The sequence below is a fragment of the Rhipicephalus sanguineus genome, chromosome 4 (assembly GCF_013339695.2).
Source record: "Rhipicephalus sanguineus isolate Rsan-2018 chromosome 4, BIME_Rsan_1.4, whole genome shotgun sequence".
Taxonomy (NCBI): Eukaryota; Metazoa; Arthropoda; class Arachnida; order Ixodida; family Ixodidae; genus Rhipicephalus; species Rhipicephalus sanguineus.
In genome coordinates, this window is record NC_051179.1 from 206258544 (window position 1) to 206330632 (window position 72089).

At 45.2% G+C, this 72089-nt stretch overlaps 1 protein-coding gene across 1 annotated transcript; it reads right to left on the minus strand.

Moving 5' to 3' along the window:
• Positions 1 to 34491: 34491 nt before the first annotated feature.
• LOC119391052 (piggyBac transposable element-derived protein 3-like) lies at positions 34492 to 36232 on the minus strand. The gene is made up of 2 exons (XM_049415033.1): positions 36158 to 36232; positions 34492 to 36067 (listed from the first exon to the last, which is right to left on the minus strand). Exon 2 carries the CDS (start codon positions 36064 to 36066, stop codon positions 34597 to 34599), a length of 1470 nt encoding a protein of 489 aa, XP_049270990.1. The 5' UTR covers position 36067; positions 36158 to 36232; the 3' UTR covers positions 34492 to 34596.
• Between the last annotated feature and the right edge of the window lie 35857 nt (positions 36233 to 72089).

Below are 72089 nucleotides of genomic sequence, written 5' to 3' on the forward strand. Positions count from 1 at the left end.
CACACATGCTCTGCCTTACGTGTATCATTTTCGCATAAACGTCGTGAGGCTGTAGCGGAAATATTCGGCAAAGCAGGAAGAAAGATATGAAGTGTGAATTGTAAAAATTCATTTCAATTTAAGTGCGAATCATTACACTACAGTTAAGAAGCCACAAATAATCACCCATGTGCTTTTCTTGGCTGAACTGTCTGTCGGTTTCATTGGTTGTGCATAATACAAAAAAGAGCCCCTCGGATGACCATGCTTGCGTACTTTCATAGCGAGGTCTTTGTCCCGGCAGACTTCATGCCTTAGGTGGCATGCGTAGGTTTATGGTCAGCTGCCAACTTGTGCGATGATTACGTGCCCCAGTGAGTGAGTGAGAACTTTATTGTGGTCCAAAAGTGGCAGAAGCTGAACGCGATTAGAGATCCCGCTAGCTCAGCCAGGTGGCTCCACCCAGGACGGTGCCGGAAGCTGGAGCCTCTCGGCGACATCCCGGACCCTCTGGATTGCCAGGAGTTGGTCGTTGAGTTCCATGCTGCGCATGGTAGCCTCCCAGGCGGGTTTGTCTGATAATCCTGACCCCGAATTAAAGGGGCACAGCCAGAGCAGGTGTTCGAAATTGCAGTGCTCGTGATTACAGTGCTGATAGTGAGGTGAAAAGTCTGGATCGATTCTGTATAGCATGGCTGGAGTGATGTACGTGTTTTTCTGTAGTTGTCGTAGTGTGACCACTTGCGCTTTATTCAATTTAGGGTGTGCAGGGGGGAAGAGCATGCGCCCTATTTTGTGAGCTGAGGTGATCTCGTGGAATGATATTAATGGATCCTTGAAGTCCGTGCATCCCCGTTCCCGTCCCGTCTGAGATGGCCGGTCACCGCCGCGGGTAGCTAGTTCACGCGATAGCTGGTGAGCCCTCTCGTTAGGGTTCCCGTTTGGGGAGGATGAGATGTTACCCACGTGGGCAGGGAACCATATGATGTGCGTTAGAGGATCTTCCCCTTCGTTAGCCTCAGCAGTCGTCTTATTAACAATGCTTGCGGCTGCAGCGGAGACGAAGCCGGATGAAAATGACCTGATGGCCGTGAGTCTGAAAAGATGGTGACGTCCCTTCTTCGTTCTTGCAGAGCTACCGCGATATCCAGTTCCTCGGCTTCGTGAGTGAAGCCGGTGACCACAGTGGCCGCGCTAACTAGTGATCCCTTGGCACTGACGACTGTGACGACATACGCGTCCTTCTTCCAGTATTTGGCTGCATCAACAAAGAGGCCGGTTGAGCTGGAATCGATCTTCCGCAGGATGGCCTTGGCTCTTGCTTTTCTTCGCCCTTCATTGTGTACGAGAAGGATGTTGCTGGGGACCGGGTCGACGCATATGGCCCCTCTTATCGCCGTTTAAGCTACGAGTGGCGCCAGCTAACACTCAGAGATATTAAGTACACAGTATTTCCCTTGAAAAAGTGCACGAGGGAACGCTCTCCATCGTAGCTCAAATGGTAGAGCATGATAGGTGGTGGGTACGGATCCCGCTGGTGAAAAGGGTTTCGTCTCGTCAACTTTAAATCCATTTAATTGAAGTGATAATCATTACACTACAACTAGGAAACCACAAATAATGGGCCCTACGCCTTCAATTGCTTAATTGCCTGTCGGTTTCATTTGGTACGTTGCTATGGAGAGGGAAAGATAGGGAAAGATAACTTTTATTTTTAGTTGCGAGCCATGAGATTGTCTTCAGTGGCTATGCTGAGTAGCAAGGTGTTCGACTGCCTCCTATTCTAGATTCTTCGGCCCTCTGTGGCGCTTGTGGCTTCGCCCAAATATTATGATCAAGGTCGGCCCTTTCTTAACAAAAATTACATTTTCGGTATTTTAGCGAGTATACTTCACCGGGGTTGCGTATATATTGGTTTGGAGGACGCGTCGTGCCACCGCCTGCTGCTTATTAAGTGAGCGATGCAGGGGGTGAAACCTGGCCCTCTCCAGTCTTAGTGCTTCATAATCTCCCTGTAGCTAACCATCAGGTCTTCCAGCATCAGCCGGGACACCCTGGTGGCTTCGCTTGTGAGCCCTCGAGGCACGGTGCCCGCTGCCTCGTAACCAGGGCGGGAGCAGAGCGCAGGCGCCGAAATGATATGGAGAACCCGCTGACAGGGAAAGTTATACCGGATAAGCAGTGCTTTCGGTGAGATGCGTCCCTTTGCGTAAATTAAAATTGTGGTTTTCTAATCGATTACTACCATACTGGCCAGTGGGGAAGGCACTGCGAGATCAATGACGAATTCCTCATCCACCTCGCCTATGTTAGCCTTAATAGATCCACTGACCATCTGATCATCCCCGGAGTTGACTGCAACTGTGGACATATTCTGATTAGCTTTTTACTATGCCGCATTATCGTAGACGGGTCCAGAGTTAAAGGGAACACTACCGTTTCGAGTATGTCCGGATTTCGCTCTCCTGCAAAAGCATAGTGGCTTAGATTTGCACAACACTACTGGTAGTTCACAGTTCCGAACCCGTTTGTTGGACTAGTAACGTGCACGAAGAATCTTTACACATCCACTAGCCGTTAGGGGGCCAACAAAATGAAAGTTGCTCATCCGAGTGTTCCCTTTAACAGTGGACCGTACTGTACGCCACGTCTTTAGAACATTGAAATCCCCTCCATTCCCTGGATTTGGGGACATCGGTACGTGGCGCCAACTCTCGGCAGCAGCAATGGCATCCTGCGTATTAAATACGCAAACCAAATAGGCGTCACGAAACAAGCTAGCTACCAAAAGAGACTGCTGGTTATCTGCAGCAGAGAACAACTGGAACATTTTGGCAAAATTGCATTGCACTAAAAAGCTCGTGGCTTCCCAGGAAAATAGAACACCGTCCAATAGAAACAAATGGGCCGCATTGTAATATATTAGACTGTGGGAAGCCATGTGATTTCCAGTGCGGCACTAATTTGATCAAAATGTAAAATAACGTCTGCTGTATGGAGCCGGGAGTCCTTTTTGGCAACTAGGTTGTTTCGTAAGGTATGGTTTTCTTTGCCAATTTTTGTTCAGTAACGGCAGTTCATCGCTGTCACGGACGAGATATGGCGCAATGTACACATGTCCCGAAATCCTGGACATATGTATAGACCTTGTACTTTTCTTTCCTCTTTCCTTGTGGTGTTCGGCATTAATATTTCTTGGTAGCGGTGTGCTTTGCGTGATTTTTCCGTATTGCGCTGTTTTATTGGTTTCTGCAAGTTCTTGGAGCGTGTGGGATGCGGGTCGGTGAAGGACGGATCCCAACATAAAACGGAACGATGTTTATTAACGTAGTAGGGCAAGCATGCCCTACTACGTTAATAAACATCGTTCCGTTTTATGTTGGGATCCGTCCTTCACCGACCCGCATCCCACATGCTGCGCTTTGGAAGGTTACAGAAACAAACATGAAACCAAGCTTGGTAGCTTCGGTTATATAGCCAGCAGTCGTGACGTAAGCCTCCGGTGAAACTGGTACTTTATTCATGACATATGTGTATTGCTGTCTTTAGAGATTCATCTAGGTGCACATCACTTCCACCGTTTACTCATAGGGCGACATTATCGGCGCAAAGGCTGTTTTGTAACCCTTCTATCATTTTATAATTCTGCTGGCAGGTCAGTCATACCTACATTGACTAGAAAGGGAGATAAAACCGATCTTTGCGGTATGCCCGTACTTGTCAAGTCTGTTGGCTTCTAGTCCACTTCACCAATTGTGACTTGTGCTGCCCTACTCCTTGGCCTTGTAAGTTTTCTTGTATAGCTCCTTGGGTTTTTATGTTATCAAAGGCCTTCGTAATACCAAGGCCAAGGATGGCTTTGGTATCCAATGTTTGAAGTCCCGGATCTATTACCTGGTGTTATCTGTAACACAATACCTTGGGGAGATAATTTTTTCTAAGTCCTATGATCATGTTCGAGAAAAGCCCAGTAGCGTCCATATATTTTGTTGCACTTGTCAAGATGGCATGCTCCATGAGCTTCCGAGAACGCGACGTTAATGAGATGAGCCAGAGATTCTCCAGTTGATGTTTCTTTCCCGACTTCGGTATTATTGCAACGTGGGTGGTTTTCCATTGGCGTGGAATATACACCGCTACAAGCAGGGGGTAATATAGTGTATGAAGGACTAGATGGATTCATTATGGAGATTTTTCTGGGCCTTGTTGGTGGTGCCATCTGGACCTGGTAATGATTTAGTGCGGATACTGATTAGCTCCGCTAGAGCTTACGCCTCGGTTAGGAGGCGGTGAAGATTCGAGTTTTCCTTCCCAATAAACGGACGTTGCTGTTCTTTTGTATTATTTCCGACATAATCTATTTCTAGTTATAGGAAAATTTATTTGTGTACTTGTGAATTGTTTTGGTCAGACAGTGTCGCCAGTTTAGCTGTTTTGGGTCTAAAGTGAAACGCATAAGATTCCAGATTTTAGGTAGCCCTACCTCCTTCTCCATTGCGTAGCATGTGTCCTACAATTGTGACGGCTTAATCTATTCGCATATACCTCTACTTCCTTAATCAGCATGGCGATATTCTTTGTTAGGTAGAAATGTTCGACTTTTCCACGGGGTCCCTAAACGAGGGACGTCATGCTAATGTTTTTAGAAGAAGGGTGCGACATTGCGAAGTCGAACGCTCTCAAATAAGAGGCCAAACGAAGCCACGAAGCCAAACATGTTTTTAGCGAGGCCACGGCTGTGAAAGTGAAGCGCTATCTTGCAAATATTACCTGTCTATTGCTACTTTAATTGAACTTGCTAAATTTCAAGAAAAAAATATTATTAATACATAGAATGATCAAAACACTCACTGTTTTCGGAGAGCACGCCTATAATTAGGCATCGGAGACTTGCATGAACCACATGAAATGATGCCTCCGCTTTGACTGTGAATGGATCTTCTGTAATTAAAGAAGCTGCCTTCTAGTAGGTGATTAAAACGCATGTCCAGCCATGCAGGTAAAGTGAAAACTTGGGCAACAATTAATGAGTAAGAACTGCAGTCGGTTGAATTTAGCACGTACTTACGCGGTTTAACCATGTAGCCTACCACTGTCACTACAAGGCCAGGTAATACACATGGCATATGTAAAAAGCCCTAATTCGCACATATTTCACAGAGATTTGTGATTCCACAGGAACAGGTAAAACATGTGAGCGGTTTTTCTTACCTTTAAGAGCCCAGTGTACTATAAGCGAGACTGGGAAGAACGCATCAGCTTGCTTTTGATAATAAGATCGAGCCTGGTCAAACAATTTTTACAGCGTCCTCCTGGCACCCAAAAATTGGGGGACCCTTAAGCTTCGCCTTTAAGAGTTCCACGCGATTGCTAAATCCGGCCCTTAGTGCAAACTTCAACCACTAAGTGCGTACCTATTATTGCGTGTTCTTACACATACACGCACGCTCACATACACGCGCGCGCTCGCGACGTTGTCAGCCCAGGCAACCGGAGGTCAAACGCCAACAACGCCATGAAGATGCCTTGCTGAGAGCCAGAGAAGCTGAAATGAAGCGTCGTCGCCGTGATATGGATCCCCAACTACGAGCGCGGGAAGCCGATCACCGGCGGGAACGACGCCAAAATGACGCAGAACTTCGAGCTCGAGAACCGGAGGCCAAGCGTCAGCGTCGCCAAGACAACTCTCACATGAGAGCGACTACTTGACATGAATGTCCCGCCGGCAATCATCGAAGAGCAAGGGCACTGCTGTAGTCGCATGTCCTCCGAGATGGCGGTAGAGAAACACGCCGCGCGCCCGCCATCTCGGAGGCCATGGTAGTCGTGCCATGTTTTTACAATGTCTCACAGATAGCAGCACATTATCTGCTCTTTGATACGTAGGTTTTCCGCTAGATGGACATAGCTGTCCATTTTGGAGCTGGTTGTAATTTCGTGTGCGTATGTGTGCGTGCGCGTGTGTGTGTGTGTGTGTGTGTGTGTGTGTGTGTGTGTGTGTGTGTGTGTGTGTGTGTGTGTGTGTGTGTGTGTGTGTGTGTGTGTGTTTGGCATGGTTTTAGCGGCGATGGGTGCACTACGCGCCGGTTTTTTCAAGCATGGCGTCGCGCAAAAAACGTAGTTTGATGGCCTCACCAATGCGCCTAAAATCGCCGAATGGGCTCATTTTCGTCGTGACACCTGGCGAACAAAATAAAGAAGAATCCCTCAATGCTGTTCTTCGTTTGCAAGGTACACGGCAAGAAGTCGAAGAGCCGATGGGAGTGTGAAAGATGTGAAGTTGGTCTTCGCATGCCTGTGTACTTCAATGTTTTTCACATGAAAATCGCACTGAAACAGTTGATGCAGTTGAGCGTCGCTTTGCGCGATTGTGCGCTTCTGCCATGCAACATTAAATGTAGTGTATTTTTTCCGAAGTAGCTGCAAATAACATCGTCGCTTTGTGGTAGGACACCTGCTTGCCGGCAAACGGCCCGGGTTGGTTCCTCAATGGGACCGACGATTATCATTATTTATTTTATTTGCGTCTTTGTGGATTTTTCGGTCACAGACGATTTTTCGTTCACAACCGACGACGCCGTCACCGACACCGACATCGGAATGTCTGCGGCACGAGCTCTCTAACACTACTGCGTTAAAACACAAACGGAATTGTGGCCCAGATTTTTATAGCCCGATATCGTCGGTACTCAGGTGTAAAATTTCGCCGTGCATTCTATCGATTAGCACATTGCATGTGGGCTGGAATTATTTACGCAAAAACATGCAATTGGCAGTGAGTGAATGATATAGCAATATGATGCGAAAGAATCAACAGTACCATTGTGCTTTCATCGATGTCGTCCTTTGTTGTTAATGTTAACAGTGATGACTGGACATTAAAGAGCGAGTGCATTTTTTCTGGCAACAGGTGCACCTTTCTTGAATTGCATTCACCTCATAAAAAGTTCACCTGTTCGCCTTCTTCTTCGTAGCTCGCTTTATGGACCACCGTCTAGAAGCATTCATTCTATGCACTAACACATGAGAATTTTTTTTACAATCTCGATTCCTGAAGCCGAGACCGGGCAAAATTTTAAGACAACATAAAACACGCCGAGCTATCTTTCACTTTTAAAATAATCGTAATCAAAATAATGCGATTTTTGATTATCACGTGGATTCAAGAAACAGCTATGAATAAAAACATTACAGAAATCATGCACCTGTTTTAATAAAACTGAGCCGGAGCCAATAAAGGAGTGCTGCGCCAACAATCATGACTAAAACAATCAACATGGTCCTATCAAATTTGCGTCATTTGTGATGTAGTTTGTTTCGTGTTCTGCCTTCGTTCCTCAACAATTTTTTGTTGCTCAGTAATTACTTATTGGTAGACATGACGTTGTAGGGCTTAAGTCCAATAGAAAAAGGCTGTGTTACTTCTGTATGCCTCTTAAAGTTTCTTTTCGATTTTGGCGCTGCAGAATCATGTCCTTCTTTCGTTCCATGAAGGTATGTTGAAAATATAAGGCAATGAAATGAGAATGTTGGGCGGTGATCTATCCCATGAAGAACGAGTGATACCAAACGGCGGAGAATAGAACTAGCTAAGAAAAAGAATGAACAGAGTAGATTAATCATGTTTGGAAATCTATATGTGCCTTCAATAAATGCCTAGAAAAGAAAAACGCTGCCGGCATTCGTCAAGGGTGCGCCGGCTGCCAGGAAGGACGATTAGTTGTAAAGTCTAGTTATCTCCATAAAATAAATCATGAAACGGTATTGACAATTTCATATAAACCTTAGTAGACACTGGTGAGAAACATTTGCAGACTAAATTAACCTCCGTGTGTCCACTGTGTAATTTAATACAATACCATAAAAATGGTAATAGCTTCAGATCGCAGCGGCTCACGCAACCGAGTATTTAACTTCCCGCCTTCATTCTACATGTCATTGTTCGATGTTACGTAGCACTGGTTACCGTTCCGATTGCATATGACCAAAATACGTCGCAACCCGCGGTGAACAGGAAGGGTCGTATAGCTTTTTTTTTTAATCGGACATTTGTACTAGTATGGGGGACGACAACAAAAAAAAATTACAACAGACTTATAATGCTACAAAAGAAAATACTTCGTATTTTTGAAAATTACAATGGTAGAATAGACTGTTTTCGCACTTCAGTGCTCTTTTATAAGCACGAAATGTTAAGGGCAAACCAGATATACTATTTCAAGCTACTACAAGAGGTACACAAAAATAAGTGGTATAAACCAAAAGAAAATCAACAACGTTATCCTGCTAGAAGAAATTTACAGCGTTTACCCAGAACTAGGACAAATTATGGAAGCAAACTATAGAATACCAATCAATGAAAATAGTTAATGAATGAATAATAGCATACAGTTTCATGTTCTCTAGAGGCATTTAAAAAACAAGTTAAAGAAATTATATTGAAAAATGAAATAATTTATCACCACTAGACAATATTGCTCACAACTTGTAGTGTCATCGTGGTATGAATTTTTTTTTGCTTGTGTACGGAAAGTGAGTCACGGTTCCTTTTCTAACAGATAATGTCTTTTTCTATTATTATTATTGTTCATGTGGTTACACGATGCATCGAATTTTCTGTTCTTGTTTTATTTATTTATTTATTTATTTATTTATCTGTGTAAGACTTGCGTATCTGCAGTGTCTTAAGCGTGTCATGTGTTGGTTGTGTTGATTTCAGTACTTTGTTAGCGCTCATGTGGTTTTTTATGATGTGTCAAAACTTCTTTTTTGTTCTATTGTGCATGTGTTACGAACTTCGGGTACAGAGGCCCTTGTCAGGCGTATAAAATGCCTTTTGCCTCTGTTCCTTTTTCTTGTATAACAAGAAATAAAGATACTACTACTACTACTACTACTACTACTACTACTATGAATTGCCCTAGAAATCTAGCAACTGGTGAATTTTAAAGCTGAGACGCCGTGCAAGGCAAGTGGAGAGCGGAGTCGCTTCACACTTGTTGCTGCAGTGAGCGTCGAGCTCTCACTATGCCATGATCAGGACCCACGCCTCTGCGGTTGTAACTTCACCCCTGAAGACAAAACATTTGGCTGAGTCTACGCTTGTTGATAATCGTTCTCTAATAATTTGTTCGTCCGTAAATTTCAGGTTTGTTGCAGATTGTCAATACGCAGGGGACTAAAATGAGAATGGCTGGAAGTGTGGGCGCACCTGGAGCAGCAGATGAAAACCACTCCTCCCGCTTCGTCTCTTTTGACAGAAGGCGGGCGCCATACGTGCTGATGGTATTGATTGGGGAGGCTCCCCTTCTAATGGTGCACATTCGGGAGGCCAGCCTGCGGAGTTCAACCACTCGCGTTCACCGCCCTCGCCAACGACCGCAGCCCACCCAGCTGTAGCTTTCTCCTGAACTCTTTATGTTAAGGAAGAAAGGTAGTGGATACAAGGAGTGTAACCATGTATAGCTGCCTTGCTACAAGGCGTGTAGATTAATTTACGGTGCGTATGATTAGTAAATGGTTCAGGGTCCCTTTTATCTCATACTACAAAAGTCACTATCAACGTGAGCACAAGGGTCATTCTAATCTAGTCGCAAAAAATTGTCGTGCACGTTTCTTGCTATATGTTTATGTATTCGAACTTCACCCCTGAAAGCTTTTAGCAACGCTCGGCGCAGATCGCGTCAGAATATTTGGGAAGCTTCACGAGAGCATGTGATCATTCTGTTAGGATTAAGTGCAGGACGCGAATAGTCTTGGACGCGAATAGTCTTGTTTATTCGACAACTCTCGCAAGAGACAAAGGTAACGCTAGAACCGTCGATACCGCATATATAAATGATAGCCGCGCCTTACCGCAGATCCTATTATCGACGATCGAAGCTCCGTTCGCCGCTATTAGTGTATACAGCGTGTATACAGTGATAGCATAAAGAACACCGTCCTCTGTCATGGCGCCCCACATTCCTCATCACCGTCAAATGTACAGCCTTTACTGCTGACGAAACTCAGGTCATCTTGACATAGAACAAACTAAGGCACCGCCGGAGCACAGCCTACCACCTGCAGAGCAATGGCCTCACCGTGCTTCTCACAAGATCATCGCTGATATGCCGATAATGTACGCTGACGTCGGAAACAAAGCGTGGAATGTCATCCTTCCGCACGTGACCTTCGCATGCGACACGGCCGTACAAGAAACGACGCATGTGACGCCGTACAAGTCAGTCTACGGAAGGAGCCTGGCAAAGATGCTCGACGCAATGCTGCCAGCTACCACCGACGAAGACAATCCCGTTGTCGCCGCTTATTTGTAACGTGAAGCTCGACAGATGCCGCCACGTCCGCCTGCGTACCAAGAACCAGCAGAGGATCGACAGCCATCACTATAATCTTCCGCGACGCCACTTGAAATACCATCCCGATGAACGTGTCGTGGCCTCGACACAGATACGCCGACGTGAAAACTTAGGGCCTTGCAAGTTGCTTCGACCTATCAGCGCGCTGGACTATGAGATCATTCCAGGCGGCATCACAAACCCTCAGCGGTGCAGCACACGACCTGAAATCTTTCATGCCGTGTGCCTCAATCCGTCCTTTGAGCGTTAATGAACGTGAAGATTACGTATTTTACTTGCTTTATTGCAGTTTTTCGTGTTCCATGCATTTCTTTATAAAATTCGATGTTTTATTTTACAAATCGAAAGATGCTCTTTCAGATGGGGACATTGCCATGGCTGTTTTCCCTTTATTTTTATGTATTCGAGTTTCGGCCAAAAAAAGCTTTTAGCAACACTTTGCAGAGATCGCTTGGCATTGTTCATAAAGTATCACGTTTGTCTGAGATCATTGTGTTAAGATTATGCGCAGGATGCATATAGTCAAGTTTATTCGAGAGCTCTCACACCCTCCAACGATACGCTAGAACGTTTGATGCCGCATGTGTAAATGCAGACGCGCCGCACCGCGAATTAGATTAGCGACAGTTGACGCTCTGATCGTTCGCCGCTATCAGTGTATACAGCGTATATTGCTTGCAGTTCGACTTTTCGTTTCCTGGGCACAAGTTCGCCCCAGTAAAAAGGTTTGTCTCGAATACGGCGACTGCTGCCTTCGTCAACATCACGACCTCGTGATAATATTGTTATATCACTCATTGGATGGTATTTGCACTTGTTTTGTACAGCCAATTCAAGCTGATGTACAATGTTCCAATCTATAAGAGCCAAAATCCCAGTGTCACTCCTGAATACTGACAATATTAGGCTGTATAAATTTTCGCGGGATATATGTTTGTGCCATTTTGGGGACAGGATCAAACTGGCAACCATTGTTACATCCGGATCGAGCAGTCAGTGGAGAAGTGCGTTTTTGTTATCGTTATTTACGTTGTGATAGTATTGCTCTTTTTAACGTATTCACTGCACGTCTTACATATACCATGTTCGCTTAGCCTCTCTCTAGATTATGTAGCCTGATTGTCATAATTGATATTTTATGCACAATATGTTGTCATGCGATCCCCTCACAACACAAGTGATTAGAAGCTATGCTTAAGGAGCTTGCTCCTTATGCTCGTGGCTTGTCCATCACCGTAGTAGCCGGTATAACCATCTCAGCGCAAGCTCACGCGAACGAAAGTCTTCTTCCTCTTTTTCCATCGAGCGCCTTGATTATGATATTAACGCACAGAAAACCACATATAGCATAGCCAACTGTAGCATGCGGCGCTCGCTACATTCCGGCGCATGCTCTAATTTCATAGGAGACCCCTAGAGGGCCACAACTGCGCGCTTCCCCTCTCTTTCGACAGTCGTCATTCAGTGCGCTTCAATATTGGTAACATGAACGAAGAATACAAGGCGGCGGAGCGGAGGGCTCGCAAGGTAGCAACAGCGGGGGCTCGCCGCCAAGACCCTGCGGTGAGAGCTCGTGAGGCCGAAGAGAGATGTATCTCGTGCGGACCCGAGATACAACCCACTGAAACCGAAGCAGCGCGGAAGCGGCGGCAACGGAACGTCTAAGAGGTACGGGCGCGGAATGTAGCGGCCAAGCGCTGAATGCGGTCGCTACCTAAAGTTGGTGTCACCGATGCGCGCTTCATGCTGCAAGGCCTGCGACCGTTTCTGTTTCAACAACAACCTATCCACAATCGCTACTATAACAACGTGTCACGTCTTCATATGACAATGGAGGAATTGTACGGAGCATTCACGGTTTAGCCAATTATATCAGAGCAAGCTCCTCCAACATCATTCACTTCATGAATATAGTACAAATATTTGTTATGCTCATATTCACGTATCATTTTGGGCGAAAGTAACTATCGCGCAAAGTTGCTACCTATCGCGGAACAAAAAAAAAGTCATACCAGGCAGCACAGCACATTGAGACAATATTGTTTGCACGTTGACAAACGATCGCCGAACGGAGGCCCGTTCAAGCCACCAAAAAAACAATGTTAGCAGAGCAGACCTATAACGATGCCAACAATGGCCCATCGTAGCCAGCCAACATACAATGTTGGCAGCACCATTGTATAAAGACGGCAAGAAAGGCCCATCCTTTCCAGCCAACACACAATATTGGCAGTACCATGGTATAAGGATGGCGAGAAAGGCCCCTCATTCCCTGACAACATAGAATGTTGGCACAACCATCTTGTAAGCACGGCAACATTGAAATACCGTTGCCAGACAACGTACAAATTGGCAGCGTCGTTGTAAAACGATGGCAAAAACAGTTCATCGTTGTAGTCAACAAACAAAACTGGAGCTTCCATTCCACAGAGGGTCTTGATTTTTTTAACTTGACATTTAGTGTGGCACAAAATACACGCTAAATAGTTGGGCAAAATTTCTTTCACAGACGTTCTGCAATGTATTCTAAGTAGCAAGTTTTTAACTGAGTTTCGAGCGCTGCTAGAAATACTTCCATGAGAAAGGAAACACACGCAAAAAATCCTACTTTGCAGTGCTCGTTAAAAGTTAACTTTAATTGTGTGATGCAGCCATCGTATTCACACAACTGTATAAAAACAAAAACAAAAACAACTCCTGCCTTTATAATGATTGAAGCTGTAGATTGCCACGTGGGCCTGGCGGTGGCGAAAACAGCAGCCGGCGTGTCGGAGGTCAAACTCTTAATTTGGATTTCGCAATATAGCGAGGCTGGGTTAATGAAGTAAAATAGAATTCTAGTTTGCTTCGAAATGGGCCTCTGCGCTGGTGCGCCATTTGCGCACGCGCACCGACATTATTCTGACGGCTTTATAAACGGCGAACAATCAAAACTTATCATGTCACTTCAACAACACCACGTATTGCTTGTGTTTGCAACACGATTGGTTGGATCACAGGATTGTAGCTTTTTAACACGAAAGTGTTTTATGCCGGGGTCCACCAAGACTTCAGTGACGTAGTTCCGTCACGGAAATGACATCGAAAAATATACGCAATCAGATGGCAAAGAAAAAAAGGTACCGTCAACGGGCATCGAACCCACGACCGCTCGGTCCGCAAAAACAGATGCCGGGCACGCTATCCACTGCGCCACGGTCACAGGACCCTGAGGCTTTACGAACGCGCCTTTATATCTACCACTCTCCCGGTCGGCTGGGTGGTGTTGACCTCTGGGAGTGGTAATGTAAAGTAATTTGTCATTGCTGTGGCCTCCGCGACTAGCACCTCCAACGCGTTTGCGCGTCTGTCCCATTCGGCGTGTTTTCAATAGAACTGAATTTGTCAATGCCTTAACACACCGCGAGGTGGCGACCTTTGCCCAAGCGTCGTAAAAGCGTCGGCCTCGCTCAGCATCACGATAATACAAACCAAAAATAGCTCTGCGACGCGCGCCTGCCTCACCTGGCTGTAACAACCGCGTTGCATGCTCACGCTCTAAAAATCGCGGCCGGGCTACCGGGGCGGCACGACGCGCTTTGCGTTTGCCTCTTATCCGGCCGTGGTGTTCAATCACATTTTAACATGCCGCGGGATGGCGACCAAGTTCTGCGTCTAATATGCGACGCTCTTCTGGCTATCACACCTCGTTGTCTGATTACGATTTCACCTTTAACTACTACAGCTACCACAAGGGTTTGTTTAATCATTTAACATGGGCGTTAGTCGTCGGGATGGAGATGTACCACCAATCATCAAAGTGGGTGCATACACGTTAAGCGGCGCCATTAGCTGCCAGACATCAATATACATTGTGCAAACTCTCTTATATCAATGTACAGTAAGCATTCAGTTACTTCTGCAAGGGCACGCTTTACTTTCGTGTTATTCCGATTCCTATGACGGAGGGATCAACCGTGTTTTTTTTTTTGTGTGCGCGCCACAGTGATGTGCTGTCCAAAACTGCGGTATCGCCCGCGGAATCTCCAAATGAGCGTCCAGTTATGCTTGCACTCTCAACGCATCATGCAACCAGAAGTGTGCACTTTTAACAAATGTTCTCGGTGTTCGGGAGGCCGGAGAAACAGCGCGACGCCATGTTTTACCCAGGAATTCTACCTCCTCTCCTCCCGGGATTGAAGAAGCGCGGTGGTGGCTGGTCATAAAACATTTCTCACCTGACGGCTGCTCCGCCCACGACGGATCAACGGAGGCTCCGTGCTTTCAATGCCTTCGAAAACGGGGGGAGGGGGCGGGAGACGACAGGACCTCGGAAGATGCGTACGCGTTTCGGCCCCTTCCAACCAGCGGTATGCTTTGTCAGTCATTGGCGGTTACTTCCCCTCGGTCGGGCTCCCGCCATCGGCGGGCGCGCGCCATTCGGGAGCCATCGGGAAAAACGAACTCGGATACCGAGACAGGGTGAGAGTCCATGGCGACGCCACAGTGAGAAAGCAGCTGCCCGGTGCTTCTTCGGACATGATTGTTTTCACTTTGGAGGAGCCATTCGCAGATGAGTGCCGACGTGTTCTGACAAGTCATAAACTCTCCGCTGGATTTTGGATTTGTATGTTCGTAGCGCGTTCACAAAGTCCTTTCTTTCCTTCATCGCATGTTACTTTCAGTGTTTTTCGTATGTGGAATATGTGCTGCGTTTATTAATTTCTAACATATTTAGATTTGGTGGTTCGTGAATACCCATGTTTCGGGCTTTGTTCGCGTCGAATTAGGTTAAGTGCTCCTTTAGCGTTGTTGTCAGCATTTTCATGCGTTATTTTTTCTCTTTTGTCATGTTGTCGTGCGCCAGCTAAACATCTGCTTTTAATTTGCGCTTCGCCGCCCCCCAGGCAGCACGCCGGCATCGGACCGATCTCGGCCCAACGTCGGCAAATGACGGCAGCAATATTGGTCCCACGCCGCGAATCACGCTCGCGCTACTTTCACCTTCATCGGCCCGATGTCGGCTAGCCGGCGTTGGGCCGATGCGGAATTGCCGACTTTGGGCTGATCTGGGCCAACCAGCATCGCTCCGGGACGGGCCTGCCGTTATTCAGCCGATGACGGCAAGCCGTCATTGGACCTGTGTGAGCTAGCCGATGCTGGCATCGTGTCGGCCCCGCCGATGTCGGGTAGCCGCCGGCGTGACCGTTTGCATCCGTTATTATGGTGTTTTAGCAGTGGTGGTTTACCGTGCGTTAAATAAGGTAGTACTGTAACGTCGTGGTCTGCACGTAGCTAGTTTATATGGGGAAACCGGCGGCAGTTGCTCCATTCGTACAGTAACTTGATCAGATAATAATAATAATAATATCTGGGGCTTAACGTCCCAAAACCAAGATATGATTATGAGAGACGCCGTAGTGGAGGGGCTCCGGAAATTTCGACACCTGGGGTTCTTTAACGTGCACCTAAATCTAAGTACACGGGCCTCACACATTTTCGCCTCCATCGAAAATGCAGGCCGCCGGCGGCCGGGATTCGATCCCGCGACCTTCGGGTCAGCAGTCGAGCGCCATAACCACTAGACCACCGTGGCGGGGCTAACTTGATCAGAAAGGATCATACACGTGCTATAATGTAAGACGGCTGCGTGCTGACCACGTTAGTTCAGTATTGCTGTAGTTACTTTACTGTAAGTCAGCAGTGCTAAAATAGTCTATTCGCGGCCGAACGGCATTCATCGACTACCATTGGCTCCGTATTCAAAAAATACTTCTTAATTACAACGACTGCTTCACTGGGGTCCTAGTGCGCCATTGAGACCCAGAATTCTGTGGAACCGTGTAAGAACGAGAAGGAAAGTCAATAATGTATCCAACACAACTAAAAGTGAAAGGCCTGCTGCACCAACTACGCATGCGTCTGGGTATTGAAGGAGCAACACATTCGGAAGGAGATAAAGGCAAATTTATTCACACATATAAACACACTCCAGAGGTTCCGGAATAATTACGCCATTAAGAAATACCTAAAGATCTGTAGATACGATAGCCAACATCTAAAACAACACCACAGCGACCGTATTCCTCAAGAAAAACAGGAAAATCACAAGGCGAAAAGTTACAAATCCATTTAATGTTGTTCACGGCAGATTCACTGTAAAAGAACTAGAACGAGAAAATATAGGAATAAGAATTAACGGAGAATATCCCAGCTACGTGAGTTTTGCGGACGATATCGAGCTTTTCAGCGATGAAGATGAGGAATCGACAAAAAGTTCTGGAGATGTCAAGGAAAGGAACGTTAAAGTAGGATTAAAGACGGACCCGAAGAAAACAACGATAATGTTAGGCGGCCCGTCGAAAAAGCAAGAATAAGAGTGGCAACCAGACTAGAAGAGTATGTGTACGCGTGAGCTAATTACTAGCAGAGAAGCACCGCCTCCCCTTGTGATGTTTATCAAATTCACGAAAGAACAAGGTTGATTTGGTTCGCAAATGTTAGGCATTCGCAACGCATGACTGGCAATTAAATTAAAGCTATCCTTTAGGCGAACATTACAACTTCTTCGGTAATAACTTCTGGACCAAGAACATGAATAAACTGCTACACGCGACGGGAAAAACATTGCGAGCGGTCCCCACAAGATTCCATGAACTCTACATCTAAACAAGGTAGACACGTACGCACGCACTCCTAATCTCAAGGTAAGATTGTAACGGAAAGGAATCGTGCATGAAAACCACTCACTTGTGCTCGTTGCATCGCTAAAAACGCGAGTGAACAAAAAATGCAAGCACACCATAGTAACAGAATACACAAAAGTAATGGTCAATACAAATGCGTGATAAGAAAAGAACGAAAATCTGATTACACAGTCCAATATGGACGCGCGGGGCCACTGGTTGGTCGCTGCGGTCTCCTCTGCTAAAACAGTGCCGCGAACCTGCAGCGTATCCATCTCGCGCACGATTTTGACTTTCGGCCAAACATGTCCACACACCGACACTTCTTGAAGACATCTGCTGGCCAGAGCGAAAAAAAATGCCAGGCCTGAGCGGAAAGCGCAGCACAGTCATAGCGAAAGCTGGAAGAGCGGCATTTTTTGAGCCCGTTGTAAACTCTCTTGGGGCTACTAATACAAGTACACTAGCAAGGTCCCCACTATGCCATAAATCACAATATTTGAGAAAATGGGAAGCACCTACAACGCCATTATTCGTCATTGCGCGCAGAAGCGAGGTTCCAGCTACACATGTGTAAGGCATTATGTGCACTTTGTTTACTGACGACTGATGACGATGAAGAATTGTGGCTCAGCCCTTTGTACTGGGTTGGAAGCTTTAAACGGCTCACCAGTTACGTAATTCGCATTGTGTGACGCCCGGTCACTCTTTAACTCTCCCACCATGCAATATACCATACATTGACGTGAGAAAGAGAGACAGAGAGAAGGGAGAAGAACTTTATTGAGACCCTGAGGAAATGGATGATGGGCTTATGGGCTTCCTTGGCAACCAATGCAAGTGCGCTTGCGAGTAACCCACTAGGCTATAAATCATAATTTCTGTGAAGTAGGGCAGCAGCCTCTATGCCATTTTTCGTCATTCAACGGAGAGCCGTGGTACCCGCTAAAAACATGTAAGGCATCATGTGTACTTTGTTGGTGTTGTGCCTGATGACGATGAAGAATTATTACAGAGACCCTTGTAGTGGGTTGGAAGATTCCAACAGCCCACTCGTTGCGCAATTCGCATTGTGTGACGTCTGGTTACAGAATTCGCGTTGTGTGGTGCATGGTTGTTATTTCACTCGTCTACCACACTAAATGACATATGTTAATGTGGTTCCTTCTGGACATGAGGCCTGTATAGCGTCGTTTTGCAAGGCGGTTCCGAGCACCGGCATGGCTCTGAGGTACAACACTGGGCTCTCACGCAGAGGGCCCAGGTTCGAACCCCGTTCCGTCCTGGAAATTTTTTCTTATTTCGTTTTTTTTCTTATTTCGAGCGATAGTGGTTACGGACACCGGCGGCGGCGGCGGCGGCGGACAACTACGCCACGAAAAACGGCCGTTGAAATGATCTCATAACAGCTTTCGCTGTAAAACCCTGCTCCCGCAGCGATTATCCCTCCGTCGGGACAGCTACCCTACCCAGCTACGATTCTCTCTTGACCCTGCCCTACCCTACCCTACCCACCCTACAGCTACCCTACCCTACGATTCTCTCTTGACCCTGCCGGGTCAAGAGAGTTTCGTGACAATGACGCTGAACGAGGGGAAGCGGGGGGGGAGGAGGTAGATGTTGAAAAAAATAATGCAAATTGTTCCTTCTTGAAAGCGTGGCTCAGCCTACAATAATGGTGTGCGTGCCCCCCCCCCCCCCCCCCCAGCATGTCGTCTCTGGGCATGCCGCTTGAGAAATGCGTTCCTCGAATTTTCAATGCATCGCTTGTTGCAACGTGCCGCTACATGAAATTTTTGCGTGCACCACGTTGGGGCGCATTTTTTATCGTGTTCCACGTGCAATAATAATTTTAATGCGACTGTTTCTGAAACACGTTGGAAGCAATCGCTGAACGAAATTTTAACTTGAGAAAGATAAGTATGGCACAAAAAGGACGGCGACGAAGTGCAAATATGAAATGACACACACATGTTTGTCATTTCGTTAAAGATTGTCTGTGGGCTAGTTGGTTCAGAAGCATTCAAACGAAAAAAAAAAAACTTGTCTTTACTTCGTCCGGTCTTTTTTGTGCCATACCTATTTTTTTTTTCAACTAATGAACCAACTAGCTCAGCAACAAGCCTTGTTGAGCTTTTTGCTACTTTCACAAAGTAAAATTTTGTGCCACCACTGAAGCAAATGCGCTTGCTTGCGCCCACCACTGAAGCAAATGCGCCCGCGTGTGCAAATAAGTGCGCACACACAGATAAGAGACTCTCCGTGTAGTTTATGAGCACTCGCGCCACAGAGTCAGCGGCTAAAAGCATGTAAAAGATAAGGGCGCTATAAATATGATGTCCGGTTCGATTTGTGCACAGAATTAGCATTCACATAAAACTTCTTCCATTTAAAGGGTTCGTGAGGGAATGTTTGGAATTCCGACGCTGGATACATCAGTCGGCCGACCAGTGGCTAAACATTTACAAGAGAGAAGTACTTTGAATTCGGCCAATTAAGTTAATGGTATGTGTTATGAAGCTTCAACATTTTGATAGCGTTGAACAACTCGTCATCGAAGTGGCCATATCTTGTGAGTCAGTCATTCCTCAAAAAGCCACCTTTTTCGGTAGAAAGGTGACTGTGCCAGTGATAACTGTTAGTCATTATGATATCAGAAACTGACAAGAGAATGCCAGCTATTGAGCCGGCGATACTTCGCGCCCCGAATCGTACAGGCGTCATTAGCACGATAAATACATGCACTTTCTTAGTTTTGCTAGTACACCGATCCATGTAGGGGCTTTCTGCAGCTTAGGCGACAAACATTCAAGCGCCTGATGCTCTATTGCATTACAATTGTATCCTGTGTTTAGGGAAAAAAAGCAGATAAACAAAACTACTCAGAAGCGCGAGCGCGGGATGTTCCGGCAATGAAACCTGTACGTAGCACGCCCGACGCTTGATTGATCCATAGAATAAATCAATTTAATTTCGGTAATGCTTTTCTCGAGCGGATCTTAATTATCAGATCGAGCGCAAACGGGCGGCAAAAAAGGGTCAACTATTCCCGACAAAAGATTCCCGACGAAACTATTCCAGCGGCGCAGCGCTGTGCCGGCGATAGGTACGGATCAGTGTGTTTTCAAGCGTTGAGTTGGGCGATTTTAGCAAGTAAAGAGTACTTCACGCGCCTCTGTCGCACTGTTGTTGCAAACTAGAAGCGTGTATACCTCAAACTGAGTGGCCGCTGTAATTCCATAGCATGCTAGTATGTCGGGTCTCTATACCTTTGTTTGCCTCCCCGCGCGGAGGACAGAAAAAAACGTTTCTTTTTATTCTTTTCGTTCCTCGCGGTGACAAACTTAGCTCAGCTCTGCACTGTCTTCAGGACGGACAAATGGGCCCAATATTCGCCGCTGAAAGCGAACGTCGGCTGAATAACGGCAAAGGTGGCCCAGTATTAGCCGGTGAAAGCCAACGGCTCAGCCGACATAGGCTGAAGACCGGCGAAACTGGCCCTATGTTTGCCGATGAAAGCCATTGGCTCAGCCGATCTCAGCAGGATGGCGGCAAACCAGGCCCAATATTCCCGGTGAAAACCCAATATTCGATTAAGGGTGGCAAAACCGGCCCAGCATTGCCGGCCAAGTTCAACGGCTCAGCCAACAATGGCTCAATGCTGGCAACACTGGGCCGAGATTGGGCCTCGCATAGCCGCCGTAAAACCAATATCGGCCCTATGCTGTTTGCTGCCTGGGCCGTTTCGCGCAAGGATGTCATAGATTTGTAACATTCAAAATTTATAAGTTGCGAAGTTGTCGCTTTCTTTCAAGCTCTAGCAGCAGTCGCCATTTAATAAATAAATAAGCCACGAACTTTCTGGTAGTTCAAGGTGGTTATGGATTTCAGCTGTATCGAATGCGTGTTGATGTGTAGATGTTCATTAAATTATTTGTATCAAAATTCGCTTTTCGCTCATTTTCTTTGGAAGCTTCGGTGAAATGACAACTCAAATAAGCGCTAACAGATATAAATATTGGCTCTGTGTGTTTGTGAGTGGTACCTTTTCCGCGATTCGTAATATAAGCGCGCCATTCAAAATTAGTGTCGGTACTATGAAGTTGTTATCTCCAAGCAAGCGGTCAGCAGAAGAAACCGCAAAAAGCGAAAACTTGCAGTATCTTTGCCAGATGTATACATGCAAAATAAACATAGGGAAAGGGAAATAAATTTATTCTGATTTGTACATTAAATTTGTGTTTACTCTCAACCTCACACGCACGACATCGCACCAGACAAGATGCCTTCATGCTGCTTGATGTTTCAGGCCGCTATCACCTGGACTATCTGGTCATGGCTCATTGATCCAGATCACCTTCCAAGGTCGATTCAAATAGGTCGCGAAGCACGGGCGAAAAACGGCTCAGAACCTATTGCCAACGACACCAGCAAGGGGAATTATGGGTGCTGCGATTGAAGCGCGACTATGTTTCGAGGGAAGGAACACTAATAGCGAAAAACTAAGTTTTATTCAAACGTAAAGCAATGTTTATGTTTTAGAAATTATATTTATTTCCCGAACAATATTATGTAAGTGCAATGTGCCAAGAATGTACGACAGTGTTTAATTCTTACGAAAAACCTTTTTCTTAGCGCCCCCCTGATGAGAGGCGCACGTCATTTGCATTCAGGGCAGCTCTTGCAGTGCATGGAAAGGCGCGCTCGTAAATTCGTCTGCGACGACATGCCCCCTCAGGTGTTCTGGTGTTTCGCACTTGCATGCGTTCTGTGAATTAATATGATGAGAATTTGATTTTGGTGTGCGCGAAGTTGCGAGGTGCGTTTCATTGTTGGTGAACATGTTGACTACGGTGTTTAACGGGACAACGGCACGACGCGACTAACATTTCACGCCCGCGGAAACAATGTGGATGTTCCAAGGATGCAATAGCAACACGCGTATGCCTGGCGAGCCGTCTCTTCTAGATAAGACACCGGGGCAACGATTCGGAGCATTGTGCTTGCTGGATTTTCATGGATCAGTATTCCTTGCCCGGTTTCCTTCCTGAACACGCGGCGCCTACTATATTTCCTGTTATTGGTGAACAGATCGCTAAGTTATCTGTCGCGCTACAATCACTATAATCCGCATGTTTTGATATGTTACACGTTAGGGTAATTTATCGCATCAAAAGGCAAAACATAGTGCACGTAGTCTACGCACTTTTTGTACATATTGTCACGCGCTTTAGGCGCTGTAGGGGCAAGAACAGCGGAACGACAAGACGCGAATGACAGACAAGATCCAAGCGCTCCTTGAGTTCGTCTTCTTCGCCTCTTTCGGCTGGCCACGGCATGCTGGCTCAAAACACCAGGTGGCATTATTCCACCTCCCAACGGAGCATCGACTCGATGCTGACACACAAGAGATGCACTGAACGGGGCCGATAAGGAAAAAAAAAAACTAAACAAGAGAAAAAATAAAAGCAATGCGTTATAACAGATAGCGAAGATGCAGGCGAAAGAAAATGCGGTCTGTGGTCCACATTAAGGGAAGAAAACGCAGTTCACAGTTCTTTGGAGAGCTAACTGACAACAGCAAGGGGAAAAGAAAGATAGATGCACGACGAAAAGAAGAATAGGAGTATCACCGCGTAAAATATGGTTTTAGGCGGACGACATGTACAACCTCTGTGCGCGGTACACGGCGTTGGGACGATGCTGAGCCTCCGTCTGGGATAACTTCATAGTTAACCTCGCTCACACGTCTTAGTACTGTGTACGGTTCGAAGTACTTGCTCAGGGGTTTCTCGCTGAGACCTCGTCGTCTAATGGGAGTCGAAACCCAAACTAGGTCACCACGTTCGTAGGTAACTTGTCGATGGTGGATGTTGTACCTTCGTGCATCTGCACACTGCTGCGTTCTTATGTGCACGCGGGCCATTTGACGCGCTTCCTCTGCGCGCTGAATGTAATCGTCGACGTCAGGAGCTAGCTGCCCGTGTTGGGAGGTGTCGTCAAAAGGAATCATAGCGTCTAGCATGGATTGAACATCTCGACCATAAACGAGGCGGAATGGTGTGAATCGAGTCGTTTCCTGCGTTGCGGTGTTGTACGCAAACGTTACGTACGGTATGATTTCGTCCCACGTTTTATGCTGCACATCCACGTACAGGCTGTTTCACACTTCGGGGAAATCTCGGAGCGCCTGGCATCGCGCTGCGACCAGCGCTGCAATCGCGCACTGGCAGCAGCTCGCGCGTGCGCAGACGCTTCAAGGGAGTGGAGTTAAACAGCGTCGTCTGCTAGGGCAGCGCGCGTGTTTTCTTTCTTGGTGTCGCGTATTGCTGCGCACTTTTTTCAGATGTTCCCGTACCAACTTCCCCAACTTTGAACGCTTGGCTGCACTAAAAGTTGTGCAACGCCAACCTCTCAGCCTTTATTCGTGATAATGGGGCACTAGAAACAGTATTTGACAGCATACCTTGTTTGCTCTATCGAAACATCGTGGTACTGTGTGCGTTCACGAATGTCTCTTCAGTGCGTGCGCGCCACAGTAAGCTTGGATGAGGAAGACACGATAATGAGCATGCACCGTGCGTGGTCTTTATTTGACTTTAAATAAAACAAAGCACTCAGTGGTGACTGCCGAGCAGCTGAGCGGGTTTAACGCAACAAAACGAATGGGAATGAATTCAGAAATGATTTAGGTTAGAACAACCGCCTAAACGTGCTTATTCTCGACGATATTTCATTAAAAAAGAAAGGACTCGCTCCCGGCGCCAAAATCACTCGTGACGCTTCCAAGTTAATGACCCCAGCGGTAGCGATGATAGCACTCATTCTAGACGGCGGGAAATGCATGGTGTCAGCGATGTGTTCTGCCGCAGCATGCCCCATTCGTTGACGATAAGGGCGTGGCACCACAAGATCCAGATTGAGCAGAATAAAACTGAGGCTCGTCTGCCGTACGTTTTTCTATTTTTTTCCTTGTCTGGAACGAGCAGTACTGTGTTGCTTGTCTGGTTTAGCATGTCCCGTATACCCAAAAAAGAGCGACTTAAAATTATCGAACTGTGTTGTAAAAATTACACGCAAAAAAGCATAGCAGGGATGACAGGAAGATCCGTCAAAGCTGTCAACAGGATTCTACAGGCTTACAAGAAAGAAGGTCGAGTCAAAGGTGCGCCTCGCGGACGTCCACCAAGAGCCACAACGGATGATACAGATTTGTTCGTTGTTGCGGCTGCTGTGGATGCCCCCCGCGCGTCGCTTCAAGAACTCAGACAAAGCCTGCAGCTGAGGGCTTCAACATCTACTGTGAGGCAGCGACTCAATGAAGCCGGCCTAAGGAGTAGAGCTGCTGCCCAAAAACCTTTGCTTAGGGCCACAAACCAAGGAAGGCGGCTTGATTTCGCGCAACTACACGAAAGCTGGACGGTGTAACAATGGCAGAACGTTGTATTCAGCGACAAGTGCACCTTCACCACCACTGGCGACCAGCGAGAACGAGTTTGGCGCCCTGCAGGAACACGGTAACTTATTCTGCAGAATCAGTTGCACGTTGTTAATCCATACAGTTAAGATATTTATTCGTAATATTTAGATTGGTTTACCCCACACGCGGGCTCAGATTAAATTTTTGTGCTTTAGGGAGACGAATAATTAAGTTTTATAGTATTTCTTCACCTAAGAATGAAATAATGCTACTATATTATGCTGACCTATTTGCTTAATAAATTCAGTCAGTGCACCAAGACGAGAGAATTTATTCCGGTCAACATTGGAGTTTAAGTTTGGAGCCTGGTTTAAAGCTTCCCAAGCATTAAAAAGGTTCAGTCATAATTGTTCTTCGTAAGCAGCAGGAGCAGCAAAGCGCCCATATTGCGTGCCATACGCACAGTGACAATATCATAGCGGGTATTCACTTCGAAGAAGTTATGTTTTTTGACGTAGTTGGCACGTAGCAACTGAATTGGTAGCTGTCCGATGAGATTTTGTAACAGGGTCTAGAAAGGGCACTCCTCCAGCTTTCGCTAGCTGCTGAGCGTTTCGCACAGGCCTGTTTTTTTTAAAGAAAATATCATTACCTAATGTAAAATATCGAAACTCAGTATATGCTTGTTTTTTTTTGTCCCAGCTACATGCCGCAGTACGTGCATCGAGTCACCGCCAGCGGGCGCACTGGTGTGAGCGTGTGGGCCTGCATTAGCAAAGATGGTCTGGGCCCACTCATCCGCCTTCACGGCAAGTTCACCGCTGAGAGGTACGGGGCGATTATAGACGACGTACTGATTCCGTACGTTCTTGATGGCCCTTTTCCGGATTGCGACTACATCTTCCAACACGACAGGTCACCAATCCACACTGCTCGTGTAGTGAGAGAACTTCATAAAGAGCGTGGTGTCACTGTCATGGAATGGCCGCCCCAATCCCCAGACCTGAATATAATCGAAAATGCCTGGGGCTTCATGAAAATGTCGCTGGCACGCCATCCTCTACACGGGCTGTCCGAGGATTGGTTGTGGTCCACCATCGTCAGCGAGTGGGACGCCCTGCGAGTGAATACATCGCTCATCGAGTCACTGTACGCCTCACTGCCGTCAAGAATGAGCGCCATCATCACTGCCGGTGGTGACATTACAAGGTACTAAGTGGGATGCGTCACGGGCGCGTCACGAGCCGCTTAGCGAGTCTTGTGGTAATGAAATGTCGTCGAAAAGAGACACGTTCCGGCTTTGTCCTCACCTAAAACATTCCTGAATTTCTTCCAATTTGCTTTATCGTGTTAAGCCAGCGCAGCAGCACGACTCTTACTGTTGAGTTCTTATTTTTATTTAAAGTCAAATAAAGAAAACGCACATTGCGTGCTGATTGTAGTGTCTTCCTCGTCCCAGCGTACTGCGGTGCACACACAGTGAAGAAATATTCATAAACGCACAAAACACCACGGCCTTTCGAGAGAACAAACAAGGTATATGCTGTCAAATCCTTCTTGTAGCACCCCATTATCACAGATAAAGGCTGAGGGGTGGGCCTTTTCATGAAGCAGTGCACGGAAAGGACATAGAAACACGCACATATAAGGTGCGTAAACACATAAAGACGTCGCACAAGGCTTAGTGCAGATTATCGGCTCAGTTCATGCAATAAAAGTGATATCCGCGCGCTCGCCCGTAATGCGGCAAGCAAGAGCCGCCGTAGCAGTCGACGCGGTTCAATACTATCCTCTTGGATCATCTGCGCACGCACGAGCAGCTGACGGCGCGTGGTTGCGGCGCTGGCCGCATCACGATTCCACGCGCTCCGAGATTTCCCCTAAGTGTGAAACAGCCTGTACATAGAGATCATGTCCGCCAGCGTTTTTTTTTTTGGCCTTTCTATCAAACCGTTAAACTGAGGATGGTATGCAGTGGTCTTCCGGTGGGTCGTGTAACTAAGCTTGAAGATGTCGTCCAAGAGCTTTGCCGTAAACGCTGTCCCTCGGTCAGTGATGATGCATGACGGGGCGCCGTGACGAAGCACAATGTGATGCATGAAAAACTGGGCGACTTCGGATGCTGTCCCGCGCGGTAGTGCCTTCTTCTCAGCGTAACGCGTCAAGAAATCAGTGGCGACAATGATCCACTTCTTTCCGGAGTAAGACAAAGTAGACGGCCCATGGAGGTCCATTCCAATCGGATCAAACGGCGTACGCGGTGGATCGATGGGTTGTAGGAGGCCTGCAGGCTTTAAGGGTGGTGACTTGCGACGCTGACATTCGCGGCATCCTTTCACGTAGCGCTTGACGCAAGCAGCCAGTTTAGGCCAGTAATACAGTTGTGGCATCCGATCAAGTGTCCTCGAGTAGCCCAGATGGCCAGACGTCGGCTCGTCGTGGCAAGCTAACAGGATGTCATCACGAAGCTGTTTAGGTACGACTAGATGATGAGATCTGCTGCCGACACCGGTGTTTCTTTTGTCTAATATGCCCTCTCGTAAGCAAAATGACGGCAACGTTCGCCAAATAGGACGAGGGATTGACGCGGTGCCGCCTTCTAAATTATCAATGACGAGCCTTAACTCAGCGTCCGTTCGTTGTTTAGCGATTAGATCCACCCGCTGAGAGTCCCCAGGAAGGCGCTGTCGTCTTGTGCAGCTGCACTTTCAGATTTGAGAGGGGCTCGTGATAGCGTGTCGGCATCTTCATGCTTTCTACCCGACTTGTATGCGATGGTGACATCGAATTCCTGAAGTCGCAGACTCCATCTTGCTAATCGGCAGAAGGGTCTCGGAGGTTAGCCAACCAGCATAAAGAGTGATGATCAGTGACAACTTTAAATGGGCGCCCGTAGAGATAAGGCCTAAACTTCGTAATAGCCCATATTACCGCGAGGCACTCCTTCTCTGGCGTTGAATAGTGGATCTCGGCGCGTGACAAAGTGCGGCTCGCGTAGGCGATAACTCTTTCGGTCCCATCTTGAGTTTGCACCAAGATAGCTCCGAGACCAATGTTGCTGGCGTCAGTGCGTACCTCTGTATCAGCGTCCTCATCGAAATGGCCAAGTACGGGAGGAGAAGACAATCGATGTTGCAGTCCCGCAAAGGCAGTCGATTGTTCTTCAGCCCATAGAAACGGTGTGTCGTCACGTGTAAGTCTGGTTAGTGGCTCCGCAATCTTAGAGAAATTTTCGATAAAGCGGCGATAATACGCACACAGACCCAGAAATCGTCGAAGACTTTTCTTGTCCGTAGGGGCTGGAAAAGCTGCCACGGCTGCAGTCGTCTCGGGATCGGGCCGAAAACCGGTAGCGCTCACAACGTGACCGAGGAACCTTAGCTCTTCGTAGCGGAAATGGCATTTCTCAGGCTTGAGGGTGAGGTCAGCCTATCGAATGGCCTCGAGAACACTCCGAAGGCGACGAAGGTGCTCGTCAAACGTTTCCGAAAAGACAACGATATCATCCAGGTAGACGAGGCAGCATTTCCATTTCAGGTCAGCGAGAACGGTATCCATCATTCGCTGGAATGTGGCCGGAGCAGAACAGAGGCCGAAAGGGAGCACTCGAAATTCGTAAAGGCCGTCCGGAGGTACAAAAGCAGTTTTTTCGCGGTCCCGCTCATCGACCTCTATTTGCCAATAGCCAGTTTTCAGGTCGATTGAGGAAAAGTACTTTGCGCGCCTGAGCCTGTCTAGAGAATCGTCGATTCGAGGCAACGGTACACGTCTTTCTTTGTGACGTTATTCAGCTTCCTATAATCGACACAAACAGAAGCGCGCCATCCTTCTTTTTAACAAGGACGAATGGCGATGACGACGGGCTGCTTGAGGGCTGTATTACGCCGTCTCTGAAGCATTTCCTTCACCTGCGTTTGAATCGCGTGTCGTTCAGTTGGTGAAACACGGTAAGGCTGCTGCTGTATAAGATGCACGTCGTCGTAGGTGATGATACGATGTTTCGTAATCGATGTCTGAGGTATCTTCGACGAACGTGCAAAGCAAGTGTGGAACTCCAGCAACAAGCCGTGCAGCCTTTGTTTGTTTTCGGCAGGAAGCATGGGACTTATGTCGACTCCGCTGAGAGGTGCTTCATCAGTGCCGATCGCCTCGGAAGCAAAACACTCAGTGACATCGGCTACTGGGTCGGCGTAGGCGATGACAGTACCAGGGAAAAGGTGCCGGTGCTCGTAGCTGAAGTTTGTGACAAAAACCTCGCAGTGGCCATCACGGAGGTCAACCAGGCTTCGCGCTACGCACACACCTAGGGAAAGGAGTAGGGAACGATTGCTTTCCGCGACCACTTCGCCGTGTACTAATCTGTCGCACGCCACTTTAACCACGACACTTGCGCGCGGTGGTATCGTGACAGCGTCGTCTATTACACACATACTCGATGGTGGCTGGTGTCGTTCGCTGCTGTAGCACTCTTTGTCGAGAACGTGACGAGGCGTTGTCGAGTGTCGATGATAGCACCATGCTCCTTAAGGAAGTCCATTCCGATTATTAGGTCTCGCGAACACTGACGGAGAACGCTCAAGATGACAAGGAAAGTACAGCTGCGAATCTGTATTCGTGCCGCGCAAACGCCGAGTGGTGTGACGATATGCCTGCCGGCAGTACGAATTGGCGTTCGGTTCCAAGGCATCGTCACTTTCTTCAGAAGAGCGGCCAGTTTTTTCACTTATTATGGAATAGTCCGCACCCGTATCCACTAAAGCACTGACTTTGCGACCATCGAGCAGTACTGGAATGTCCAAGGAAACATTTCCGGAACCAGCCGGTAACGTCGTCGTCGGTGGATCGTCGGTCCGCGTAAGCCTCGATGGAGGGCCTTGAGCATGTCCAGTCTGAGCGGTCTCGCCCCCGAAGGTCCCTGTGATTAGTATTCCGGCGTGGGCTGGGTGACAGACCCTGCACCGCGCTCGAATAGCTACGGCGATTAGGGGAAAACCGCCTCGGTGATGGGGAGCGAAATTGGTGCAGGGATTACGAGGATCCACGCTCCTGGGCAACATAGTCTTCGATTTCAGGGGGCGCTGGCCGAACCTAGGTCGTGGTGAATTCGCCGAAAATCCGCGTAGGCCAAGCTCCCGGTAGATGCTGTGTCGGTATACATGCCCAGCTTCGCCACAGTGGAAGCGGAGGGGACGTCGATCTGGTGCACGCCATACGTCTGATTTCCGCGGGGCCAGTCGATGGTCGTTGTAATACGTGGCCGCTTGGGCTGTCTGCAGCATGGCTGGGGCCACGGTGTGAAGCGGCATTGCAGGTGCGACCGGTTGCCTCAAAGCTTCAGCATACGACATCCGGGGGATGTCAATCGGCGGTTGAGGTTCTCTCGTAAAAGACGGTTCTCTTAGGGCATGCTGGACTTCATCACGGACAACGCTGGACAAAGAGGAGATAGTGGGCGGCGAGGGTGCTGACAGCTTCTGAAGTTCTTCGCGTATTACTGAGCGTATGAGCTCTCGGAAGAAATCGATGTGACCACCGAAAGCTCCCAAGCAGTCCGTAGTTGAGGCAGCGTTGACTTGTCGTTCGTATGATGGGGCCCGGTGCCGAAGAGTGTTTTCTATGGTCACGGCTTCAGAAAGAAATTCTGATACAGTCGTGGGCGGGCTGCGCACAAGCCCACCGAACAGCTACTCTTTCACCCCACGCATGAGGTACCGCACCTTCTTCTCTTCTGGCATGCCGGGGTCGGCTCGTCGGAAGAGACGTGTCATGTCCTCTACATACATTACAACGCCTTCGTTTGGCATTTGTATGCGGGACTGAGATCACGCTCAGCTCGCTCTCGACGATCAGGGCTGGCATAAGTCTCAAGAAGACGGCCTTTGAAGTCTTCCCACGATGTTAAGATGCCTACACGGTTCTCGTTCCAAACACGTGCGTCATCCATGAGACTGAAATAGACGTGCCGCAGCTTGTCTGCGTTGTCCCACTTGTTGTGCGCGGCAACAAAGTCGTAGAGAACAAGCCAATCTTCCACATCCTCATGTGCAGCACCGTGAAAGGGATTTGGCGTTCGAGGATTGAGCAAAGTACAATGAAGCGGCGTTGTACCTTCCGTACCGGTCGGTTTGCTGTCGGTTGGGATGGCCGGAGCTGTCATGTTGTCTGGGAGCAGTCCAAACTCAGGGGCATGTCCTCGAATCGTTCTGCTGGCTCGGTGCACAGGAGTAACCACCGGCACGATGCTTGAGATCTTGCTACTCGGAGGGGTACGGTACGTAGATATACCCCGCACCACCACCAGTTTGTCACGCGCTATAGGCGCTGTAGGGGCAAGAACAGCGGAACGACAAGACGCGAATTACAGACACGATCCAAGCGCTCCTTGCCTTCGTCTTCCTCGCCTCTTTCGGCTGGCCACGGCATGCTGGCTCAAAACACCAGGTGACAATATTATGACATTTCTTGCTCATTGTGTAGGGTGTGTATTTGCGTTACCATTGAATAAAACTGATATATCATTATTTTGGCGTGACCAGGCATCATTTCTTCTCGTTAGAACTGAAGCACACATGCAATATGCTCTTTAAGTCCCCTGCGCATGTGCGAAGCAAATAAGGAACGCTGCAAACATGAGAGGTACGCTGTTGCCTACTTTATTCACGCTGCGGAAAATAACACGAACGAAGAATAAAAGCTCAAAAAATAAAGTTTCCTGGTAAAACCAAGGCGCATTGCACGACGGTACACCTAAACACCGCTGTTTAGTCACGGGTCGATATTAGTTTAGCTAGCGTTGGCTTCAAGCGCATTCGCCAAGGCCTTGCCGGCTCGCCGTAGCGCGAGTCCTTAGCGATCAGGGGCCTAAGAAAAATATTTTGAGGCCAAATTTCGCGCTAGGGCCAACAAAATGAGGTCACTTTTATACCGGATGTTGCGTCCCATCCGCTTTATTTTTTGTTCCGCCGGAAGTGTTCTCTCCTCACACAGATGGCGCTAAGCCCCATGAGCAGCTGATGAGCAGCCGTTTCTGAACGTATGGGCTTCTATGGAAGCGTCGGTACCATTTACATTTACCTTGCACCTTCCGTCAGCGTGCTTGCCGCTGACTACGCCGAATTCGACATATCATGCGCCAGTTCTGGATGGAGTCTGCCCGTTCGTCTGGCAACCCGGATCAAAGACAGCTGCGTTGGAGGCGGTCGGCGCGCAGTATAAAAAGCACGCAACGAGCATACACTCACGCCATCGCACCAGACAAGATGCCTTCATGCTGTTTGATGTTTCAGGTTAGTTACCTAAACAATGCGGCTTGTGTTAAGAGTAGCAACTACTGTCTTCTTGCGGTGTCGTGCCCACGTGCTCTTGAAGACATATTGAAGCGAACGCATGTTTTTTCAGCTGGCTTTTGTTCTTGCTTGTGTAAACCTTTGCTCTTGCTTGCTGGCGATGTCGAATCAAACCCAGGTCCCATTTTAAAAAGTGAGGCTGACGTTTTTGCCGCGGCGCTAGAAACTATCCGAAAGCTTGAAGAAGCAAAAGGTTCTTTACTAGAAGAGCTAAAAAGCGTCAAAGAAAAGCAGGAAACCTATGAAAACACTGTTCGAATATTTAATGCTAAAGTGGCGACCTTGGAAGCAGCTGTTAATTCGCGTAGCACAGCAGAGGAAGACAAAAGTGAAGAACCTATGTGCGTCTCGGATCAACTGACGGCTATTGCGTGAAGATGTGAGGATGCTGAAAATAGAATGCGACGCTCGAACCTTCTATTTTTTGGCATAGAAGATGAGTCAGGTGAAGACTGGGCAATGTCTGAACAAAAAATAGGTAAATTCTGCTCGGAACAATTGCAGATGACCGCTAATAGCGTTCAATTTGAGCGCGTTCACCGTTTAGGAAAATATAGCCCAGAGAAGCGAAGGCGAATAATTGCCAAGTTGACCTATTTCAAGGACAAATCACTCATACTGTAATCGGGGCATAAACTTAAGGGAACAAATTTTGCGATACGCGAAGATTTTTCGCCTGGAACTCGCAAAGCCAGGGCAAAACTGATAAATTTCGCAAAATCGCAGAAAAAGAAGTACAAGTTGTCAGTTGACAAACTGCGGATGGACTCAAATACCCATATCCTCCTGAGACCCACAGTGAATTTAGGGTCAGGGATTTTTGTTAAACTTTCAGAACTACTTTTTCTGAGTGCAAAGGTGAAAAGTGTCATGTAGTTTTTCAATATTGCCACGCCCACTTCTTGTCTTGTTTTGATGTATGCGGGTTGGACCGGCAGGGACGGTTATCAACGCTCGACGCTGTCCGCGAAGCATTGTTCGAGAAGCTTCACGTCTATAGTAGATCGTTCTGTTAAGATTGCGCCCCGCACGCGAATGTTCCAGCTTTGTCTAGAGATAACGCCGCCACCAGCGATATTGCTGGAAAGTTCGATACCGCCTGTATAAAAGCCGACGCGATTGACCGCTTGTCAGTTGATCGACGGACGACGCCCTGTTCGCCGCTATCATTGTACAGCGTGTATTGCTGCAGTTCTAGTTCTCAGTTTCTCGGCCACAAGTTCGGCCAAATAAACAGTTTCATCTCGGACGTGCTGACTGTTGTCTTCGTCGACGTCACGACCACGTGACATTTGGTGGAGGTGCTGCTTCTTCCATGATCCGGACGCCCCCGAGAAGCGCTGACCCAAGTCCAAGCCGCGAGGAGGACGACAGCAAAGAATACCCGGATCGTCGAACAAGCCGCAGGCAGAAGGGACTGCAGCCAGAGCACGGGCTCCTTCCCGAACAAACCAGGCAGCCCAAGGTCCAAACAAGCCACCGCCGGACCACAGCGTACCACCCATAGACAAATGGCCTGACCGAGCGGCTAAACAAGACCATCGCCGACATGTTGGCCATGTATGTCGACGTCGAACACAAGACGTGGGATGCCATCCTTCCGTATGTGACCTTCGCATACAACACGGCCGTCCAAGAAACGACGCAGATGACGCCGTACAAGTTGGTCTACGGAAGGAGCCCGGCGACGACGCTCGACGCCATGCTACCCAACATCACCGACGAAGAAAACCTCGATGCCGCCGCTTACTTACAACGTGCCGAAGAAGCTCGACAGCTCGCCCGCCTGCGCATCAAGACCCAGCAGCACACCGACAGCCGTCGCTACAATCTTCGACGACGCTTCGCGGAATACCAGCCCGGCGACCGTGTTTGGGTCTGGACGCCGATACGCCGACGTGGGCTTAGCGAAAAACTCCTTCGGCGATACTTCGGGCCATACAAGGTTCTTCGACGCCTCGGCGCTCTTGACTACGAGGTGATCCCGGACGGCATTACGAACTCCCAGCGACGCCGCGCACGACCTGAAGTCGTCCATGTCGTGCGCCTTAAGCCGTTTTTTGCGCGTTAGCGAACCTGGGGACTCTATTTTTCTTCCTTTGTTATTGTAATTTATTTTTGTATGCACTTGTTTTTTTCTCTCTTCTATGTTCTTTCACAAGCATCGGGACGATGCTTTTTCAGAGGGGGGCAATGCCACGCCCACTTCTTGTCTTGTTTTGATGTATGCGGGTTGGACCGGCAGGGACGGTTGTCAACGCTCGACGCTGTCCGCGAAGCATTGTTCGAGAAGCTTCACGTCTATAGTAGATCGTTCTGTTAAGATTGCGCCCCGCACGCGAATGTTCCAGCTTTGTCTAGAGATAACGCCGCCACCAGCGATATTGCTGGAAAGTTCGATACCGCCTGTATAAAAGCCGACGCGATTGACCGCTTGTCAGTTGATCGACGGACGACGCCCTGTTCGCCGCTATCATTGTACAGCGTGTATTGCTGCAGTTCTAGTTCTCAGTTTCTCGGCCACAAGTTCGGCCAAATAAACAGTTTCATCTCGGACGTGCTGACTGTTGTCTTCGTCGACGTCACGACCACGTGACAATATATTATGTTACTTGGCCGCAGCACGTTGTCCAATATATTGTACATTGGGACTCTAGGGGGATGTTTTGGGGGAACAGATAGTAGGGCGTAGTTGAGGCCAGTGACCAAAAAAGGACATCTCGCAACAGAAATATACTTTAATTTGCTGCTTCCAAACCGAGAATACAATTGTTAATGGTCGTGTAAATTCCAGTCCGTAAATCTTAGTTTAAGGTGAGTGGGCATTTTCAAAGCATCGCCGTTCCTTCGTGATGCAATAGAACAGTTGGCACTTTACGCAAAAAAACTGTTTTCATGATGCAACCTTCCATTCTGCAGCGAGCAGCATTCGGAATGTCCGCAAGTCGTGGGAAGTGACCAAATGTTTTTCTCACTGGAAGAGGGGGCAGTGGAGCTCGCTTTGTGGGCAGCTGCGAGCCTGAGCCACTGTCGCTGTCGCTTGCAATCCGAAACGCTTCATTTACTAGAGCGGCTGCCACAGAGACGCGGAAATCCAGAAACTCGAGGACCTCTCTCGGTCTTTTCTGCTGGTCGCGCATATCTCTGGTGTACTGCAACCATGAGTTGCTGAGAGCCATATCCATGAGGTGGAAAAAGCACCTGATGGTCCACTTACTCACCCTGGCCTTCATTCGGTAATAGCTGATCATCCGATCGGCCATATCAACGCCTCCCATATTCTTATTGTATAAGCACACAATATTTGGCCTCGCTATATTGACATGTTTTTTGTCTTTGTTGGACCACCTGCGACACGTGTCTTCAGGCTGTTTGCCATGAAGAGATGACATTAATGTAATTGCTTTGTTATCATACCAACGGACAACTACTTGTTGTTCGTCGTCTCTCTCCACCATCTCCGATGTTCCTCGTCCCTTAAGTTTAAGTTCACTTTCACTGGACAAGTTTACGCCTTTCGGAATACGATTGTTCATCACTGGTCCGGTACCAGAGATGTCCTTCTTTGCCAGTTTATCTAGTAACGGACCAGATATGAAATACCTGTTGAAAAAGAGCTGTGTTCCAGGTGCGAGATTGTTTGAAAGCCTCAGTACAGCGGACTCTCCAATTCCAGAACTTGCTTGGAACAAAGTAGACTTCTTTCCTTGATATATTTCAAAGTCCAAAATAAGGCCACTTGGCGTCGTAAGCACAAAATTTTTCAAGCCTTCAGGGTTGGGTTTACGGGGAACGAACTGTTTCAAGTGCGTTCGCCCGGTGAATGGAATCATTTGTTCATCGATACTCAGGCACTCTTCTCGCGGCAGCTGGAGACAGCCATTGAGGATGGCTTTTACAAAAGGTCTAATTCGCCAAAGCTTGTCTTTTTCTTTTTCTTCTGCAGCTACATCAAGTTCATTGACCACTTTCAGTCGGGATCGTAGCTTAAAATACCGATCTCTGGGCATTTTGTCTGCGACAACTGGCACTCTGGTTTTAGTACTCCAGTACCTTCGCATTTGGGGGTATCCAAGACAAGACATGGTGATTGACATTCCAAAAAATGTTTTCAGCTCATCCGCCGTGGTATTCAAGCTCTTACCAGTTTCAAGAACATGACCAGTGTTCATTGACATTGCCATTGCGTCAAAGAGCTCATCCGGAATGTACTGTTTGAAGTAATCAAGATGAAACCATGATTTCCGGTGGTGCTTGTCGACGACGGGCTGAAAAGCTGACATCTTCGAATTTGTCATCCTGCAAATGAATTAAAATGCATGAATACACATAGTCTTAATATTGCCCGAAAAAGTAAGTGACAGCTGCAACAAGAGTGTAAATATTCACCGCTCTGTCTTTTTCCAACGGCTGGGTCTCTGCGTTCCGAAAGATGTGGAAGTGGATCTCGACGCCACAGGAGAGTCTGCAATTCTCTCCAAGATTTTCTCAGCCGTGGCATCACTCACACGGGGCCTATTACCTACAAAAGAAAATACGTGAAGTGTAAATGTAATAACGAGAGAACTGCAGCAAAAAACGTATTACTCTCTGTAGAGAGTCAAGAGAGCACACGCGCGTACTGTCGTGTTTTTGTTGTCATTGACACCCAGTGTCCATTATATTGGAGATTGCCAAATACGCAACGCATGCAAAAAAACTAGCCCATTTTCTGCTCAAATAGGAATTTCTTTGTGTGCTCCAACGTCTTACGAACACAAATCAATGCTTAAATGCGCTTTAAGACATCCAAGAATGAATATAAATCCACTTACTTCTTAGGCGGCAGCCGTAAAAATCGTTCGTGCTCAATTCCGCCATTTCGAGTGCTCCTGAGAGGCGGGAAACACACCGACTCTGACCACATTCACTAGATGGCAGCACGGGTCCCACAAGCAGCCGAGGAAACGCTTTCCGGGAGGAGGCAAGCGCTTGGAAAGCCGCGGTGCGCTGTGTTGCAATGTCCAATATATTGGACAAATTTCCCGTTGCTGGGTCTCAGGAGGATATTTACAATGTAACGGCTGACACTGTCATGCAGTTTAATCAATAGCTCATGTGCAGTGAACGTGCGCACATCTTGAAACAACCGAAAACAGTCATCATGTCTTCCCCCTTGTCGATATCATTCACTAATATTCGAAGTATATTATCTAAGTGTGTGGAAGCCTCATCTTTCCTCGAAGACAGTGATTCTGATATCATCGTTTTCACTGAAACGCGGCTACACCCAGACAATCGTGATTGCGAAGTTCTTTCAGGCTCCAGCTCATTTAACATATACAGGCGCGATCGCACTCATAAGCGTTCTGCTTGGCATTACAAATCGCTAACACCATTTGCTATTAATAGAGATTCTGATCTGGAAATCATATGGACGGCCTGCATTACATCTTCCACCAAAAAACTATTGATAGGCAACTGTTACCGAGCACCGAACTCCGATCGCTCCTTCTCAGACAAGCTGCGTGAAAGCATTGCGAGAGCACTTGAGCTCTTCCACGCAGACATCACTTATTTATTCGGTGACTTCAATTTTCCGCAGATTGAGTGGACACTTCTATCATCCCCAAGTACTGTTTCATCAGGCCTCATTGATCTGACTTTAGATTTTATCCTATTTCAAGTAGTTACCCAAGCTACCCGCGGTCCCAATATACTAGACCTGATCTTTACAACAGCCCCTGATACAGCCATTTGCATAACTTACTTAGATGGACTGAGCGACCGTAAATTACTTCAAATCACCATTAACATTCCGCTTCCTTTCACTGGTGTAACGAGAAAACAGATTCGCGACTATAACCGAGCTAATTACGATTGCAATAATGCCGAACTGCAAGCCTTTTATGATAACATCCTGATGCCCCATTTTTATAAAAGGTCTGTTGAAAGAAACTGGGTTCTTTTTAGAGACAAGCTCGCAGAATTAGTATCCAAGCACGTTCCGCTTATCACAATATCTAATGATAAAGCTAACCCTTGGTTTACGAGAAAACATCAGCATATGAGAAAAAAGAAAAGGAGACTGTACGATGCCGTGAAGCGTGAGTGTACGCCTGATGCATGGGTTAATTATAAAAACTACCTGATATCATACTGGTCTGCCCTTTGTGAAGCGAAAGATAAATATTTTTCAGAAGACCTTCCCGCACTACTAAAAAATAATCGAAGTAAATTCTGGAAAACGACAGGGGAACGTAGCTTGAGTAACGATATTTCGATACATAATGCTTCTAGCAACCCATATTCGGATGCTGACATTCCCATTGCATTAAACACGATGAACCACACAGCGCGAGTAAACAACGGGGACACAGGAAGGGAACACACACAGCGCTGACTTACAACAAAATTTATTGAAGCAACATTTCACATATATACAGGGGATCAGCCAACCACTGCGCATGTCATAGCAGATAACTTTCTAAGATATAGATAGATAGCAGATAACTTTCTAAGATAACTCTATTGCATTAAACACGTTTTTTACATCTGTCTTTACCAAAGAAGATCATTGTAGCATCCCTTACACTCATCATTTTGATTACCACTACATGGGACCTGTTAACATTACACTTAACGGCATTGTAAATCTGATCAATAACCTTAAAGTGTCCTCGTCCTCGGGTGTCGACGAAATAAATTCAAAAATACTAAAAAATACCATTTTAGTTTCTAGCGTCATCTTACTTAACATTTACAGTCATTCTCAACAGGCGAACTCCCCACTGATTGGAAAATAGTAAAGGTAGTACCCGTTTTCAAAAGGGGTAATAAACATTCGCACGAAAATGATCGCCCCATCTCACTGACATGCTTTTGCTGCAAGATGCTCGAACACATTATCGCATCGCATATCTACGATCACCTAGAATCAAATCATTTCTTCTTCCCAAATCAGCATGGATTTCGAAAAGGCCTCTCCTGTGAGTCACAGTTATTTGAATTCACTACTGACCTTCATTACAACATGAACAATAACTTACAAATAGATTGCATCTTCATAGACTTCTCTAAAACATTCGATCGCGTAGCACACTGCCGATTAATATCAAAACTTTCTGCGCTTAAATAAGATTAGCTATCCTTGTCATGGGTCCGTAATTTTCTTTCTAACCGCCAACAGTTCACCGTTGTCAATAATTACTTCTCTCCTCCTTCCGATGTCACATCCGGGGTGCCGCAAGGTAGCGTCCTTAGACCTTTACTATTCTTAATCTACATTAATGACCTGCCAAATAACATATCACCTTCTATAGGTATATTTGCTGACGACTGCATTGTTTATCGTTCCATGAAAAGTGCTGATGATCACCAATCCCTCCAGAGTGACCTGAATTGCATTAACAACTGGCGTAAATCACGGCTAATGACTCTTAACATTTGAATATGTAAAATCATGTCATTTACCCGTAAATCAGTTCGTTCGCTCTTTCCTTACAACATCAATAACAACACATTGGCTAAAACCACATGGTATAAATATCTAGGCGTTCACCTCACACAAAATCCTTCCTTGGTCGACCATATGACTACCATTTCTGCGAATGCTTCTAGATCATTGGGGTATCTTCGTCGCAACCTACGTGCCAATACTCCTCACGTACGTAAACAGGCCTACCAAACATTTGTCCGACCCCAGTTAGAGTACGCATCATCCATTTGGTCACCTAATCAAACATATTTAATACAGAAGTTAAAGCTATTCAGATCAGGGCTTGTCGCTTTATCACGCGGAATTATAACAACTTGTCCAGTGTAACCCAGCTAAAGCTCGAACTTTCACTCCATCCGTTAACAATACGTCGTGACATTGCATTTTTTCTCTCTTTCATAAATATGTCACTGCCACTCGATCACCGCTAGCACAATTACAACGTTCCTCTGACTTATCGCACAGATTACACAATGACTTCAGCTACACCCCTGTCTACGGCACCATTAATGCTTTTAACTACTCGTCACTCCCGCGCGCCATACGACTGTGGAATGATCTTCCAAACAGCATCGCCATCCAGCGTAATCACGATAAATTTTACCAGCATCTCATCAACCATTTCACTAATAATGCTTAGCTGGTTCATTTGCTCCCATGATCCATGCATCCCCCCTTTATTTTTTTCATCATCAAAGTTATGCTGTTGCATTAAGTTTTATTTGTTATCCCAACTGGTACCGGTAAACTGCGTAGTCTCTTTCACTACGCATCATTCGATCTGCCCAACACGCTGTTGAATTTCTTGCATATGTTTCAAACTTCCCTACAAATGTGACGTACATATGACTAGTTTTTGTACTTGGACATTTTTGCTGTTGTTGTTGATGTTGTTCTGCATTGTTCTTACTGGCTTGATATTACCAAAATTAATTAGAGCGCAACCACACGATACATTCGCACACCCACACACTCGTGCATCAACCACTTGCAGTGAATTTCACTTCATCAGATCTAGACTGTGAGATGGAAGGAGCAGGAAGGAAATGTATGTCATGATTGTGTGTGTTGGCTTTATCTGATGTTAATGCGCACATGTGCCACATGAATATAGTCAAGCCCGTGCGATGAATAAATCAATTGGAAGTGAGCGCTGTAGGTGGTTGATGCCTGGGTGTGTGTGTGTGTGTGTGTGATTGTATCGTGTGGTTGCGCTCTAATTATGTTTCAGAAATGATCTACCAACTATCCCAACATCAAGTTCTTTTATGGCTTGATATTAACCCAATTTGTTGTTACTTTGTTCTTACTTTGTATCGCCCCCCTTACACAATGCCTCGGCGAGGCCTGTAAGGTAATTGCAAATAAATAAATAAATAAATAAATAAGTAAATAAACTTTTCTACACCGATTACCATGCTGCTTGCCTAAACGCAAAAGCGTGGGCAACATGCAGTTATTTACAGGCACAAAAACCTGCCTCATGTTAAACTACACATTCAGTGGAAAACGTCGTAAAGATTTTGGCAAATACAAGGACAACGCTGGCAAGAACCGGCGTTAAACGCAAGAAAAGAAATAAACGATGGCGCAGCCAGCGATAAAGGCTGGCAAAAAAATTGGAGCTGCCAATATCCATTACAATGTTGGCATTATGTGCAACGCACAATGTTGGCTGCAGCCATCTTTGCCATTATTGGTGATATGTTAGACGGACAACATTGCCTTGAGCCATCTTTGCAAACAAAGGGCCATCATTGGCTTCCAATATTGGACCAATTCACATTTAGGTGTAGCGAAACCCCAAATATCAACAAAGGACCTATATTTCTGCCAATGTTTGCAAACCTTTGGCCGAGGTCGGTCCAATGCCGCCGTGCTGCCTGGGATTTATACTTTGATTTACCAAACTGATTTTAAGTCTGTGTAACATTCACTATTCTTGGTACAGTGCCTTCTTAACCGTAGGACAATCTTTGCTAGTCCTACACTCTTAGTAAGCGACCGCTTAAAACAACGCATATAAGGCTGAAAGTAGGTCAAATTTCGACGCTTTTAAATGGCTCTCTAAGCGGCCTACTTATACGGCTAGCTTATGCGGCCTCTGACTAAGCGGCTCTTTCTTATGCGGCCTAAGTTTATGCGGCTCTTCCATATGCGAGGCCATCTCGTTGCCAGAAGGCCGTTTAAAAGTGACCGCCTAAAGTAACGCATACCGTCGATTTGGTTAAGCGGTATTTCAGGTCTAATCTGTCCGGCTTATATACGGCTCAATATGCAGTCCAAATATATGTGTCGAAAAAATATATATATTTCTTTTCTAAAAAACTTTTTTTTGGAAATAAAAGGAATTCTTCTACATTTTTGGAAACATTTCGGCGCGCACACAAAAGACGAAAACGAAAGGTGAGAAGACAAACGGGTGCGAACTCATAACCAAGTTTATTGAAGAAAGTACACGAAATATATAAACCAGGGTAGCTCAAGAGCGCATGTGCGTAAAAAGAATCAAACAAACAAACAAGCAAAATATAAGGAAACAAGAGAAACACATCATTACAGTAATTTTGCAGAAGTATCGTGCAGCAGATTGTAAAAGTCAAGTGCTACTCAAAAAGGTGAACTCCTTGTCCGTTAGTGCAATTGATGGGTTGCTTACGCATTTATCAGCATACCTTCTAATATAGAAATCTTCAACTATTTCGCGAGTTGTCTTTATGATAAAACAACATATTAGTATCACACCACAGAGGTTGACCTTGGCAGTTCCTGCAATGCTCGGCTAGATGGGAGTTATTGCTATTATCCAATGACTTATGTGTTCATTAAGGCGAGTGTCGATGCATCCGCCAGTCTGACTTATATACACACGACCGCAGGTTAAGGCAAATAAATAAACTCGGCGATGTACGTAGTAGTCCCCCACTTCCTTCGCGAGCATCACATTGATGTCGGTGTGTTTATCTGTCCGTTTTATCGTTTTGTCCGTAAGCGTTTTATCTCAGGGAATTGGATTCAAACACAGAATCGCTTATTCGCGCAACAGATGGGTTTGGTGTAGTGCAGCGCGTACGGGGCGACGGGCCAGCTTGAAAACGGGTGCGCTCAAACGTTGTTGAGTCGAAAGAACAACGAGCCTTCGCAGAAAAAGAATGCGGTCTACCGAGCTCGATGCCAACCGCGCCGACGAGCGATGTCGTGGAATTGTCATGCTGTGGGAGATGGCAGGTCGAATGTTGTTCGTTCTCGTGCTTCGTTCGTTGCTGACAGTTGAAAGTGATGACCCTCTTGGCTTCCACAAGCGATGAAACGTAGTGCATGACTGGCGCGGAAAGACTACGCATGAAATCGCTTGCGTCACCCGTTAGGACATATGCTTCCTGCCAAGCGTCGCATCAAAAGAAGCTATAGCAATGCTTGTAATCGAATGAAGTCACAATATGATCCAGCTTTCAAGGATAAAACGATGGTATTTCTTTAAAAATCAGAAGTGCCCTGAAGGATTCAGACGGATCATATGAACAATTATACTGAATAATGCATAGGTTAACTTGAAACATTCTAATATTTAATGGGTGCTGTTAAATGCAAATACCAACACCAAAATAAATATGCACTTGTTTTGCACCTTGATGGTTCATTAACGTTAAGCTCTACAATGTGTCTCAGTTGACCTCATGGCAGCACCGAACAGCGATCTGGTGGAGGCCCTGTGTTGGGGAACATGGCAGATTGAAGGTTTTCGTATTCCACCCGTTGTCGACGAGTGAAAGTGATTCTTTTCTTGGCTATGAGATGTCATCGGACCGAAAAGAGCCAGTATAACTTCACTCCTCACCATCCTGTCGAGTATGCTTTCAGCTTAACGGCACATTAAACTAGCAAATGCTAAAAGAGACTGAACTCGGGCAGTAATCTTGATTTCCAGGAAAAATAATCACCTGTCTTAAAAATGTGCAGTCAGTGGCATCCTGCTTGATTCAGATCACGGGACACGACATGTATATGTATAATACTAAATAGTACGTATAGAGGAACAATTCTTATACTCAATAGGTGTCATAAATTGCAAATAACAGCTGTGATATAAAAGCATGCTTTCACACAAATAGCACACCCATAAAAGTTGAGCATTACGTGTCCCAGTCAACCTCCCTTATGTTCCGTACGATGTAGCTTTACGTGTACCTTTATTTAAATATCAGCTGTCATGCAACATATTTAGCTTTGGATAGTAGAGCAGCTAATACAAAGTGTGCCTCAGGATGTATTGCCAGTACCAACACTAGCTATACAAAAAGAAAACATTCTACAGTAGCTCAAGTGGAAGTGTTCCTGCCTTTTTTTCAGAACTAGCAGCTCATGTTGCGGTGGCTCACATAAGCATGCAGACATATACATGTCTAAATGTGCAGCTATTATTCTTTGATACAAAGAAGTGCGCGAAATAAATTGGCACAAGGTTTTCCCAGCGTCTTCCTTGTGCCAGTTTATTTCGCGCAGTTCTTCGTAATCATGGATTACCAACTCGCCCAGTGAACAGTTCTTCTATATTATCCTTTACATGCAGCCCCCTTCCGTGGAATTTACCACGGCACACCGTCTGTCAGACATTGTGCCACATGAAGGGTATTCGCATATAGTACTAGATTTGTCCTTCACTAAATGTTGAAACATGAAATGTATTTCTTTTTATGGCACCATTTCAAAACATGACCTTTCCCTTGCAGTGTTGAGACATATCTTTACAATAAGTTAGTCAGGCATTGAGTACAACTCCATCACTTTGCCAGCCTGGGACTTAATTATGTATGCATGGGTCCCTTATTTTGATGATCTTCTGTTCTCTGCTCCAAGCGCTTCCATTCACCCATTACTGTATAACTGTGGCATTTAGGTGTTTCATCTTGCACCGCGAATTGTTACATTTCGTGCCATTTCTTCGAGTACCCGTGCCAGTATTTATTGCATTGAGTGAATGAAGGAAGACGTTATGCTGCTGCGCAGCTGCACACCGAGCAGAACAATCAGGTACAGAGCCACGAGAGAAAATATAGAGAATATTTTCACGGTACAACGCAAACACAAGACAGTAAGAAGTTCTACAATTATGTGGGAGGACAGCTTGTTGACACAAAAAATAGCAGGCACAGACATGTATAACAAGACTGAAACTTGGGCTAGTTGTTTGTCCTTCATGTTGAACCGGCAGCACAACCACAGACGGGCAGAGCAAAGGTACACGAAACACAGCACTGTGTTCTGTACGTTACTTTCTAAGACTGCGTGTGGTTGCACTGCTGGTTCATCATGAAGGACAAACATGTTGTCTTCGACAAAATCCCAAAGACCCACTAGACATTTATGTTCCTTAATGTCCCCATTGTGTTCCTCACCCGCAGAGCACACGCGTCAATACATATACAATAGTATGCATTGTAAGGGTTCTCCCCCTATATGCTCTATTGTTGGAGTAATAGGGCACTGTGTGAACAAAATAATGAATTTGAAAATAAGATCACCCCAAAATATATGCCATATTCCTTATTGGTCAATTCTCAACCTCCACGTGTTCCACTTCAGCACCTGTGCACATAATGGCCCTTTAAATGATCTCGGCAGTACTTTCTCTGAAGTGGTTTTCAAAGCTGCTATTGGATAAGATTAAGCTAGCTGAATCTCATGAACGTATCCTTTCAAAACAAATAAGTGGGCAGTCCACTTGTTTCTAGCGAGCTACCTCAGCAATGTGGCCTTGAACATGTGCACTTTCCTTGCAATTGTGTCCCAAACTATATGAACTACAAGACACATCATTCTAAATCCGGTGAGAGCAGTCAGTGGCCTATCAGTTATCAGTAAAAAATTCTTTATGAACAGTCTTGCAAGTTCACTAATGCAGCATTGTAATGGATGTATCATTCTGGCATATGGTTTATGTATGCCAAACTCTTCAGTTCTAATTCCTAACCACTTTCTCTACAAGCAATGACCACATTTGCTCTGCAATTCTCGGTACCATCATCTGCATGCACGGATTGATGCATTCTGCAATGCTTTAATCATGCATCTTATCACTAGCCCTGTCATCTCGCAAGTCACCTGTGTCCTTCTCTAGACAGTAACAGCTATAAATGTTCTGCATAACTTAACTAGTTTTTTTTCCAACAGCATGAATTACCTCTATTTGCACAGTCAGTAAGCCTGAACACACAGTGCACACTTTTGTAGTTTTAACATATTTTATTTTCAAGTACAAACAAAACTGTGCAACAATGTGTACACCAATACTGAGTTTGTAAAGTAATAAGTGAATCTTACACTTTTACAGAAGCAAGGTAAAAAACAACCGCGAAAAAGGTGATCAAATAAGTTAACAGAACGATTGTTGTTTTTCTACCCTTTAGGGGTTTCAGGCCATCTCATCGGATTAGAATTGATAACGACCTAGACGTAATTTCAGCACGCTTATACGTAGAACAAAAAACTCTACTTTCTTGAAGAGTGCAGGTCAATACATACATAGAAAATTGCACCAGATAAATGGCAGAAGCTACCTAAATGCCTGCTTCAGTCATATTAACTTTACTTAAGCACAATAATATAACACAGAACTGACTAGAGTAACAAAGAAGTATTGCAAGTAAGCGGGCCTTGATCGACGTCAAATATGTAACCTTGGAAACAGACGAAGTGCTTGAGGTGTGCTTCCTGCCTGTTTCTGGCACTTAATCTGCAATATATGACTAGAATACACAGCGAAAAAATATGTCATGCGTTATGCAGTGCACTTACGTACTATAATATATCACAAATGTATGACTAAACTAGATACCCTGTAGATTAGCAGGCCTGAAGTTTGAGGACACAGCTTTCCTCTAGGTAGTGGCTAATAAAATTTCAAAACATGGGTGTCAGCTGTACATGAATGACAAGTTATATGCTAATATAATGCCCTAGTAAATAGAACTTTTCATAATCCATGCATGAGAATTAATACGATGACTGTGTATGTTATACTCGGAGGAAAACTACAAAATGAACAATGAATATATATATATATGAACACACACACAGTTATTATTGCACATGATGTCTATCACAGATTGCACTCTAGTGTACCTGCTCCTCAGGTATTCTAAAAAAAGAGCTTTGAAAAGTGCATGAACATAAAACAAACTAAAAGTCTCTAAATTTTGTGAAAGATCAGCTAGCCAGCATCCTTATCCACTTAGCCTAACAATCAGGGGCGTAGCCAAGGGGGGGGGGGGGTTTGGGGGGTTCAAACCACCCGAAAATTTTCACTTTGCTTACTTATGTGTACACGCACACATACAAACGCACGCACGAACATACAGAAAGTATGGTTGAACCTCCCCTCCCTGAAAAACTTTCCGGCTACGCCACTGCTAACAATGCAACAAAAAAAACACAACTGAAATAAGACTGCACAAAAAAGAACATAAAATTAGGCGTGGTCCTTGAGCTTGTCAAAGATCTTTAGCAGTTTACTGCTTGCCCAGCAACATGGGAAAGTCTCTCCTTTGTGCAGCACACTCTGAACGAGTCCCAATGTTTGGGCGAAAGCAGATGGGTATGCGACATCCTTTGTGTAATATACACTCAAACATAAAAAAGTGCCTTCTCAAGTGTGCAACCTTTGAGGGTGACACGCTCGTCCTCAGCACAACAAATAACCTTGTTTGCCGAGCTCCAAACAGTCATGGTCCTGGCGACCCATGGACATCTGCAAGAGACTGGAAAAAAAATAACAAAAACTAGTACATGTTTCATGTTTTGCATAGCACATATTTATACAAAACGCTAACAATTCAGAGGTAATGGATGGATGAATGGCAGCACTAAATTTTGCAAGCTTTAGATGCAAAACCGTGCATAAATTGAGATTGTTATGGGCATGGTTTATGCCACAGTAAATAAAGCACTTTCAGCAACCCCGATGCGCAGCTATAGGGTGCCATTGCTTGAAACTTTGCTAATGCATTGAAAGCAGCCACACGTACAATGTCAGATCTCTCAAGTGTATAAGCAAGCATTTCCTTGTGTTTCGCACGCAATGTTCATAGCATATCTGCTACCATGAAATTGGCAAAAACAGCAGCAAAATGACTGTACTGAGACCATAAGTTTATGGAAAGCAGAGCCTTGGCTTGCTTCAATAGTAGGCTGAAATGGAGGCCTCAAGCCACCTCTCAATGATGACATATCACAGGTGGTGATAGACGGCGTGCTATAGGGTGTTGGTCATGTCATTTTTCACTAAGCATGAGTGATGTAGTGTCATGCTCACAGTGGAAACCTTGATATGCCTTGTTTCTGTTGTGAAATGTAAGTATCACAGCGCAGTCAAAAAGGCCCAAATGGATTGCCTACAATTACTTACACGATTGCTTATGTGTGTACGCCTTTGTGCGTACAGATGTACTTGAAATATCTTACTAATGCAGCCACCCGCATAAGTGGCTAAACATCTGTTTTGTTATCTTTAAATGTTGATCAAAGCCAGTGATCAAAAACGTTGAGAAGGAATTGAGTGGCACAGGAATGCGGGAAACGCAGCTGCTCTGTTACATCAGACTAGAACTTCCTACGACAATTAAGTGATGGGAATCGTAATGAAGGCATGTCACAGAAGAGTGTGGTGAGGGAAAATGGAAGAAGATCTGAGGTACACTAGTGGGCCATTTCTTCTTTGCATGTAATATGTTGTGCCGATCTGTTGGATGGATGATGCTGGATGATGCTGGAATGATGGAATCCCTTAAACAATAAACAGGTGTAAAAGCACTCTTTGTCCGTTCACTAGAAGCACTGCAGAAGCTGTCCCCAAGTGTTGCCTTATGCAGTGAAAGAAGGGGTGGAAATCGCAGTTTTTCAGCTGAAACCATAAGTTTATCGTTAGAAGGTTGACACAAAAATCAAGGAAGTCGAGGCGAAAAATATTTAAAACTTGCGCCTAGTTCGTTTGTTATATATCAAAATCGCCACTGAAGGGTACAAATGTATGGCTAACCTGACCAACACGTCATGACATCAGTAACACAACTTGATTGTTGATTATGTTGCAATTAACGATAATAAAATCACGTGGTGTATACCTGCATACAGAGGTATATAGTGTCACAGGCTAGAGCCTTAAGGGAACATTAAACACACCTACAGTCTTTTCCACATGTAGTGTGAAAGAAAAAGACAGGCACCAAACATCATATGCAAGAGTATCCGCTGGTTCATGCAAGGCAGGCATGAAAATGCCAGGACGTGCCTTCATTCTAAGTTTGTCACTTGATCAAGCGAAGTTCTAGTCTGATGTATGTAAGGCAGCAGGCCAGATTTGATCCGTTCCTTGGCCGTTCAGATTCATTATCAGGGCCTTGAATTGATGATGAATATCTAAAATTACACAATTTTTTGCATTTTTAAAATACTGAATACAACGCAAGTTCTGATGGCCTAAACCGTTCCCATATAAACACATACCATAAGAAAACAATGAAAACCTAATTAACAATGTTTTGTTAATTACATATTTTAATGCAACTTTGGCAGTGGGGAATAATTGCCACCTCAACAAAGAGTTCATATGTGAAGACATGTGGCTCGCTGTCGAAACATTTTTGTAAGTGTTCTGCATTCTGTTAAACAGATCACCCACATGCTGTTTTCCGAAAGCTATTCCGCAACATGAAGAAGGAGGCTAGAAGCCTTCCCTACTTTCACTCAGGACAAGCCCTCAGCATTTCTGCCGTTAAAGTGTTTCTCTCCCTAAATAGATTTAGTAGCTTTTGCAGCATAAAATGCAAGTGAGGTACACAAATACTTTTGCAATTCCATCAGAGGATGTCATCCTATAAACCTAGAGCAATTAGAGACTGTAACAAACAGGCCACCAAATAACGTGAATTTTTTTTAAGATTCACGGTTACTAAATAGCCTTCGAACTGTCTAGCATCGTCACTCACTGCAGTTATCAATGAAGATTTTGCATGTGTCCCACGCAGGTAGTTATCAGTGTCACAGAGCTCCATCGGGTGGTTACACATTTCACCAATGATTTGTTTGGCCTTGTTGACGTCGCAAATGGCATCATCCATTGTCGTTGCAAACCTGAGCTGAGCTTACACTGTAAGCTGTAAAAGGCAGCTCAGCGTTAGGGTCTGAAAACGTTTGAGGCAGCATTCATCTCGCAATAAATTATAATGTTCATAAAGTTGGCATTATGGAACCTATTAACAAAGAGCACCACAATCCCCAAATAGCATGCATATTTCATGCATGCAGCCATGCTCTCTTCTCTGCATTACAGTGAACATATTGCCGTGTGAAATTTAATCTTTTTTTTGCAGACGCACAGCAGCCTGATGTGCTAACCATCCAACAGCTAATTGCCCACTCGCAGTGGCCTATGTTGGTGGGAAAATGGTTACGGGCAATTGTTTTTGAAACACACGTTGACCCATAGGTATGCATGAGGGACAGAGAGAATGCTAATTGCAATTGAAGTCCACATATGACCTCAAGCAATTACCATTATTTGGGAACTCTGTTCATTCCAGTTTATATTACATTCCAAAGTACTGCTTTAAAGCCAAATTGGGCCACTTGGTGCACATGAAATAGACAGTTTTGGAATAGACAACTCCACAAACTAGACATGGGCACATGGTATTTGGTGCATGCAAGACCACGGGCCACTGATGTATGCTGATGTATGCATTTTCAGCCAGTACTCCAAAACAGGTATATGTGTGAAGGGGTAAGCACCCAGATATAGCAGTAGCACAATTAGAAGGAACGGGAAATGCCAGGAGAAAAGGAAATAAAAAATGGTGGCTACAATAAAAAAAAAGTGATTCAAAAATAGTCATATGGAGAAGAAAAATGAGCAGAATGAGGCAAAATGTGCATTGTGTTAGGGCAAGTAACTGGGGAAGAAGCTGTTGGTAACACAAATCAGCTATTGTAACTGCTGGGGTCTTGAGTTGACCAGACTGTTGGGCTAGTTGATCTTGCACTGTGAAAAGTTGAACTTAGTGCAAAGAAATATACTCACAAAGAGACTAAGCAGACAAGGACAGGCGCCACAAACAACTGTTTACTGTGAACGACACTTACCAATGTATATATATATGTATATATGTTTTCACGCATGTGCAGCAACACTTCCTGAAGATAGGTGGGGAACCCGTGAGACTGACACCCACAGATCAAACAACAGTCTGCACAAAAAGAATGTCCAAACCTATCGATTCCACAATAATACAGATTAACTCATTGTTTTTAATGTAAAATGCTTTGAAGGCAAACCAGTTGTGCAGCTTTTACATTTGCCTAGGATTATGTCTTCTTGATTGCGGCTCACAATCGCATGCGCAACAAAATGTGCATAGTTATCTCTTTCTTATTTTAAAGCATGCTCCCTAAGACAGCCATGCACTGTAGAACATGAGTCTCCGTTCAATAAATGCTCCGTCGGAGTCGTTTATTCGATTGTCACATGCAAAGGTCTCCATTGGCTAAACTCTGATAGCAGGCCCCCATTCAAGGAGACAGCAATGCTATGCAAAAGTAAGAGCTGCAGAACTTGACTAGCTTTATAAGCATCTGACATAAAAAATGAACAAGTTAATCTGTATTAATGTGGAATCAATAGGCCTGGAGCTTTCTTTCCATGCTGATCATTGTTCAATTTGTGGGCGACATTCTCGTGGGTTCCCCACCGATCTTCAGAAATGCTTCTGTGCATGTGTGAAAACGTATATACACATCGGTGAGTGTCTTTCGCACCTGTGTGGCACCTGTCTTTGTAACCCTCGTCTCTTTTTGTGTGTGCTTTTATTTGTGCTAAGTTCAACTTGTCACAATGCTGGGGTCTTACATGGCAAAACCACAATATGATTATGATGCACCCTGCAATGGAGGGTTGAGAAATTTCTACCCTTTAGTGTTCTCTAACGTGCACTGACACCGTACAGAGCACAGGCCTCTAGCACTTTGCCTCCATTGAAATGTCACCACCATGACCGAATTTGAATCTCTTTTTGGGTCCAGCCGGGCACTGTAACCTCTGTACCAATGCAACAGCAACAGAAAATCAACAAAGCGGGCAACACAAAAATGAGAAATTAAGCGATGAAGGTGCTGCTACACTGCTTCATTGCTTGAAACTTCAACATTTGTCATAATATTGGTTTTGAAGACAATTTTTGCACTCACACATATCCTCATTGAGAAAATGCATGGCAGGGTAAGTGGAGGGTATTGCATTTTGCGCTGGTCAGTGTGCTGTGCAGAAGAACTGCAACTCTTAGGGTATCAAAATCCCCATTAGGACCAAGCACTTCTTCCATAGCCTGATGGAGAAAAAAGATAAACAAATATTTCCTGACTTCATATTGTCACACGTGAATGCATAATTAAAACTGAACACGCTTTACATCTAAAGAATTACAAAGCTGCCTGCATAATGCACACAACGGAGCAGTTTATGTTCATTATGTGTGCCAAATACTGGCGGAAGCAATAAACTTGCCTGCATTTCATTGTTGCAAGTTATTTTTACCTCAGATATCACAATATCACAGTAAGCCTCGGAAAAAGCACTGCATGCTTTGAATATTAGCTGATGTGCTTGTCACCGTTTAAGGTTAGATGCCTAGGATCACTTCGTTTATTAAATGAAGGAAAGAAGTGTTAATTTTAAGGGCTCGTTTTTCTTTGTTATACACAATATTAATGAACACTAACAGACAATAATGTCAAGGAAAGTATAGAAGATGTTATTAGTAGTAAATGTGTAAAATGTGAAGAAAGAAAGTGGATGAAAAGATAACTTGCCGGGGCAGGACTGGACCTGCGACCTTCGAATAACGCGTCCGATGCTCTACCAACTGAGCTACCGCGGCGGCCATCCCCCCGTCCACCTTATAGGGTATTGTGTACATTTAAACGTGGGAGTGTCAGTCAGCGCCGCCAGTAGCCATGACGGCGAGTGTGGAACACTCTTTTTTCTGCCTGTTGGTGTCACGTAGCAGGTGACTACTTATTACGAGCTTGCAGCTGACCAATAGATGACAGCTGACCTTTCTTCACATTTACCTTACATTTGCTACTAATACACCCCTATACTTTCCTTGGCATTATTGTCTGTTAGTGTTCTTATATTCGTTTATTAAAAGAGTATTGATGCTAATCAACTGGTACTCACAAGAATACTAATTACAGATATGTGTACACTGACTATAAAGAGTATAGCATCTCGTGTGCATATACGTGTGCTTAAGAAACTTTACATTGACTACGGTAAAGAGAGTTAGGATATTCATAGTTGAAATCAAGAAGAAGAAATGGACATGACTGGGCACGTAGCGTGTAGGCAGGATACCACTGCTCGTGAAATGACTGGATTCCAAGTGATGGCAAACGTGCGAGGGCAAGACAGAAAGTTAGGTGGGCAGATGAGATAAGTTTGCAGGTATAACGTGGCAGCAGAAGCACAGGACTGGGTTGATTGGCAGAACATGGAGTGGCCTTTGCCCTGCAGTGGGTACAGTCAGGCTGATGATGAACGACAGTAAACAGCATAGCATCTGGTGTGCATATACGTGACACTTGAGAAGCTTTTGAGGCAGGATACTACTTAAATATGTACTGTTTGCTGCTTTACCGAGAGAATTCATGAACATCACAGAACACTAGTGCTCGCCGTTTCCCTGTTTTTTGCGTTCCACAGCTTCGTCAGTCTTTGCCAGAATTTGCTAACCAAGCAGTTGAAAGACTTTAGTTTTTTACTTACTGCCAGTTCTTGTAATGCAGATTCGGATCAACATTTGTGCAACGACCACATCAACTGAAGCTCAGTTTTTCTTTCTTTGTTTGTAGCCTTCCTCCGCACCTGTCGTAGCCGCCTATGACGTCTTGCTTCAGCAAGACGTGACAGAAAGACGCTCTGAAACAGCAGATAAAATGTAAAAAATTAAGAGAATTTGTAAGTTGTCTGTCATGCGTGCAAATAAAGCTCTGCTACGTGTCGTGGGTTCCTGTCAGACTGAAAATTTAACAAGAGCAAACTGTGCGCTAAGAGACAAAGTGCAGTGAAATGTCTCTATCAAATAATACTTGTTATAGTTTGATCTGTTATGGCTTGTACAGTCGCCGACAGATTTTACGGACTCCCAAAAATTCGGACTTAATGATTATTTCGGACTTCATAAATGCGCCGTAAAGGTTCCCATAGAACTAATGCGCTTTCGCAACTGATTTTGGATGAATTTGCGCTGTGAAGTTAGATTTTTGGACTAAATCACTCGCTCCATGCCACTCCACTAGACTTTGAAAGCCGCCATGTTGGATTTTTAGTTGGCTTGGTCGAGTTTGGCTTCCAGTGGCCTGTTGTGTAGCCTCCAAGACCGTGAGGCTGAAATTTTGAACAGCTGGGCAATACATGCCTGTTCAACCAAAAATGGTACACTTAGCTCACAGCCTTCCATAGGTAGACAATAGCTAATACACATTTAGGACAGAATATCAGCACCTGGAAAATCCAGTGGGCTGATCAAATTTATGTGCACGGTACACTATAAAATTAATTAAACATAGCTGCTCCTGTCAGCAACTAGACAGCAGTGTTACGGATGATGAGCATTTCGCAGCATATGTGATGGTGTCATGAGAGAATGCGTGTGGTTGTGCACTTCAGAACCTTGCATGCCATAAAATACTGTCCTGCCTCAGGATGTGTCATATGCGGTGGGAGTGCTTCACTGTAATGCTGCAAACACAGCCACAATAGCCTACATCCGTTCTGGCATCCTGACATTATGATGCTGTAAAGGCCCACACTCTCATGCTATATTGAACTGAGGATCCGTGCTTACAAAAAGGACATGCATTCACCACCATGGTGGTATTAATTGGTTTTATGATAGTCCGACAATCACAAAGTATGAACTCCAAGCAAAATGACATTAAAACCATATAGCCTCGAGCTTCATAATTTTGTGAGCACCTGTGATTAGTTTGCAACTGCTGAAAATCCACATCCAACAAAAGGTCATTTCTGAGCCTTGGACAACCGCAAAGCTAATTTGCTCTCTTATAGAACAGCTGTTTGCATGTACATAACCAGCATGCATGTCTGTGCACACAAGTTGCAAGAATTAGTGGTTAAATGTCAGCTAGCAAGGGGAGCAGGTAGCTGGAGCACCCCGAAACCAAAAGCAAGACTGGCCAGTGCAGCTCTATTATGTCACACTGCAGCAGCCTTTAAATGTGTCACTTGTTCATGCATGCTACATAAATAAGCTAGATTTTTAGCCAAAGGATCAGTAATGCTAATAAAAGTGCACATTCCCAATTCCCTTGAGAAGCTTAAGGGCAGTTAGTAATAACAGTTCAGGCCAAGTAAAATGGACAATTGAAACCAACTGCTGCTTAAATTTGCGAAACATGTTAGAAATGATGTGTTTATATTCAGAGGAAATGCTGAAGATATCACATTGGTCAAGTTATTTCAGCTATTGTACAGGGAAGGTATCCAGAGATGCAGAGCATCGCAGTAAAGCAGGCTCGTTGTTTTAGTCATTTTGTTAGCAATGCTTGATAAAAATGACACTACATTTACCTTAGGGGATTTCACTCTTCCTTGCTTGTCTTGCTGTGCCTTTTCCCAAAGCATATTTGGGTAAGCTGCTGCTAAGGTCTTCCCCTAGTGCATAGTACTTCCATCGCCTTATTGCTGTGTTTGTTTCCTGAATAAGGTTGTTTTCACTGGAAATCACACACAAAAAAAGGATGGTTCTTCCTGCCCTACGTTTCCCCAAACTTGTGCTTCATCAACATTATATCAGCAGCACATTTAGAAATCTCACTAAGAGCTGTAGCAGCCAAGCCCCCCACATTGATTATTCAAAAAGGAAATTTTTTAGAACCTTCCCTAGGATATGCCTGAATACATGTTTGATGCCACTTGTACAAGAGGAGCCTGATACATAAAAATAATTCTGAAAAGCTGTGAGGCTTTAAACTCATGTACATTTGTGATTCCTCATGTAACGAGTGACCTGTTCGGTGTGTAAAACTAAAGGAAACATTGTTATACTTACTCAAGGAAATGAATCAACTCATGACGAAGTTGTTTCATAAGGCGACGATGAATGTTGTCTGTTATCTCTATACATGAAGAAGTGGTTGCACAACCTGAGAAAAAATGGGCAGCCTGTTGTCCTGCTGACCACTGGACGCTTGCGAGCGGCTCCTAAAAGGGACATGAAACTGCTACATTAATATCATATTATCAAGAAAATGAGAAAATAACTTTGGAGTAGCTTTCTGTATTTCTTTTATTATGCCACATAATAAGCGGTTCAAACACTGAATATACATACTATATTATATAAGTGCAGCTGTTCAGGGATACAGCAGTTACATAAATCAGCAGTAAACAGTGCCAGTGTGATGAGAAATGAGGATTGAGACTAGGATGATCAAAAGGTGCCCCATGACTGTCACCAGTGTTCTTTCTTGCACATCCCTCATACTTTCTGGGACTGTTTTTGCTAATAACAAAACAACAAGCAATCTTTTTATTTAGATCCCGACAGGGCTTGGTGGGAACTTGAAAGCCAGAATACAGTAAAGAAACAGCAGTACACATAGAGAATGTTGAATGCAACACTGTGGGTGAAATACTATAGTAATAATATAAGTAACTTCAGCACCATTGATTGTCACCAAATAAGTTACACTGGTGAAACTACCCCTGTTGCATATTCGTATATCTGTTTCATTTGGATAAGAAAACATTAAACACTGTGGACAGTGCGACGTTAACTGGCCATCTATAAGGTATTAGAATGGTCCTTGCAGTGCTCCTGGTCATGTATCAGAATCTCAATATTCAAACAAATTCTCAGCTAATTGAACTATGGTGGCTACTGGAGGCAGAAGGAAAGATTTTGATGTATCACATGGTAAATTTGGAGGAAATATGTTACGATCACAGCTGCAGCATTGTATTAAATGTTAATTTCTTTTAATTAATTCTTGTCTTTCTTAAAGTGAAACAAAAAGAGAGAAACCTTCGCAGTTTTTGTGGCTTTTGTGGTCTGTCACTCTCTTATTTCCTTGAAACGCTGCGATTGTGCAGCAACAGCTCTAGATGCTGCATTCATTACTAGTCTGCCCAAATCCCAAATTAAATCCAGATGCTCTCAGTAAGGTGACAGGACGTTTACATATGTTGAATTACTTTCGGACGAAACATGTAAAATAACATTTCCACCGACAATGTGGCGAATGGCTCACAACACTGACATACCATTAGCACATGGACCCACAGATACACAGACGAAGAAATTAACAGGGCAAAAAATATATTACCAACCAGCCAAACATGATCAACTAGACACAACTAATGCGACTAAATGCAACAGTTACACAGACCCAATGTCCGTGTATAGACCCTGCAACACAAACTATAGGGTCAAGCAACATTGAAATCAACACCTAAGTACAAGGCCTATTCATACATGAAGAGCTGTAATTGTAGCATTAACAGGGGTAATTATACCACCGCAACACAGGAGCTTGCCTCCCATTTCTATAGCTGTTTTCCCATAACGTTCGATAATGTAGATACCTACTAGCCGAACTCAACACGAAATTTGCTCAACTGCATCAATGCAATGCTACATCAATATATGAGTAACACATTGCAGCATACTACACAACAGTCAATATACAACTAGCCATTGCAATATTGAGTGAAAAAAAGGCGCAAACATTATTTCATGTTTACATTCAGGGACCTCCTGTCGAGCAAACGGACGCATTCATTCACATATAATTAAAATAACCTCCAACATGCAATGCCTCAAAATACATTATTAGCATGAAAAGAAAAGAACAGTACGCAACAGTATGCAACACTGCTACAGGCATACATGCTGAACTCAAATGTGCAGTCTACCTACACAGAAGAACCTGCACTACGAGCTGGAAAAAAATGACCCACCGTGCACACAATACTCGGATAGCTCACCTCACACCTTTGGGCTGCCCAGCCAGTGAGCAGGCACTTTATGCTAAAAGCACTATCAAAAAGACCACACACTCTAAAAAAAGTAGCTGAGTGAACCAGCATTGTCTAACATGGTTGCAATAACAAAACTACAACAAGCCTAGGCCTCACTGTACCACAGGAATACTGCATGCACTGAAAACACGAGTCAATGTAACTGTTGTTGCACCTGGAAGCCCATTGCTTGTGACATCTGCAACCTAATGCCCAGTAGCACACTGCAGAGAAGCTGCAATTGAACAAACCCTTCATTCTCCCTCTCTCTCTCCTTGTTGGCTAGCTACACAAATTATTTACTGAGCTTCAACATGTGATGCAGTGTAAATACACTGAGGAATGCATAAGATATTATCATCCTTTGCATACGTAAACACGGGCCAGGGGAGAAGCAAGCTTTCAGTTGACAAAATGGCCTCATGTCCTGTAATGCCTCCTAAAAAGGCATTTACTTTTGAAACATAAGTCGTTGTCAGAAGTCTGCAGTTCAGGAAAACCCGGTCTTTAAAGCACACAATGTCACGAACTTTACAAAAGCGCGGCTGCTGACACGCCCAGTGACAACAACATCATTCACCCTGATCACAACATTTTCAACTGGTGCTTTCTGCAATGACAGGCCACATTGTCCCACATCAGAAAGAGCCAATCCTGCATCACAAAACTTCTGGCTAAGTACCACAGGTGTGCCATATACAGGTGGCGTTTTGCTATCTGCATATCCTGTTTTTGGTGTGCCATCATCATTCCAAAGGACATAAGATGTGTTGGTCTGAATGAAATCACTGACAGAAAGAGGTACATTTTTGAAATTAACAATTTTTTTTGATTTAGGCAAAGCATTTTTCGCTTCCATTCGCATTGTCCAGTGGTGACGTGCTGGGCCATGTTTTCTCACTTGGTCAACAATGTGAATTAGCATGTGCATTTTGGGAAAGATTGCTTCATTTCCATAGCATTCAATGTACAGTTTATGGTGGCTGGCAATCAGCTCCTCTAAGTCTCCAATAGCCACTGCAGTCAGAACTGGTGACAAAATTATTTGTGTAATCTGTGCAAGCTGAATAAGACATCTCATGTGCAATGTGTCCTCTGGAATAAATTCCTCTACAATTAGTGGGAAATGCAGAATCATTACAAGGGAGGCACTTGCAGAAGAAACTAGATTTAAATCTTTTTCAATCTGCCGTGGCCTGTCACTTGTGGAGACTGCACGGTGAAACTGAAAATTAGCGAGAGCAGTGTTAATTTGCTTCCTCGTGAACCATTTCTTTTCCCGGATAGCAACACGAAGAAAAAGAGCTATCTCTTTTGGCACAACACCTTCTAGCAGAATATGCATTGGATCATGCAATATGTCTTTTGTCAAGGAGAAAAAAGGAACGGATGTCAGCACTGAGTCGCTGTTGATGCCAGATTCTTTGGATAGTTTTTGTTTTTCTGTGGGGTTTTCGCAGTCATTAAGCTTCTTCATCTGCGTCCTGATGCTGCCCTCTGTTCGGAGATTGCACTGGCCATGGCGGGAGTACAGTGCATACTCTGCTGTAGGCACAAGACATGTGCGACAGGAACGGTAAACCGTAGGGCTAAATGACTGCTTAAATCCTGCCAATGAGTGCGTCGCCAGTGCATCTCCTGTGACCGTCATGAGTGCACCAAAAAATCTTTCAGAGCCTTTGTCTGTCTCGAAAACACCTTCACTTGCAAGCAAACTCAATGCGTGCAAAAAATCATCAAAAAATTTTAGCCGTTCACTATGTTGCTTCAAACTTGCTGTATGACCAGTGCCAAGCAAGAAAATATTGCTTAGCTTGGAGCGCTTCTGAGGTGGCAGGTTCAACAGAGTCACATAAAACATGCTCAGCTTTCCCTTTTTAGCCTCTCTTCATACCTAGTGGTTTGAAAGTTCAACATCATCATAGTACACACTGAGCAAGATAATATTTTCGTTTTGCTTTTTGAAACACAGGATTTGAACAAAACCTTGCCCCATCAGTGAAGTCACTAATTATACAGTCATCTTGTGTCCTATTTATTTTTCTGACATGGGGGACAATGTCTGGATGTCTCAGCAGGATTTGTAAAAGATCAAGAAGCTTTATGATGTAGGCTTTTTCCCCTCCAGCAAGCATAACTTCGGTGGGTGGCACGAAAATGTTTGCAGTCTGATAGAGTTTTTTCCGAAGGCGGTCATTTTTTATGTTGTCAATGTTGACAGAAACTCCAACTGCATTAAACATGCTGTCTACCTCCTCAACAACATTGTCAATGACCGTCTTAGGGCACCTGTGATGGCCTTCAAGGCGCCTGCAAAGACTCGTCAACATTTTATGCACTACAGCACCTTGCTCAGGTTCAGCCAAATCTTCAGAAGTGATCTGCATATTGTCCTCGTTGTCATCAGAAAAGATTTCTTGGCTTAAGTCGCTGTGACTTGCCCACTTCCTTTTGCACACTCTTTGATGATCTCGGTAGTGTGTGAGGAAAGCGAACTTAGAGTTGCACAATGTACATTCAAAAATTGTATTTTCACCCTAGTGAGTTTTTGTGTGGCTGGCAAATACACTGAATGCTGTGCAAAAAAAGCCACAAACGGAACACGCATGCTGTCCAGTCAGAGAATGCCGCACCTTTTCTTCTTGTCTGCTTGTGGCCTCTGCTCCGCAGGTAGAAGTTTCCTCCACAGGGGTGGCGCTTCCAGTTTGATCTACATCTGCATTTTGTCAGAGTTGTGGAGGCACAAAAGTCACATTAATGAGAACTAATATGTCATTTGACTCAGCTAGTTATGATTCAACATCTTTTAAAACCTGTGCAACTACTCTCATTCTGATGTTAATGGTAACATATCTTTAATAGAAGAGTGCATACAATAAACGTTTTAAACAGTGAAAGGAGGTATCAATGTAAGATACCTTCCTTTGGAGTACTTGGAGAGCTTTGCAGTTGCAGTAACAATGCACTGTTGTAACTTCTCAACAAAAATTTTAGCCTAACTTATTTTTGTGTATTGAAGCCTGGAAAATTACTAAGACACCAATGAATAATTATGTAGCCAACTTTGGAAAGATGTGGCTCAGAAACTGAAACACGTTAGAAGTAACGGCGTTACCGGTAACGTGTTACTTTTTTCAGTAACTTAGTAACGTACTCGTTACTATTTCGGAACTGTAACGTGTACTATCGTTACCATTTTTCGGTAACGTAAGGTGTCACGTTACTCGCTACTTTTCATTCCAATTAGCCTCGCAATCTCACACAAAATTCATTCGTTTTGTAGGAGCGCCTTTCTCAGAGCCCGCCCCGACGTTATTTTGTCGTGGCGGCAAACTGCTGTCGGCCTGCCAAGCGTTGACAATGTGATCCCGCACGGGGTCCTTTTTTGCGAGGGGGAAATTGCAATGGGTAACAAATTCACGAAATTTATTAAATGGATTTGCTACAGTTTCGGCTACCTTGCTATCGAGGTTCAAGTTGCCGTTGATTGTTGATGAAACGAAGTGTAATGCTTTCCTTGTAACCGTCAGAAGCGAGCTGTTGAGATCTGCTCGGCTTGTTGACATCAAGACTCGGTGTGAGCTCCAGCACAAAGGAGGATGACTTCTTCAGAAATGCCATCTGAACGTAACCACCAACCAGGGGCGTAGCCAGAAATTTTTTTCGGGGGGGAGGGGGGGGGTTCAACCATATTTTATGTATGTTTGCATTTGTATGTGTGCGTGTATATATACGCAAGCAAAACTGAAAAATTCGGGGGGGGGGGCGGTTGAACGCCCCCAACCCCCCCTGGCTACGCCCCTGCCGCCAACTGAAGATGAGCGACTGTCTCGGTACCTTTGATGCCGCACGGCATCGCCATGAGCGGGCTCAAGGAAAACTTTCCGCGCGTTCACCAGCTCTTCCTTAAAAGTGAATGCAGGAATACCATATAGTGCGTCCGTCGAGCTCCTATTTAGGTGCGGACGTGTTCACTAATAAGCGACTCAAGCTGTCTGATTAAAGCTTTGAAACGCAGCTGTTGCTTATATTCAGTGGTTTGTAGTTAGGTTAGGAAACTGTTCCTGCACTACTCTAGCACTGTTTATAAACTTCGTATTCAAAATTAGTTTGCTTTTTGCTATTTGTAACTGCGCCTACGTTTCTTGTAATTGAATTCCTTAGCAAGCGAGGCTGACCTTGAACACTTTCACATATGCAGTCGCAATATTTGCAACAATTACACAGGTCAAATTGAAAAAAAAAAAACTTGTTTATGAGCGCAAATAATTTTCCCCACACTTATGCCATTTAAGCATTCCTTTATTGCTACAAAATTTGCGCATATGATAGTAGAAGCACGCCATCATAATTACTGCAAATTTGTTCAGTGCGGAGAGCATTGATGATGAAATCGATCTTTTTCTGTTTAATGACTCCTTCCGAAAAATAGCTTTCTCATGTACCACAGAGTTAGAAGCCATCACATACAGGCTACTTTAGGCCACTATAGTACTGCGAAGATAAGGCAGAGTTGTGCAAATTATTCTCGTTTAATCAGTATTATGGGTAAATTTTTTGTCTGGGCGACAACCTTAATGTGACATATAAAGATGAGTTTTATAAAGTTGCTATTGTAGGCTCTTGAGGCGACGACGCACTGATTAAAGGGGTACTGACACAAAATTTCGCGGCCGAGATAGCCTGCAGGGTCGATTCCCGTGTACGTGCGTGTACCATCTGCAAAATACCGACAGCGAATAAAGCTTGGAAGGTATTTTATATGAATTTTGAAGTTTGCGAGCGCGATCCAGCATTATAGGCCGCACCTAGTGCATTGACACCCTCTGAGGTGACTCGAGGTGACCCCCCTACTTCCCTACGTAACCGTTGCAGCCGGTACAAGTTATGATGACGTCGTAGCCTCCATTTCTGTTTTGACGCGCTTCCCGAGGAATCGCTCCTCGCCAGCGGGTCAAACCTGAAGTGATTCGTCACGTCGAAAATTCCTTCCATCCCCGCCGCAAAAAAATCGTCGCCGTCAGATGACAATGAGCCCGACGACGACAAACCGCGCGGAAATGCGTCACTGTTCTGTGTGCTCACGTGACCGAGCGTTTCACTCGCCATGTGGTGATAGTTGCACCCGGCGGCTTGTTGTTTTTCGAGCTCTTTCAAACCGAAACTGAGGCTGTGTCGGTAATGAAGAGCTTGTAATTAATTATCTATCACGCGCTGCAGCAAACGATGTGCTGTGTTATGACTAACAGGCTCCCAACAACACATTGCAGCAAAAAAACGCGGGGCGAAAATTTTTGTGTCAGGACTCCTTTAAGATTTCTGACTATGGTGTAACGGCAGAAGTAACATCTGTTGCTTTTTTCTGTAACGGTAATGGTAACGCGTTAACTTTTTTTATGGGTAACGCAGGGCCGTAACGTGTTGCTTTTTCTTTAGCGTAACGAGTAACGTATTTAGCTACTTTTTTTTCGGTAACGCATACAACACTGCTTGTGGGTAAACTTTTCCAAGTCACAGATAACAATTAGTACATTTCAATACGTGCCATGAAAGAATTACTTCTAAGCTTACTAGAAAAAGATTGTTAATTATTAAGGTACCTTCATTAATGGAAGGTATCTTTCCGAATAACTTGTCTGCCTTTGTGGGTAATGAGCTCAATAAGTAGAATTGTGCAACACGCCCCACGAGTGATTTTTAAATATTCAGTTAACCATAAGAATAATGTCTTATAATCAATATAAATGCTTATTGAAATTGCGAGGAATAAAGAACGGTGGATGTGAAGGCTTTGCACTCATGCTGCAACAAGATAGCTGCAGCTGCTGCATAAATGCATTAGTGTTTTTGAGTAATTAAATAGAATTGATGAATGATGTTCAATAATAATCAGTCTTTCGATACTAATGGGCGGCTTTGAAGTTGCCTGTGTGCATAGTTGTTTCCATTTATTATTTGACCAGTCCAACGATTTTTTTAATCGTTAGTAGTACTGCGGTGGCACACTCTCCCCCTCGGCAAACGCAACACTTCATGTAGCTGTTACAGTATCCCCTAACTATCAATGCCTCTTTTAGTATAGTCCCTGAGGACTCGAATAAGTTCGTATATGCCCTACAAACGAGCATTTTACCGCATGAGTCATAGTTGGCAAGACCCAGAAAAATATTTATATACTGACACGATTCACACCATGGGCAGTGGCTTCTTTTTGATTAGTTGGAACTATTCTGGACATTGGTGGCCCAGAGCAGCCCAACAAGGGGTTAACACCCGGCTGCACTAAAAGTTGTTTGCAGTGACCTAGGGGCAGCGCATTTACCCTACAGTCATAATTTGCGAGAGCGAGCAACATGTTTACATCCAGACAAGGGTCATACCATGTGCTGCTGCTTCTCCCGATTCGTTTATCAGGGCTGCTTGGGGCACTTGTGGTTGGTTCAGCCCTGCACAAGTACAAAAAGCATTAGGTTACAGTAAAAACTTATTTGAAGTGCCATAGAAGCAAACCATTCACAGCATAAGTCAGAGTTTCCAAGAGCCAGCAAAATGTTAATGCACCATGCACCTGGCAATGCTTGTACACACCTGCAGCTCCCGCTTGGCTTGACACAGCTACTGTGCATGATGACTGTTGGATTGGCCCTACACAGTTGAAAAACAGGTTAGGCTAGTATAAATATTCTTTGCAGCACCAAGGAAACAAACTTCAACCTACATGGATGTTCTAATACTAAAATTTGACCGTCTAATCTTTCGTTGAGTGAATGATACAAATTACACTAAAAGTCATACACCTGGCAATGCTTGTACACACCTGCAGCTCCCGCTTGGCTTGACACAGCTACTGTGCGTGATGACTGTTGGACTGGCCCTACACAGTTAAAAAACAGATTAGGCTAGTATAAATATTCTTTGCAGCACCAAGGAAACAAACTTCAACCTACATGGATGTTCTAATACTGAAATTTGACCGTCTAATTTTTCGTTGAGTGAATGATACAAATTACACTAAAAGTCATACACCTGGCAATGCTTGTACACACCTGCAGCTCCCGCTTGGCTTGACACAGCTACTGTGCGTGATGACTGTTGGATTGGCCCTACACAGTTAAAAAACAGATTAGGCTAGTATAAATATTCTTTGCAGCACCAAGGAAACAAACTTCAACCTACATGGATGTTCTAATACTGAAATTTGACCGTCTAATCTTTCGTTGAGTGAATGATACAAATTACACTAAAAGTCATGCACCTGGCAATGCTTGTACACACCTGCAGCTCCTGCTTGGCTTGACACAGCTACTGTGCGTGATGACTGTTGGTTTGGCCCTACACAGTTGAAAAACAGATTAGGCTAGTATAAATATTCTTTGCAGCACCAAGGAAACAAACTTCAACCTACTTGGATGTTCTAACACTGAAATTTGACCGTCTAACCTTTCGTTGAGTGAATGATACAAATTACATTAAAAGTCAATGTCAGGGTACTTTAGCAGACTCAAAGGGCCAACTTTGTGCACACAGATCAGGCCTGTAGCCAGGGGGGGGGGGGTGCCCGGGCCCCCGCCGATATTTTGGTGAAGTATGTGTTTTTACCAAAAATAAATAATAAAAATAGGTGTTTTTCTCAAAAAGTCAAGGTTTTCAGCAAGTGCACCCCCCCCCCCGAAAAAAATTCCTGCCTACGGGCCTGACACAGATGCATGCGGTGAATGGTTTGTATAGAGACTAATATCACAACTTATAATTAGCAGATCCTTTTTGCTGTGAATGCACACATCTGAGAGTGGTGCCACCACCTGCTTATTGAATATAGTATTTCTTTCATTGCAATTAAAGCTCTTTTACAGAAAAACATTTTTGTATTCAAAAGTAGTTTGTGTTTGCATATAGCATACTTAATTGGGCATGAAATTACCCTGAATATCTCCTTTCAACTTGGTCTTGACGAACATGTATTTGTCGTCTGGTCAGACATAGAAGAGCTTTTTTTTTTACATATGCTACACCGAACATTACTGCATAATTGTGACAAAATTGTCGTGCGAAAGAAAATTCTTCAATAGAATGTGCTAGCTATAGACTTCATTTCATTTCATTTATTGACCCTAAAGGTCCGAGAGTGGGCATTACATAGGGGGGAAATACAATACTTTGTACAATGAACAAAGGAAACCTACAATGAAAGAAGTAACAAGTACGGAAAAACATAATGCAAATACAATGTAAAAAAGGCAAACACAGTTCAGTAATGCAAGGTCGGGTAGAGTACAATAGTTGCGACCAATATATATAGTACAATCTCGCAAAAAATAAATAGAATAAATGAAAATTTGGAATCGGACAATAAATATAATACATAGAATAAAAACACATAGAATAAATGAAAATTTGGAAAAACTGTAATTTAGCAACTCTGCACCGAAAACAAATATCTAAGCTATATCTGTTGCAGTACCTAAACGCAGATAAATAGTTACACTGTTTATTAAGTTTTTGAGCAATATATGAGAGATAGATCCGCTGCTTCATTTATATCGTTCTTGATTCGCGAACCGCAATATAGTGAACAACATTGTTTCGCTTTCTGACAATGTGCGACCTTCATGCATTTCGAAGAAAAGGTCCGAGCAAGAGGCTCTTCCTATGCGCCTTTCACAGATATAGAGACTCGTTAGGAGCGGTGGTTTGTTTCTAACAGCACAACACAACATTGGGAGCATCGAAATAAACTCACCCAGTCGGGCATGGTTCACGGGGCTGTGCCCGCAGTAAGAGCACCAGGCCACTTGATGGGACACGCCTGGTTCCCCTGGCTGGCGGCTGTCCGCGAGCAATCTGATGTAACCATCGCATTCACACGTGCCATCATAATTGCACGCGCCTCTCTCCACGCCTTTGACGTCCGTCGAGGTGAACATCCCGCGTAACAGGGCCTGATCGGCGCTGCCGAAACGCTGGAGCACGCCAACACGATCGCGGGACCGAATTCTAGACGTAAACAAAAGAGACTACGCAAGGAGCGGGCGCAAGAGAGATGTAGATGATACGGACAGCAGACGCCGCTCGACGCGCATGGGAGAGAGAACGTGAGCAAGGAGAGAACGCCAGAACGCGGTCAAAGGTGAAAACCTCCTTCGCACGTTGGGTTTCTCTCTCGCTTCTCGCCGCGGCGCCGATCTCAATTTCCCGCCAAGAACAACGGGCCCTATATAAGCGTTGCGTCTGCTCGAGGCGTTTTCGCGCCAAAAAACACCGGGCTCCATATAAGCGTTGCGTCCGCTCGCGGCCGCATATAGCGGGCCCAGCGCGTCACCGCAGAACTTGTCACGCTTAATGGCGATTGAAGGGCCGCTTATATGCAGTACCCTGTGGTGGAATAAAAATGGGCCGTTTATGTGCCGGACGTTATACGGTACTTGAATAAGAGTGCATGCGGCCAATGCCACCTTTTGCTTGAATTCGTGTGTTGTTTTCTGTCCACTGTAATGGCGTTGCAGGCAAAGAAATCCGGGGTTATGAGTCATCTAGAGCGTCGTTGGAAAACTGCAACATTCTCTTCGCTCATTCTAAATCCGGCGATGTTTATGTAGTCGCAGTGTCGATGCCACGCACTCCTAAGCACCACCACTGCACGTGTGTTACACCCTAATTCATGGCATTAAGTGTCAGGTGTTGAAAGTTTAAGCGTAAGCAATACGAAATACACACTTGTCTATAATCTCGTAAACTTTGTCTCACAAACAGAAGAGTTCGACGAGCTTCTCGGGATTTGTGACCGACATGTGTTGTGCCAGCTCGCATCATCGCGCCATTTAGCTTTCGCACTTTTCTCGAACATTCATTTTATTCTCAAACCGCTATCGGCACGGCATTGTCAATGCTTTCCTTCTGTAATTCAACTAAACAGTTTTTTCTTGCAATGTTATCGAATAGTGCAGCAAAGCCAGCATGAAAACGAAAGCGCAGTAAATGTGTTTGAGGTCGACTCTTTCACATAGCAGGACCGCAAGGCAGTGCAGTACACCTCATATTTTTGTTTATGAGAGACGCATGCCGCCTCACTTTAGTGAATGTTTACTGCAGTGTGTTTTTATCTTCATTCATTCAGCTCTGGCTTCAGATTGATAAACACTGCCCCTTCTTTTACCGCACCCAATATTTCTCTTGATTTCTTACTTGGTCTCCGTAGTAAATATTCATGGTCATCTTTGTTTTCACTTTTCAGGTGCGACTCACCCTATCTGCTTTTCTTTATATTCGGTACTTCATCGTGAATTTTCCTAATAATTTTCTCCATTCAGCAGCAATGCTTTTTTAAATATATATTCGTAGTCACCTATTTATTTTCGTCCACATTGTTAATATCCTTTCTTCCAGACCGCCATTGCGGAGCGAAATAGATTACCCGAATGCATAACTTGTAGTAACCAGTTGAATAAATATCTAACTTTACTTAATATTGGGAAATTTTTCATGTGTCAGTACAATTATTGTGTATGTTGCTGCGTATGATCATTAAGTACTGTATATTTGTGCCTAACGTTATCATCGTATGACTTACGCTTCATACAACTCCAACAAATACATTATATGATCTGTAGTGACGTACTGACAATTTCTTTTGTGTATATAAAATAAATAAATAAGATAAAAAACAAGAACGTTCTAGAAAAAACCACAAGCAGTCCACGTGTGGGAAGCACAGTCCTGCGAGAACAAAGAGCGTGCTATTGGGCTGTTCTTCTTTTCGTACATATTGTCACGTGGTCGCGACGTCGACGAAGGCAGTAGTCAGCAATTCGAGATGAAACTTTTTATTAGGCCGAACTTGTGGCCGAGAAACTGAAAGCTACAGCAATACACTGATAGCGGCGGACAGAGCGTCGATCGTCGATCAACTGACAAGCGGTCAAGTGCGTCGGCTTTTATACAGACGCTATCGAACTTTCTAGCGATATAGGTGGTTGTTGCACAATCTCTAGAGTAAGCTCAAGTGTTCGCGTCTTGCGCGCAATCTTAACAAAATGATCTACAATAACCGCGAAGCTTCTCGAACAATGAGGCGCAGTTTGCGCTGAGCGTTGCTGACAGCCTTTGTGGGCGAAAAACCGAATACAGCAAAAGTAATGATAAGAAAACGTACGTGGCAATATTAGAGAGTTTGAGAATTGGGGACACAAGATGCTGGGTCCGCAGGCTGCGTTGGGCAGCCTGCTCTTGCGATCGGATGGTCAGCACAGTTTGAGAATTGGGCCAAATGCACGCTGCGTTGGGTGAAGCGCACGGAGCCCCAAACGTGACGAAATTGAAATCATGCGAGACGCGGTTCATACTGGCGCGCGCTGCGTCTGTGTCGTCTCGCTGGTGACTCAAGACGCCATGGGGACCCACGCTAGTTTACGAGTTTTGCGTCTTGGGCCAACGCGAGCGCAATAGCCCAAGAGTAGCTTGGGTTCTGCGCATACGCCCTGGTGGTTTGCAAGCTTCTGGGGTGCTCAAGTTCCTTGGGGCCCCAATTCTCAAACCCTCTCAAGCTAGCGTGCTGCTCTCGCGACAGCGCCTTTGCATTTCATGATATTTTTTATAGCTCCCTTGCAATTACCGCAAAAGATGATCTCGCAATTCTCGGAAAACAGCAGCATACAGCGACAAAATAGCAAGTGATAGCAGCGAACGCTTGAGGATAATTTAGATGAGTTGCAGTGGATATTCTGCGTGGAATTTTTCTGAACCGCCTTGGGAACTGCAGACCTGGACAAGACCTCCGATTTCCTGTGCGCCATTGTATTCGCAAGCAGTTACGCTCGTATCAATAGTACTTTCCAAGTGTGAATTCACCTTTTATATTTAATGTGACTTTATAGTTATTTCTATCTATTACCGCAAAGCTCAGTGTACTTTTATTCTCACAGTATGTTCGCATATATATGCATTGGCCTCCGCTCTTCCGCACCAAATGTGGTGATACACTTGCAGCATTCCTAATGCATTCGTGCATGATGACTTCATGGTGTAATGATTATAGAACGGAGCAACAAAAACCACACTACACTGACGACGAGGAAGACACGAAGACAAGCGCCGAACAAGAAGACATGAAGGCAAGCGAGGAAGACAAGAGTCTTCCTCGCTTGACTTCGTGTCTTCCTTGTCGGCGCTTGTATTCGTGTCTTCCTCGTCGTCAATGTTGCGTGTTTTTTCGTTACGCCGTTTCATAACCATGAAACCTTGCGAACTCGCCCAACTATCAGTGCTACTGTCCAAGGTGCAAGCCATCCAGCGAGGCTATGTTACCGTCCTCTTTAGATCATGGAAACGCCACAAAGACTAAGTGAACGAACGCCTGCACCCTCGCTTTCGAGGAGCGCGGCTTTGTTAGAGAGTTGCAGAATTGGGGCCCCAAGGAGCTTGGGGACCCAAGAAGCTTGCGAGACGCCAAGGCGCATCCGCAGAACCCAAGCCACTCTTGGGCTCTTGCGCTCGCGTTGACTCGAGACGCAAAAACTGAAACCTAGCGTGGGGCGCCAAGGCGTCTTCGGCACGGAGTAAGATAAGACAGGAGCGCCGACTCCGCCGCCACCCAACGCATTCGCTCGGGACAAATCGTGCAACGCAGACGCGGTGGTCTAACTCATTCTTTTGCTCTTCTCCTCCGCTCTCCTTCAGGCTTTGGCACATGCTTTCTCCTCTCCTTGCGCTTATGACAACGCGTAGCGCCATCTGTCGAGGCGCATGGGAATCATACAACGCCTTGGCATGAGCGCATGCGCTGACTGGCGGAGGCCTGCGACGGCGGCGGCGGGGAACGGCACACGGGGAGCAGACGACAAAACGGGTGGCAAGCAGACGCAGGAACGCGACGAAGCGTGACCGTGCGCCGTTGCTATAGCAACGAGAGAGAGAATCCCCGCCCGCGGCACCGCTCGACGACGGAGTTTCTCCTCCGCCACTTTTCTTCATCCGTAGCGCCATCTCGCGAACACGCCGTGAAGAAAGATCTGGCGTTACACAATGTGTCCCTTTCCAACGAGCGGAGTCGGCGCTCCTGTCTTATCTTACTCCGTGGCACTGGGTTACCAGCGAGAGGACACAGACACAGTGCGGGCAACGGCGCAGTATGGCCCGCGTCTCGCATGATCTTATATTTCGTCACGCGTGGCGCTCCGTGCGCTTGACCCAACGCAGCCTGCGTTGGCCCAATTCTCAAAACTCTGCTGATCATCCGAACGCAAGAGCACGATGCCCAACGAAGCTTGGGGGCCCAGCGTCTTGGGTCCCAATTCTCGAACTCTGTATTATTTTAGTCGCAGGAACTCCGAAAAAGGCGGAGTGAATGAGAAGCTTACGGATGACGTGATAATTGCTCCTTTTTATGGCAAAGGACTTAGATGCGTCATAAAAGGGGAAAATGGACCATCGGCGTCGGCGTTACGACGCAGTGATAAAAAATCAGCATGCGGCTTATCGTGACGTAAGGGATCGCTGATATTTTGGGAGGCCGTTATGACGTTATCAGGGCGTCGTTATGATGTGACGTGGCATGACTTAAGATGACCACATGTCAACGTTGCTTCGCCAAAAGTCGGCCGATCCCGGAAGCAGCGGTAAACTACGTTAGCAGCAGAAAGCATTCGGGGTAAGGAATGGGGTTGCTGGCGCAGTCCACTGAGAAGAAAAAGAAACCTTACGAGATGGCTTTCATCATCTGCATCAGGCGCCCGACTCACAGGACCGGTCAGTACGGCATCAAGGAACAGATCGTCCATCATTCAAACATACATGAACGGCAGTCGAGGCGTAAACAGTCAGTCCTACACAGCTTGAGTAGGCCATAGGGCATCCGAGGTACACGTGACCGTTCGCTGTGCTGAAGCTAGGAAGCTTGCCGCAAATCAAGGTGTCCTTGCACGTACCCAGCTGGATTGCCGAGACCCAGATGGCACTCGCGAATCACGTCGAACGTCTTGCCTCGCTGATCGTCCGAGCGCCTGCACGACAGCGTGGACACCCGATTGTCGAACCAGAGTCGATCGAAAACCTGGCGCGTTATATGCTCCATGTATTCGTGTAAAGTTCGGCGTTGAAACTCCCATTGATATTAACGGTACAACTGCGAATGTAAGCTTTAAGTTCTACAATGCATATGTAATGGGACTTTGTTCCATTCAATGCCCAGATGCGCTGATTGTTCCAATGTTTAGGTTGGCTTTCCACCAGTCAGATGTCCACGCTCACGTGCGAATCACTGAGACACTGAAAGCTTCTTGTTAAGACAGGAAAGGCACCATAGCTATACCACCAGAGAATGACGTTCCAGGGAAGGTCGCAAAGCAGAACATGCGCGGCAACTACAAGAGCGTGATACAAGACGTCGTCGAGAGCAAATAGCGCACCGCCTATCTGTCGTTTCATGCTCACCTCACATACTGCTGTCGCGACAGCGCTGCTGCATTTCGCGGTTAGTTTGCCAGTGTTCCTCGCAATTATGCCAAACGTGGAACAAACATCAGGTGATAAGTAGCAAACGCCTTCGCAGAATATAGAGGAATGCCAGAGGAGGTTCTGCGTGGAATTATCTTGCAGCTCCTTGATAACATTCGAAACAAGCAAGACCTCCGATTTTCTGCATAGAACACAAGACGCGAGCGTTCGCGCTGATACCATTATCACCATGCAAATTCCGCGCAGCGCATCGCATTTCTTGCGATTCGTTGTTCTTTGCAATGAATTCTGCAGGGTTCATT

Coding starts and splice junctions, on each gene's coding strand:
- LOC119391052 (XM_049415033.1), bottom strand. CDS start 36,066: ATGACAAATTCGAAGATGTCAGCTTTTCAGCCCGTCGTCGACAAGCAC.